At 40.2% G+C, this 71560-nt stretch overlaps 2 protein-coding genes across 5 annotated transcripts; one reads left to right on the top strand and one right to left on the bottom strand.

Moving 5' to 3' along the window:
• Positions 1 to 11426: 11426 nt before the first annotated feature.
• Positions 11427 to 34988, top strand: RIGI (RNA sensor RIG-I). 3 transcript variants are annotated; one of them, XM_058864784.1, is made up of 19 exons: positions 11427 to 11612; positions 12022 to 12247; positions 12331 to 12462; positions 14214 to 14392; positions 14892 to 15042; positions 16823 to 16945; positions 17741 to 17854; positions 18760 to 18913; positions 19776 to 20034; positions 20741 to 20903; positions 21314 to 21415; positions 23461 to 23618; positions 24257 to 24392; positions 25288 to 25436; positions 26713 to 26803; positions 27560 to 27730; positions 29374 to 29525; positions 31398 to 31544; positions 33163 to 34988. In XM_058864784.1, the coding sequence occupies exons 2-19, from the start codon at positions 12142 to 12144 to the stop codon at positions 33457 to 33459; spliced, it is 2784 nt and encodes a 927-aa protein (XP_058720767.1). In that variant the 5' UTR covers positions 11427 to 11612; positions 12022 to 12141; the 3' UTR covers positions 33460 to 34988. The 3 variants fall into 3 exon arrangements, with proteins under 3 accessions (XP_058720767.1, XP_058720768.1, XP_058720766.1); XM_058864783.1 differs by lacking the exon at positions 11427 to 11612 and having other exon boundaries at positions 11987 to 12247; XM_058864785.1 differs by lacking the exons at positions 11427 to 11612; positions 29374 to 29525; positions 31398 to 31544; positions 33163 to 34988 and adding an exon at positions 27926 to 28108 and having other exon boundaries at positions 11939 to 12247.
• Positions 34989 to 35420: 432 nt separating this feature from the next.
• On the bottom strand, positions 35421 to 70885 carry ACO1 (aconitase 1). 2 transcript variants are annotated; one of them, XM_058864786.1, is made up of 21 exons: positions 70728 to 70885; positions 59200 to 59320; positions 57307 to 57475; positions 55063 to 55200; positions 53483 to 53552; positions 53195 to 53378; positions 50279 to 50418; positions 49124 to 49295; positions 48584 to 48684; positions 47507 to 47623; positions 46108 to 46267; positions 43408 to 43543; positions 42841 to 42925; positions 42400 to 42556; positions 41743 to 41867; positions 40879 to 40983; positions 40066 to 40208; positions 38498 to 38645; positions 38008 to 38130; positions 36890 to 37075; positions 35421 to 36128 (listed from the first exon to the last, which is right to left on the bottom strand). In XM_058864786.1, the coding sequence occupies exons 2-21, from the start codon at positions 59294 to 59296 to the stop codon at positions 36015 to 36017; spliced, it is 2670 nt and encodes an 889-aa protein (XP_058720769.1). In that variant the 5' UTR covers positions 59297 to 59320; positions 70728 to 70885; the 3' UTR covers positions 35421 to 36014. The 2 variants fall into 2 exon arrangements, with proteins under 2 accessions (XP_058720769.1, XP_058720771.1); XM_058864788.1 differs by lacking the exon at positions 70728 to 70885 and adding an exon at positions 70147 to 70168.
• Positions 70886 to 71560: the final 675 nt, after the last annotated feature.

Genomic DNA, 71560 nt, shown 5'->3' with positions numbered 1-71560 from the left:
CATGGGGATTTCCCGGTCTGCTGCAGAAAAACAAGGATCAAAGTGTTTTACATGCTGCTTCGTGTCTCCAGATTCTTCATCTCACTTAAATGCCTAAGGAAGTGAGTGGCCATAAAGAGAATTCTTGAAATATAGAAGTGGGCACAACACAAGCATATTTTACAAACTGCTTTATTAAAACTACATTAAAAATACCTTAAAGTTTTAGCAGACTTTTTTATATTTAGAGAATAACAGGGAGTGAAAGAAAGAAAATCTGTAGTTTTAGAATTGTACCTTTGGAGAGAAACAACAAAGCTAGGAAGATGTCTTAAAGCAAAATGAATTAGAAACTGGCCTGCATGCGGTCTTTGAGATCTGTCTGTGTGATCAGCCTGGCAAATGACAAAGCGTTCCATACATAACACAGATAGTTCAAACCAACAGGGCATTGGGCTGTAGTGTGGATTTCTGCCTGTGTTGCTTGTTGAATGCAGCAGGAGAACGGGCCAGGTTTGCTCTCTGCCTTAGGAGTCACGGGTCTCCCACCCACACATCCAGTGTGGTGGCCCTGCCTCCTACCGCTCACTGAGCTGGTTAAGCAAGTGCCATGCTTAATGCAACATACACTTCCCTTAAATGTAGTAGAAAAGAATGTGGTACTCAGAGAAGGTATTTTCTCAGGCAGTGGCTGATTGATACCTTGTTTTCCAGCACTGACTATGTTGAAAATGCTGACTTTCAGTCACTGCCTAAAGACACTACATGTTCCTAGGTAAAAAACCGAGACAGACACAAACTCTTCCAGAACATACCCTCCATACCATTAATCAGTCTTTGATGGCTCTAAATTTTCATTTACCTGTTGAACCTTGTATTTGAGATAGGTATGAGTTATAGTGAGAATAAATATATATTTAAATATTTAAATTAATATGTGTAATGGTGCTGTTACAGTCCATTGGAGATAAGAACTCCTTTTAGTTGTCAAACTTATTTACTTATGTGTTTAGAACTAATGTGAAAACATGATGAAAGAAGTTAACTTCCCACCAAAGTCTGATGTGAGTAGAACTGACCACATCTCTGCCTAGCAATATAGTGTTTTAACTCCCTGCTGATTTAAAACTAGGGCATTTTTTGTTTGTTTGTTTGTTTTTTGACGAATCTCATTGAATTCTGGTATCAAGTTAAAAGACAAGAAACCTGTGTGCATACACTACTAATAATAGTCATTATTGTTCAGATTTTCAGTAGTATAGGCAGGGTTGCAGTCCATCTGAATATGTGCAAAACCTCTCTCATTTGTCCTTTACTAATGTATATGGACCTGTAATTACACTTTTTAAAACACCAGGAATTTGAAAATGAAAGAAAGGTAACAGCTTCTACTCTAGATGAAAGTCTGTAATCATAAGGGCTGAAATTCACTGTGGTCTGCTTGAAATATGGTGAAAGAAATTTCAGAAATGCAAAGCTCATATTTTGGAATAAAATAACTATGCTTTTGTATATTTTGAAAATAATGGGTCAAGTAAAGCTTATTAAGTGAGATTTTAATGGAGATAATCACAGGCTTGTTGACAGTTTTCCTCTTGCTTTTGATTCTGCTGAGTTCTACATGAAAAAACCCAAAAGATTACAGTTCTGTGCTAAAGAAGTAGTGGAATTGCACAGGAGCTAATTATATATATCTAGGGAATCTGAGGGCTCGACTGCTTGGGACAGAGATGCCTAAGAAATCTAACTGCACAGCATGTTCCCAGGTTATGGAGAGATGCTGGAATAAGCTGCCTCCACCCAGGAGTGCCGCAGGAGCAGGAGGCTCTCTGCTTTGTCCCACTTCGCTTCCTAACAGAGTCAGCCTCCCAGCGCTCTCTGCTGATGAGGAGACGGGGCTGCAGAGCTGCCTCCCTGGTGGCACCCTCTCGGGCCACTGTAGTGGACAGCACTGATATTGCTAGACTTATTTGCTGTAAGGGGGACTGAAACTGGGAAAAAAACTCTATCTTGCTCTAATGGTGGTTGCTCTGCACAAAAATGAACATAGGAAATACGCTGCTCATGTCAGATTTAGCTGTGAAATATGCATTTAGATGTACCCTCCAACTTCAGAAATTATGGAAACAAACTTCACTTCTTTTGGATAACAGAAATGGTGAGAAAAACTTTTATCCTTAAGACAAACTCTTCAGTGTGGGAAGATGGGACAGTAATGCAAAACTTAAGATAGCAAAGCTGCCCACGCCTGATTTGCTGAAAGGTGAGCACTAAAAGTGTTACAGCATTGTACCTCATTTCTTAGAACGATGGGCTCTAATATGCTTCACTTGTTGTCATCCAGCTTGTTTGCTTTACACTTATCCTGATGAAGGATGTAGCTACAATTTCGGCAACTTTTCCAGTAACCTTTTGTCCTGTCCGACTGTAGTGGGCTAAAAGTTTAAGGGGCTAGGACACAATGTGCTTTTTCCAAATAACAACGCTAGATGGTGCCCGTGCACTTCCCAAAAAAACCACACAGCCTAGCCTCAGCTTGGAAATCTCAGAAGCAGTAAAAACAGTGGAGTGATATGACGTGATATGATGTGATGTATCACGTGTGCGTGTGTCCCTGTGTTTTAATCCTCACACACTATTTATGCACTTAGTTAATGGCATGTGATGCTATTTTCTCTGTTAGTGTCTAGTAATAACTACTTTTAGCACATGCATGCTTTTCCTTTCCTGTTTTCCCCAAACACCCACATGGAACCGGGGACAGTTTATTTGAGGACATTAATGATAATTCCAGAAGACAGAACAGATGTTGGTGGTTCTGGTCCCAGTCAAGTGAATGCTCTCTGTGTAAAGGGAAGCTCTCCTAGTCCAAGTTACTTTGAATATAGTATTTTTGTGCATGGGTCTCTGCCAGACTGAGACCTGCAGGTCCACAAATGTCTCACTAATAAAATGTTTTCTACACACTGTGCTGAACCTAAAGCACTAAAGATTTGATTCTTTGTTGTCTCAGAGAAAAATCCAATCTGAAAACTTAGATATGAAGAGCTTTTCACCTTTGTTTTACAGTGCTTTGGGTGTTTTTGTGGTAATTTTGGATTTCAACAAGGAGCGTGGAAATTGCAGGAGGACATGCAGATTGCATTGTGGTTAAATGAGGAATAGACATACTGAGTGCCTCCTGCAGCACCCTGCAAACTCTTGTCCCTACTGGATCAGATCAGCTAAACTGGATCTTGCAGCTAGTCTGGCTTGTTCTTTGGGAACTCTCTGCTGCTTGCACATCCCTGAAGGAACTGATGGGAAGAGAGTGACAGAGACTGAAGAACTGATAGGTCCTGAAGAGTGTCTTGCTGTGAGCAACACAGAGCAGATGACACTTCTCAGGCTTCTCTGTAGTTGCACTGTAAATTGCAGAGTGTCCTGCCCTCACAGTGCTGTGGTGGGGCTGTGCGACAGCCTTGGAGGCAAAGCCAGAATTGTGCTTCCAGTGCCCAGGAAAAACAGCAGCCAGTGGTTGGGTGCTGCCAACCTGCCCCTGTGTGTGTCTGGCATTGCCAGGAAAGCTGAGGGCTCCCTCCTCCCTTCCCACACACCTGGGCCATACAAGCCCTTTGAATGCCAGGAGCTCCAGAGTGTGGTTAAATCCCTTCCTGCTTGCGGTCAGACGGTGAGCCCTGCTGAGGCCAGGGCTGGTGCTGTCAAATTTCAACCCTCCTGCTGCTCATTCAGCCTTGCACTTGGTGCTTTGGGGTTAAATAAACTTCATTCATGAGGGTTTCTTGAATGACATGATTGTTCTGGACCTCAAGGGGAGGTAAAGTAGCTGCTGCAAGGAGAGGATGTGAACAAGCTGTCCAGCTGCTTCTCCTGGCAGCATTCAGTGCTGATACCAGCAAATGCCACCAGTTTATATCTTTCTGGTTACGGACATGGTGAGTTTTAGGGTTAGGTTTTTGAGAAGATAGAAAATGTGGATCTGGGTAATTTATTTCTGTTTTAGAAGGTGGAGTCAGATTGTGAAAGCATTGTGATTTGTTCACAATATACTTGGGAATAGAAGGTGCTGATGTCTGAGAGGAGGTGACTGTGCTGGTCACCAATATATTGATAAACACTGGCAGCTGCCTTAGGGAAGGAGAAGGCATGACTAAAGAGCAGACTTCATTTATATCCATCTGTTTCCTTGTTGCTTTTTTCTAAGGCTGGGACAACAGCCTGGGTTACTAAAATACTCTGAAAAGAATAGGTAAAACTAATTCAGGACTACTTTTACTTAAGAACACTAATCAGTGTCAGATCTGGGCTAAAATAGCTTGCAATGGGTGAACTATTTCTTCTTTGAAAGGGAATACCAAGAGGAGATGCAAGAAAGGACTGGCATATCTGTGAAATGGATCTTCTCTGTTGTGCTGAAAATTGCCCTATATACGCCCCTGTCAATATTCAAAAATGCTATTCTAAGCCTTGGTAGTTGAAATTAACTTTACTTCTTGTCTTTTGAGCTCTTGGCATGTTCTTGTGCTTCTGTGCAGGTCCACAAAGACACACTTGTGAGCCATGGACAAATCAAAATAATGAGTGAAATGTTCCTAGTTGTACATTTCTGCAGAAAGTCTGAGATTACTTCCTAATTTTGTTGATTCACAGGAATTTTCTCTCTCTTAAGTCCCCATTGTCACAGATTTGTCCTATCCATGTATGTCTTAACAACAGAGGACAGCTGTATGTTCTGGAAATTCACCAAGGACCTATCGCAAGGTGTGTGTGTCTGAGTGTCTGTGTGTCTGTGTATCTGTGTGTCTAAGTACAACCATGCAAAAAGCAGTGATGTGTAGAAAGGCCTGAAAGGCCCTGCCATCTGGATTCCCAAAAGTTAGATGAACAAGGAAGAGAATGAACTAGAAATATCAAGCACTCTGTAATTGCTACATTGAAGGCTCAAAAGGAAAAAAGCCAGCTGGGGCAAGGAGATGTTTCACAGAAAAATGTGCTATAACTTGCCTTTTGCTGTTCTGTATGACTTTACAGGAAATAAATAAAATATTTACAGGTATAGCTGGTTAGGTATGTAGATAAAGAGCTAGACACAGCCCATCACCACCCAGTGAAAAGACTAGAGACAATGAACACAAAATAAAATAAAGGAAATTCTACTTAAACACAATTGCTATTTTTTGGACTGTAAAGGTAATTCAGCACAAGAGTCTTCATCCTAGGAAATACTAAAAAACTGAGTGGAAAAAGGCTTGGACAATCTGATTGACCCTATTTGGAGCAGAGAACTGAACTACGTAATTTCCAGAGGTGCTTCCTACCACAGCCATTCTGTTATTCTGGGAAATAATTTTTCACATAGAGTCACTTTTATGATTTTAAATTAACCACATCAATAGAAAAGAGGGATGTCCAATACACTAACATTAACCTGTCAAAGGAATTGAGAACCTCAGAAATTTAAAAACATATGATTGAGATTTTAAGACCGATGTGTCTTAAAATGTGTCTTGAGACCTCACCATATGACCCATCTGGGTGTAGATTAATTTGAAAGTCTGGCTTTTTGGTCCTTGATCACTTAGCTTATTTTGAAAAACATACTTCAAAACTCCTGTTTACCTGAAGCTGCAGGGAAATTGAGCTTAATTATGAAGTTCCACTCTGAACTACTGAGCACTTTTTGCAGGCATGCTTTAATGGCTTGGTGTAGTATCAACTTGCATAAACTGCCACTTGATTCAACACTTACTCTGACAGAAACTATTTATCTTCACAGTACTTTATCACCTGGTATAGTGATGCTTATAATTATTAGGTTATTATTTTAGGCTTTGTGACTTTTTTCAGAAGAGCATTTAGAGTCACAAACTTAGTCAAAAAGGTCAGACTTACTGTATTTCAATGTTTTCATCTAGAATTGCTTTCTTAGAAGGGTAAGAAACTGACTCCTTAATTTCATTTACCGTTAAAACATCAATGATGCCCACTCAGTACATTAATAATTCTTGTAATTGCAGTATTAGAAAGTTCATGGGTACTTTTCCATATAGAGTTATGTCATTGTGAGATTGATGAAGAGCTCTGTGCAAAGATGGGCTTTGAAGGGTTTTTTTGGTTCGTTTTTGGTTTGGGTTTTTTTGGTGTTTGTTTTTTGTTTCGGTTTTTATAATTTGGTTGGTTGGTTGGTTGGTTGGTTGGTTGGTTGGTTGGTTGGTTGGTTGGTTTTTTGGTTGGGGCTTTTTTGGGGATTAGAAGTATTACATTTGAAAAAGACCCCTGCTTCACTGCTACGGGATATACACTCAGTCAGTATGAATAACATCCTACTGTAAATAAAACACTTATTGTGTTGCTTAATTCATGTTCCCAGCTGAGAGAGGTCTGGCCACTGTGTGCTACCATGTCCTCAGCGAGTGCCTTTGCCAAAAGCTGCAGGGGAGTGTTGCCGCTGAAGATGAATAGATCACACGGACACAGGTCAAGGTGTGGTGAAGAGAAGAGAAAGTTTATTTTTCCCCCCAGGATTTCTAGGCTTCTGACCACGGCCAGGGATTGGGTGGTCAGGATAACACTTTCTCACTGCACTGGCCATGAGAGATGCCCATCACAAGACGTGTAACAGAAAGAATGTACACATATCTATGTTTACAGTTACTGTCCTGGGAAAGTCTTTAGAAAACCATGTCAGCAAGCTCAGAAGCTGAGTTTTCAGGGCAACAGGGGAGCTCCTGGCCCACATCCCTGGCAAGACATGGGCCAGCAGTGCCTGCACCCCAGGAGAAGGGAACATGGGAGCTGTTGCCTCCTCTTTCCTCACAAGTCTTTCAAATCTCCCACACTCACAACCAACTTCTTGAGTTTTTTTCTGTGGGGAGGATCTTGCCTAGCAGATAAGTAAAAAATGGCTATGTACAAGCCACTAAGACCAGTATGTGCCATTGGTTTCCTAATTCCTGAGCTCATAATCCAGGGCATATCACAGATTTCTGTAAGTGTCCAGAACATGATTAGCTATTTCTGAAATACACTAGCAAGCAGAAGTGGGTTAGCAATTACAGATCAATGTCAACAAAATCAAAATGCCTTGTTTTAGCAGAGTGACACTTGTTTCACTGAGTAGTTAGCCTTCATGCCATGGCATTTCTGTAAGCCACCTCTTAGCGACTGGGCAGTAGGATCATAGGGAAATTCAGGAAATATGATAAGCTGTTGGGTATTGTTAGTTCAATGAGAACTGTGCCTTCATGCTTACGTGAGAGATTTTATTGGATGATACCAGTGTATGCTCTCAGGGCAGGACACCACAGAACTGGTCATTGTGGAGGGATTTTAGGATTTCTTCTCTACTTGCTACTTAATTCCAGGTCAGGGATACATCCACTGAGGTCAGTGATGTTGTACTAGTTGAAACATAGCCTGAGAGGATAAACCTGAGGGGTTAAAGGACTTGTGACACCCATGTGAGTCACCCTGTGCTTAGGCCAGTGGCTAAGGAATTAAAAGACTTAGGAGGAGAGGCTGAGGTCACTTGGTTTGAGAGGAGAAGGCTGAGGGGTGATGCCATCACAGTTTACACCTTCCTCAAGGGGAAGAGCAGAGGGGCAAGTGTTGATCTCTCTCTGGCAACCAGCAATAGGACCTGAGGAAAGAGAATGAAGCTGCATCAGGGGAGTTCAAGTTGGGACATTTTAATGGAACTTTTGAGTAAACATCTAGCTTATGCTCAGTTTAAGCATTTTGCATGCATTCATTCAGTCATGCATTCATTCATTCATTCACCCAAAGGTGAAGCCAAAGGAGGGTCAATCAGACACAGTTATGTTGATACACACAGACAAACATGCTGACATGAACAGACCTACTGTGTGAATGTTGCTGTGCTTGAGAAGGGTAGAGCTCTCACTGACTTCCACAGCAGCAGCTTTTACCCCTGAATCTAACTGGATTATCATGCAAACAACAATTTGCAACAAAGCCATGACTCCAGCAGCTGTGGTACTGCAATGCACCTGAAGTCTGTGTTTATCAGCTGATAAACTGATATCAGTTCCTCCTGTGGTGTGGAGGAACCAAGAATTTGCAAGGGTGCAGGTGGGCTTCAATATCATGGAAACACTTGATGTGTCAGAAATTCAGCCTCAAGGCACCTATGTGCACAATACTGTGCCAAAGGGACACCAGACTGAGAGGTAAAAATATGACAGCCTGTGTATCAGGATTTACTTAACAAATTGAGCATCCATCAAGACACAGTGTTCAGGCTGTTCCTCTTCACATCTGTCTGTCAGTCTGCACTGCTAGAGGGGATATGTTTCTTAATGGGCTCATGTCCTTAGACTGAAAATGTTTCACGGCTTTTACACTAATTCAAATTCTCATTAAAAAAAAACATTTTGTAACATGGGAATGTTATGGGTGGTTCCTTTTGATGTGCTTTTTCTAGGTGGAACCTGATAGAAGTGGTATTTATTTTTCTTCAGCAGACCTCCTAAAATGCACTTTCTGGGATATATGTCCCACTGTGTGCATACACATGATGTTGAGAAATTAGTGAGCAGGGCATTCTCTATCTAAAGTCCATGACAGATAATGCTGAGGTTAGCAACAAATCCCATCCAGTGGGATAAACTCTTACGTTGTTTGTTTCATTGCACCTTTGCACAGCAGGCATTACGCACCTATTTTTACATTCTTGCTAAGGCCACAGGTAAGTTCCATGATGTTTGACTTGGCTGATAATTATTACTGTTTCCTATTCATTATCTCATATGGGAGGGAGTCCTTCTGGCCAGTCAAACCTGTAAAGACTTCAATGCACATTAATCAGTGGAAAATAATTCTATTTTGCTACCTATGGGACATGAGTATGCTGAATACTGAATGGGGAACGCACAAGGTTATTTCAGAGATTTACTTTCCAGTATTCTATCAGCCTTCTAACAAAAAATTAGACATTGAAATAATTGAGATAATGAAGATTTGGGCATCTTCAGTTGCTGTCAGTCATAAATGCCTCCTGCCGTTCCATTGCACTACTTTCCAGGACTTAAAAAAATTTCTTGGGCCAATAGTTTCTGCAATATTTTGAAGAGGACTGTGGAATACCAAGTGCCACCTGAAAACCAGGGCTGGAATATCATGCATGTTGGTTGACAAAGGCACTTTAGAAGTCTTGTGAAAAATAAATTTAGCTCCCAGATGGGCAACATTTATCAGTGAACAGCACTGAACATCCCCACTGGCAGCGCTCACCGAGTCTGCTTCATAAGACACAAAGCATTAACAACCATTGTCAGCCCACTCTGCTCTTTCCTATTTCTTTCTATGTTCAGCTCTTGAGGTCAGGTGCCATTTTTTTCTCACTGTATCAGGACCCAAAGTGCTTGAGACAAAATACACTAGAATAAAAACTAATGTTCATTTCACAAGGGAAGGCTGAAAGCATTACAGGAGATTCAAGCCTACTTCAAATGTAGTAGTATCTTGAAGATTTGAAGAAGACAGTATCTTGAAGATTTTCCTTAAGCCAAAGATAAGAATGTCACAAGGATAATTTCCCTCTTACAAAGCTATTTATGTGCTGTGCTGAGTTCCTGACACAGAACAGGCAAAGGTAATTTAAATAGTTTTTTCTTCTATTTCTTGTCTTTTGCAAAGAGTAAAAGTAAACTCTAGCATAATTTTAGTGTCTTCTGAGATCTCTGCAGGGTGTCTTCCCATGTCTTCCTGAATGGGATATAAAAGTCTTCAAAAAGAGAAAGAACATTTTAATGTGGAGAAATTTTTGAACAGAAATCGTGTTTTTTCCCAAGAAACATAAAATATCATGTAAAACATTACTTGGAAAAGACACTTACTGCTCTTACAGGTTAACCCACAGGAAGGCTCAATGGGTTCAGATGGAGGAGTCACCAAGGAATGAGAATGGCAGTGTTTGTTCAAAAGTAACAGACTTTTCAGACCTTTGGTTTAGAGCCAGAGACCTGTGAGGATTTTGCAAGACAGGCAACTGCAGTGAGCAACCAGTCCAGCGCTTTATGTTGTTTTGAGGTGTACCAATGCATTCTGCAGTAATGAAAGGATTAGGAATTGCAGCCCTCCTTTCCTGCTGTTAACTTTATGCACTTCTCCTGCTACAACAGAACCTACCATCTGGTCTCACACGGCACTACTTACAATTTAATAATTGCATTTAATTTTTTTCCTAACTTTTTATTCTCTGAATGGTGGATGAGTATCGAGGAACTTACAGAAATGGTCAGTTTCAAAGATCACCACAGATTCCTTCTGTAGAAGTAAAACTATGCTCAGAAGACTGCCATCCTCCTGACTTTTAGTCAAGTGCGATGCAAGTCTTGATCAACAGAGGGAGATAGAGCATAATTTATCAACACATTTCTCAGGCCAGTATACAGTCAGTTCAAGTCTTGACACAAAACTCAAGGGATTTAGCAAATCTAATTACTTTTGTATTGATGTTCAGTTACTGTGTCTTAACTGCTCATCGTACATATAATATTACAGTCTCCGGACATCAAAGAGCTTCTTTGGGTCTCAATGCCAAAGCAACCCTTGCTGTTGTGTACTTTGCTCAGCATTAGGCATGGAAATCTGAAGCAGGAGTCTGTGCACGTTGCAATCAAGGACGTGAGGAACGGAGGATCCCTGGGAAGTGAGGTAGGTTGCTCGCAGAGAGCTATCCTGGGAAACGAGCACTCTGGTTTCCCCAGGGACCTTACCTGCTGCCAGATCCCCATGCCGTCAGAAGACCCACTCCTGAAATCGGAGGCAATCTAGTTCTTAAGCAGAGGCATCAATCCACAAGCAGCTTTCTTGCATAATGATGGAAAGAAGGTCTCTGAAATGCCTGGGTTTTTTTAATTGGGATATATTACAAACCTCTTGACTTACAGAATGAAAATGCAATTACCCTTGGAAGTCCTGCTGCCCCTTGCCTACTCTACTGCAGCAATCCACATGCTGCTCGGGCTCATGCTGTCTGGCACCAGGTTTACACAACAAACCACACCGAAGGCTTTTGCAAAGCTTCCAAATGAGCTTTTCAGCCTTTTGAGAAGAACAGTACTTTCTTTATTTACTGTGAAAACAGAATCACAGAAAAAACTCGTTTGGAAAGGACCTTAGACATGATTGAGTCCAGCCTCTGACCACCTTGTCAACCACACCATGGCACTAAGTGCCACACCCAGTCTTTTCTTAAACACCTTCGGGGTGGCCCACCACTTCCCTGGGCAGCCTATTCCAATGCTCAATCACTCTTCCCATAGATAGAACACTTCAGAAAAAGGAACGGAAGGATATTAAGTACTTGAGCGTAAAAGTGGACTAGAAAAGAGTAGAAAATGAAATGTCAGTGCCTGCCTCAATGCCCTTCCTTCTGCCTCTGCTATGCACTGTCCACCACTGGGGACAGGACAAGCTCAGCGGCCTTGTGTTGGCAGGCTTTAGAAAGCAGGAATCTTGTGCTGGGCCAGTACCTGTCAGTCGTCTGTTTGAGAATGGCACATCCACTCAGCACACGGTGAGAGGAGTGGTTTGCGTCAGGAGCTGTCACGTTTAGCAGCGCTTCCCACTGCGGGTGCTTTCTGCCCTGGAACAGGACTGCCCCTTCGGTAAGCCTCCTCGTTTGATGTTCACCTGCCTGATCCGTTTCCTAAAAGCTTTTAGAAGTGTTTCTATACTTTTTTTAAAAAACCCAGGATACGACCTATAAAAGCTCGTTCAGGTTTTTCTGGGGACAAGAGGGAAGAGAAGATAGGATGATGCGTTTACTCCTATTTCTTCGCTGTGCTTTTTCTCACCCTGGCAGCCGCACAAACGGGCTGGTTACAGCCTTTACAGCCGTATGCATGGGCATATGATTAGCTGGGCTCGGGGCGACGGTCCCCTCTTTCCTTTGCTACGGAGAGACGCAAGCGGAAAGCAGCGTTTCCCTTCGAGCGCGCTTTCAGTTTCCATTCTTCAGCCGCACTGAAGTTTCCTTTTCCCGTCGCTCCCTGCTCGGGGGCGGCTCCCACTCAGTCCCTGCCAGCTCTCTCGTACCTGGGGTGGGCTCCGCGCACGCAGCCGGGACCGCGGCACCGGGATCGGCACCGGCACCGGCACCGGGCCCGCGGGCGGCGGTGCGCAGCTGGCCTCGCCATGACGGCGGAGGAGAAGCAGAACCTGCGGTGCTTCAGGCGGTACATCGAGAAGATCCTGAACCCCGTGCACATCCTCGGCAACATGACGGACTGGCTGTCCGACGGTGAGAGCCGGCCCGCCTACCCCCCGCTCCCCTCCCCGTCCCTGCCCCTTCGCCCCTCACTGTCTGTGCTGGCTTCTCGCCAGAGGTGAAGGAGAGGGTCCGAAAGGAGGAGGAGAAGGGGGTGACGGCGGCCGCCGCGCTGTTCCTGGATGCCGTGCTGCTGCTGGAGGCGGAGGGCTGGCTGCGGGGCTTCCTGGATGCCCTGGTGGCAGCAGGTGGGTGCCACTCCCCGGCGGGGCGGTGTCGCTGTTCCGCCCCGGTTCTCCCGGGACCGGCCGGGGCGCTCCGCCCGCCGCGGTTCGGCTGCCCGTGCTGACACACCAGGTCAGGTGCCGCAGGAAAAGGCAGGCTGGCAGTCTGGAAACAAGCCTGCTCGGATGTGAAGCGGCTGGAACAATTCTGAGGATGGAGAAAGCCTCGTTGACAGGAGGCTTGTCTGTCTCAGAGCCTTTAGAGAAGAAACAAGAGTACCATTGTTCTCACCAAATACCACGGAAGGAGGCTAAATCCTCTGAAACAGAAAGCCAAATGGGTTTCAGGAAGTCCGTGAGGATTGACTGATAGCATGGGATAACTTAACGACAGAGCCTTAAATGACTTTTTAAAAGATTTTAAATTATTCAGTGGCATTGAAAGTCTTCTGTTTCAAGAAGCAACCAACCATTCGTAGTTTATAACATGACTGTTCCACAGTAGCTATAACTACTTGATGTGTAAGTTCCTAATCCAGTTCCTTTATGAAATGGAACAGAAAAGATTGTGAAGGTATAAAATGAGCAGCATCTGCCAGCTTTCTTCTATACATGTCTATTGTATCATAGATTCTTCTTTATGATTTATTAGATTTGTTGAATCCTACAATCTCATGTCGTAAAATACTTTTGTTTTCATTTCCTCACTATTAATTGGGAATAATTGTCTCAGTGAAAAAATATTACAAAGTTTCTTATCACTTGGATGTAACCCGCTCATACCTTAAAGCAAGCACTAGGTCCAGAGCAACCTTTTACCAGTCTGTGATAATGCTGATTTCTGAATTGCGGGACTATCTACTTTGAACCTGCTAGTAGAGTTCAGTTTGGTGTATCTTCAGCAAAAATTTGAGACAGTTTACCTGATGATTCAAAGTGCTATCCCAATTACTTGTTAATTGGAACGAGACTAGAATTTAGAATTTCTCTTCTTTTTTGGCAGATGCAGGGATAAGTAATACTTATACTTTATACTATACATTATGGTGGTAAGTTTCCACACCACTCTCCTGCTCCTCTAAAAGGAATTAAGAAGTTTGCAAATTCCTTCGGAAGTTCCGCTGGGACCCTGATCTGCTTTTTTCCACTTCAGAAGCCTACACAGCAAATCACACAAGTCCTTAAAATATGTTTCCCTGTCACTGTCTGTTCCAGGACAGTATTTTCAGCTATTTGATCACTATCTAGATTGCAGGTGTCTGTACTGCTTTCTCTCAGGGACTGGCTTGGATCCAGTACAGGAAGGATTTTTGAAGGAGTGGAGCCAAGGACAAGAGTAAAAGATAAAATGCTGGTAAATAAAAGAAAAGGCAACCAAAGCATCTTGTGATTCTGAGTAGTGTCCTTTGCTCTGGGAATCCTGCAGACGAGCATCATGGAATTCAAGAATTCCAAGGACTGTGTAATTGAAAGACAGGAGTGGATATAGTTGTTTGGGTGATGGCACCTATGACTTATTGTGGCTCTTTTATCGTTTTTTCAGGTGCTACTGCTCTTTTAGCACAGGTATTTCATATTAGGCATAAAAGTGCTATGAAGAAAAACAGTGACTTTTTAGATAAAATTGTATGTGGTTCGCCTAGATTTTTATCATTTACAGGACAAAATAATTTTAATTTCTCTAGAGTGGCTGAGAAAATGTTTTTTCAGCTTGTTCCTACCTATTCTAGCTAGAGATTGAATTCACAGTAATGATTTGTCTCTTTTTCTGAAAGGTTACACTGGACTGGCAGAAGCAATTGAAAACTGGGACTTCAGCAAACTGGAAAAACTGGAGCTGCACAGGCAGCTGTTGAAGCGGATAGAAGCAACAATGCTAGAAATTGATCCTGTAGCCATCATGCCATACATAAACACATGCCTGATAGACAGGGAGTGTGATGAGATCCTGCAGGTATGGTAAAATCATGGTATTGGCCTAGTTTTGATTCAGAGAAGTGCTGGCTGCTTCACCTGTGGGATGAATCAGCACCTGTCTGATAGGTGGCTGGGTGAGGAGGTGGCTGGTCACAGGTCTGCCATAATTTTTATAATTTTTCTTTTCCTGTTCTGAAATGGAAGGCTCACAGATTTATGGCAGATAGAGTTCATTACAAGGACTTTGCCAGACAGAAATTGACAGAAAAGCTCTGTGATATTTCACACCATTTACAAATATTCAAACAAACAGCTTATCTATTGTTATAGTCCAACTAAGTTTAGTGTGTAACTACACTGGCAGAATTGAAGCTGTACTGGGTAAATGGCTGAACCTTACTCTAAAGCTTTTATTCATTGAGAAGGAAATGCAGTTTTCAACTGAACATCAAACATAACAAATTTACCTGCTAAGGAAAGAGCAGTGGGTTTGATTGCTCAGAACCGACGGCAGTTTCTGTTTGCGGTGTGCGCAGATCAGTGAATACAGAAGCAAAGCAGCTGGGATAACTAAACTCATTGAATGCCTCTGTCGCTCAGATAAGGAAAACTGGCCCAAAAGTCTTCAGCTGGCATTGGATAATGCAGGATATTACAATGCAAGTGTACTGTGGAATATAAGAGAAGGTAAACTGTGAATTATTTTAATGATATCCTTTTCCTGTTCTTGTACCAGACAGTAATTTCTTTTCAGGAGAATCAGACTAATTTAGAAGGATACTGTCAGAATACTTTGTGGTCTAAAAAGAAAAAACTCTTAAAAATTTCTTTTTGAAGTCTTTTATATAAAATTAAATACAAGTACTATCCTACAAACAGGCAGAAATTAGTTTTTGACTGTTTTTCCTCCCAGATGGTTAGTCATGGTACCTTCTTATGGAAAGGAGACTCAGGCAGCACAGGCTCTGAAGGCATAAAAATAGCCAAATACTTATCTTCTTCCTTCTCTTCTTAACGCAAGTTTTGCCATCTTTTTAATTGCTTGAGTTGTGACAGATGCAATATTTTCTGATAAAATATGACTAGTAATGTGACAGAGAGTGATACACCTGTGTAATCCCCAGAGCAGATCATATACCTTTTTCTACAAGAAATTGTCCTTACCAAGCATTTATAATGATAAGCAGCCCTTACCAAGTTATTAAGTTCACATTGTGCAAAACTGCAGAATTGTCCCTCATAAGATTTTGCTTTAGTCATTAAATTTACCTGCTTGAAAAACACTTCTGTAAGTAACCTGCAGCATAAAAGAATTTAGATAAGAATATGTTATTTTGCTACTAAAAAAGTGATTTTAGACAGACTGGACTATATATCTTCGTATCTACATTTGCTGTCTCCCTAGCTGCTTATTTGAATTGTTTTTTTAGTTAGCAACAGGGATAAGCTATATTTAAGTGGCTTCTTAAACTCTATTTCTTACTTTGAAATTTTTTTATTACTGCAGTCAAAGGGTGTAATTTCTTAACTGGAGAATTAACTATTATATATGCATGTACATATATACATAATTAATAAATTTATTAAAATTTAGTGTACATAATTAATAAATTTATTAAAATAGAGGTGAAATAATATGTAATAGTAATACCTATATGTACATAGGTATTATTTTATGTAGCTGGTGGCTATACATATTATTTGTTGACAGTTACATTTTTTAAGTTAAAATTATCACTGTCTTTTGGAGCAGCTTCCTCTGACATCCAGCTCAGCAAAGCCAAAGTCAGCCTACTGAAGAAGTATTGTCCATATTGGAAACATTTTACTGCTGGCAGTAAAGAGGAGTCGGTACCAGAAATTAATGGCAGATATTGTGTGCTTTCTGGAGCTGGATTGATGTGCAGATGTGCTCTTTCTCCCCCTCCAAAAGCAGTGCTTTGTGATCATCATATGTTGTTTGCAAAGAGACTCTTCAAGCAGGGCCTAGGGACGGTTCTTTGAGAAAGTATTAATTATAACACCAAAGAAAATTTCTCTTTTGATCATTGTGTAATATAAAGAATAGAGATATTCTTACAATTTCTAGGTCCTTTCAGTAAGTGGGGAGAAAAGGAGAGCAGAATCTTGAATTTATAAAGCTTCTTTGAATTCATAAGAATTTTTCATGCTTATGGTTAATGTCCGTGTTACACAGTGATTTCTTGTCACCAAACACAGAGGATAAACTTTCCTCACAGTCTGTTGTCTCCTTTGTTTTTTGGAAGTTGTTACACATTGTGAACGCATTGTGTTCTTCTAAAACCAAGATTCTCAGTGCTATCCATCTTCTTTGAAAGGAGCCTGTGTGCACCATCATTTTATGTAGTCTTTTTTTTCCAGCAACCAACTCCTTCACTTGTCATTGCAGCAAATATGTTTTAAAATCATCAGGATCAATAACATGGCTTTTTTTCCATTTATATAGATAATGGCAAAGATGTGGATAGTGAAATGACAGATGCCTCTGAGAATTACTTTGAAACCATGGTGACTTTTTCTGAAGAAGCAGAATGTGATAATCTCAGCAAAAATCTCTCTTCAGTTTCAGGTAGCTCTTAAGAACTTAAAAGTTTGTGTTTGATATTTTCCATTTGCTTAGATTCCTGAAGGACACAGATGTAGTGTGCCACAATGGAAGGTACTGAGGAAATAGTACAAATCTCTGACTTGATTTACCTGTCTTCTGTATTAATGTTCAAAAGATCTCATGCTGGGCACTGCAAGTATATGGGGTTGCCCCTCACTTATCACATTTCTAGTGAAGAGTTGTCCTGTCAGCACATTATCAAAAAAGGTCCCCTAACACCAGCCTGTTGTTTATGCATCTCTTCCCAGATATAATTAATTCATACATGACCTGATATTAACCAGTTTAGAGAACTGAATGTGGCTGCGAAGGATCTGTGCAGCGACTGTCATGGCAAATTTTGCTCCACCAGTATAGTTTCTAGTTCCTGTTCCTTAAGTCCAAACACTCTGACAAGACCACAGTTTAAGAGAGTAATAATTTCAAAAGTCTATAGAGCAGAAGGCTAAAATAAATCCTATGTATGTATTTGGGGAAAAATAATCCTTTGTGTTTTCATTCTGAGTTGAAAAACAGACCAGTTGAAGTGAGCGTTGTCAGCAAAGACCTTGAAATGAGTTCATTTTATGAATCACAGTTGAGGGGTAACAAAAGTGTGCCATCAAACTCACACAGAATTCTTATTTGGAGCATCTGTAATGTTCTGTGTAGACTGCAAGGACTCTTCTATCATTTTAGATAGCAACTATATGGGGCGCAACATATTTTTGGCATTTTTATTGCAACAGTCTTTGCAAAAACATTGTTTTATCCTAGGAAGTGTCTATGCATCTCCGTCTGTTTATGAACCAAAGAAGGCTCGGAGCTACCAGATTGAGCTTGCACAGCCTGCTATTGATGGGAAAAACACATTGATTTGTGCCCCCACAGGTAAGGGGATAGACATTTCTTAGAAAAATTTCTTGATGCATATGTCTGAGAAGGATAGGGAGTGGTAAAGGTTGAATCAGACTTCTTCAGCCATTTGTTTCAAAGCTGTCTTCCTTGAAGTAGATCCAGATTTACCCTGCAATTAATGACCATGGGCAGCACAGAGGCTAGCAATACAGATGTGTCTGTTGGCACGTCAGTGCTTGTATTCAGCACACTCAGCATTTGTTTCCATGTTCTGACTTCTGCTTTCTCACTCCTCAGTGTGGATTTTTCAGTTAAAGCCAGTCACTAATCTTTGCAGATATTTAAGAAATTTGTCTTGCAAGTTGAAGGGAAAACAGGATGAGTTAGCTTCAGGCTCCCCTCTCTTCTCTACTGCAATGCCTGCAACATCCAGACAGCCTAATTTTCCCCTGAGCCCTGGGTGAGGCAAGTGGGATAACAGAGGCAGGGACAGAGGAGAGCTCTGGAGAGCCTGCACAGTGAGCCTGAGGGCCAAAGGAAAGCAAGTGAGAGAGGACAGAGGCTGCATGAGGATGGGTGGAAGCTGAAAGGGCTTGGTGTCTATACATAGTCTGATTTGATAAGAGAGCATGTGCTGAGAGTGAAAAAAAGACTCAGTGATTTCAAAGAATTCAAATACAACTGCAAATGGATTTTAGTCCCCAGTGACTGCCCAATTTCCTTTACCGACTGAGACTGTGAGAGAGAAAGGGATGATCCCCCACCTGAATAAACAACATACTTGTGTTTAAATCTGTTCCAAATGTGTTCAAGTCTGGAAAAGTAACAGCCCCATTGTCAGCTCCCCTTTGTTACAAGGCATTTAGATGAGACAAGCTACTGCTTACAGATGCACCTTTTCATACTTGTCCTTTACCTTTCATGTTTTCTGTTTGAAGGATCTGGAAAAACTTTTGTGGCACTTATGATTTGTGAACATCATTTGCAAAACATTCCTTCAGGACGAAAGGCAAAAGTTGTCTTCCTTGCAACCAAAGTGCCAGTGTATGAGCAACAGAAAAATATATTCAGGCAGCATTTTGAAAGAAGTGGGTAAGTGTAATTCTGCCTGGTGTCTCCCTCCACAGAAGATAAACTGCCCTATAGGTCAGCTGTAGCTAGGGCAAGATGTAATGGGTTTGCTGGTGATCAAGAGTGCTTGATAGTGTTATCAGGATGATGCATAGCTGCAAGAATGGCATTGCCGTGGCAGACTTTTTTTGGAGAATCTGAAGTCTGGTTTTGGAGAGTTTAAGCATTCATTTTTGCACATCTATGGAAATGGTGGAAGTATTTCTGTACATAAAAGGTGGGTTGTGTTCTCTCTTGAGAGTCCTTTCACACCTGCTTCTAAAGCTGATGCACTTCCTGGCAGCAGCAGTGAGGTTCCTCCTGCCATTCTCTGTCTCTCTTCTCTAAATGGAGGGACCCAAACTTCTTTGTTTTTTCAACCTCTAGTCAGAAAATGATAGTTCATCTCTCAGTCAAGACTGCAGATTGCTTAGAGGGTCATTAACAACCTATATCTTCTGATTTTGAGGGAACTGGTTACTGAACATCCACATATGTCTCCTTTTATCTATGGGAAAAGGAGGCTTCTGGGCAGAAACAGTCCCATGATGTCAGGCATGTACACAAAAGGGTTGTTACATGTGAACTGACAAATGCAGCTTAAATGTACAACTTAATCATTCCTCAAATATGATGTATTTTTGTTAATGGTAGTTGAAAATTCAGTTATTTACCCTCAGCTTTTTTTTTTTCCTCAGTTTCTGTGGTCAAACTGCCAGCTTTAACTCTTTGGCATTCAAAACTTAGTAACTGCTTTTCAAGCTTGCTGAAAAGCCCATTTTTCTATCTTTCCTTGTCCTTCAAGATATCCTTTTTCATACCATTTTTTGCATCTTCTTTCCAGATACTCTGTTCAAGGAATTTGTGGTGAAACAGTTGCAAATATCTCTGTAGAAAATATTATACAGGACAGTGACATCATTGTGATAACACCCCAGATTCTTGTGAATAGCATGGAGAAAGGGATCCTTAGCTCCCTCTCCATCTTCACTCTGATCATATTTGATGAGTGCCACAACACTACAGGCAACCACCCTTACAATGTGTTGATGACCAGGTACCTGGATGAAAAATTTGACTCCTGTGCAAACCAGCTGCCTCAGGTAAGGCCCAGCCCATCAGGGGTGGAAATGTTGGAGGAAAGTGTCCTGCAATGTAGTCAGCAAAGTCTTGCCTTTTGTGCTGATCCAGTTCAAACTCCCATTTAACAATGGCTGCAAATGGAAATGGTAGAATCTGGAACATTTTTGCATTCTTGGACACTTCCAGGCTTTTTTTCCCATGTCACATCTTCCCTGCAGCTGCCAAGAAAGACTGATCAAACATGACAAGGAGTGGAGTATTTGAGAGCAAACAGAAGAGCTGAACTGTGAGGAAAGCATGCAGTTTAGTAATCCCCTTGTTACCTTGCTATTGCTGTTTTCTGCACTAGAAAATGGGGCCACTGCCTCTGCTGGTCTGAGGTTTTCATCCAGCTGGGAAGACACCTCTGAATGAATGCAAAGGATGGGTCTGGGTGTGGGTTATGGATTTAAGCGTCTTTAAGTTCAACCCCCTTTCTGAGTGGATTTAAGCTTATTTATTTATTTAAGTTTATTTTAAGTTTAAATACTCTAAGTTTGAGTTCCTTGAAGAGGGCATGAATACATACAGGTATTGGGTCTTAGGATTTTGTGCCTACTGCTTGTTTACTTCTGCTGCCTGTTTTGTTTCCATGTTTTTGATGATGGTGGCAATTTGGTGACTGGTAACAATGTCTCCTGGTTTTATTGCATTTGTGACAAAGGAGCTATTCATGTCTGTGTTTAGATTATAGGTTTAACTGCTTCTGTTGGAGTTGGTAATGCCAAGAGCACTAATGAAACTGTAGAGCACATCTGTGTCCTCTGCTCCTACCTTGACATACAGATCATATCCACTGTCAGAGTGAACAAACAAGATCTGCAGAGGTTTGGAAACAAACCAGAAACACGTAAGCACACTTCCTTTTTATTTTCCTGTGAGTTGCAAAGCACCATGATTATGGCAGCTACCCAATCCCCCTTTTTTTTTTATTAAGTTAAAAACTTCAAACTAAGCTAGGGGTTTGCTTCCTACTAGCTTGAAAGAAGTTTAGGTTTGCAATCTCCTGCAGTAAGGCAGTGCCCACTTGGATATATTTTCTCTTTGCTGTTGATGCACCATCTCTAGTTTTTATTCAGTTCTGCCAGTGAGGATTGGGGGCTGTTTTTCCTGTGCACCTGCAGTGCTTATTAACAATAAATTTGATTATGATTGCATGGAACACCATGTGTAGCATTCTTCTAGACAAGAGTTTGTTCTGTGCTTCCTGAGGAAATGTTTTACTTACTCAGCACACTGACTTACGTTTCTCTTCTCTAGATATTAGATGGGTTAAAATGCGAGCTCAAAATAATTTTGCAGACATTATCTCAGGTCTGATGTCTGAGACAGAGGTGTTGATGAGGAAGATTTATTCAGCAGGTAAGATGCTTAAATATGCCTGTGTTGCAGTTCAGTATTTGATTAAACCAGAGTGAATGCTTTTAGCTGCTAGAAGAGACACTCTTTTCACTTCCTATCTCCTTCATTTTTAGTTGCATTTAATCAATATTTCCTCAGTGAGAGATTATAGATAAGGGATTCAACTAATTTTCCCGTTATACCTGATTTGTTTGACAATCATAAACATTTTTGCTTGAATTTCAGCCTGTTACTTGCAACTAAAAACAGTGTGCTTTTGACAGTGTCAAATCCTTCTGAATTTAAAGAATTGGAAACAAAAGGGCTTGCATTCAAAATGCAGGGGGCTGGATTTCATTGATGAGAGATATCTGTATGTTCTTATTTAAACATTTCTCCAAATCCTTCACACCCAATCTGTCTCTGTTAGGAAAATAAGAAACATCACAGTGGTATTACTCTCAATGTTGTCATTTTTTCTGTGCAGCAGAAATTAATTTTCACACTTGCTGCTCTGACACTTCTCATGTTTTCTCTTGTTTCTGAGCTGCACTTGGAGATTGACACATTTCTAGGGTTGCCCTGGCCACCTTTTCTGGTCAGCATTCTGTCCTCTTTATTCTTCTGGGTACTTCTATTTCCACTTTTTACCAGGTCTCCACTATTTTCCTTTGAAAAGCCCTTGAGGTAATGTTTCATTAGGATCTGTGCAACATGAACATCACTGGAGAGAGGATATGGCTGCCCAAGAAAGGAAGGAAACAATTGCCAGTAGGGTTCCAGCTTCAGGAGCTACTCTGATGGGAGGGTTTGCAGAGAGGAGATGCATGATTGTGAAAACAGGTCTCATGATCATGAGATTAATTCTATAACCCTTCAGAAATTAATTTATCTTTTCTGCTTTTGCAGAGTTCCTAAGTGGTGTCCAGTAAGTGGCTTTTATAAAAAACTGGAGAGCAGAAGGGGGTACAAAGCAGAGACCCATTAATGGATATGTTCAGGATCAGCCTTGGTCTCTCCAGCTCCGGACTGAAGGACACTGTCTGTGCTTAGATTGGCTTTTGTACATTGACTGCAGTACCTTAAACCTGTTTGCCTCAGTTCTAGATTTCCTCCCTGCTCTCCACTTCCCAGATATTTGAGAGTGAACTATATTCTGGGGCAGGAAGGGAAAATTAAAACCCACACACAACCAAAGGAAAAAACACAACAAACCAACCCCAAACGCAAGAAGTCTGATCAAAGAACAAAGACAAAAAGATTCTCAAAATGCATGTTACATTAAGCAAACACTTCTGAAGCTTATTTTGCATCACAGTTCCTCTTGCATGAGTGGCAGTGGCTTCCCTTCTGTGGACCCTGTGGTTACTGAAGCTCTTGAAGCACTCAGGCAGAGTATGGATGCAGCAAACAGCTACTGCATCAGGGACAGCCCCTTGGTCAATACGCCTCTGGACTATTTAATGAATGACTATAAACTATTGAGTAGCTGGTAATTCAAGGAACAATGTACATGCTACGATTTTTATGAATACTGTAGGCTTTTTACAGGATAAATGAGCTCTAATTTTATCACTAAAGTCACTGCAGATGTGTGTATATACACAGATCCTCAGTTGAATTGTACTGGGTTAATTTTATGCTATCATCTGGGTATATATTTGGTATATATAGGGAGTGAAGAAAACAGAGCCAGACTCTTCGCAGGTGGTTCCCAGAGGCTGGACAAGAGGCAGTGGGCACAGCAAAAATATTTAAGTAACAGGAAGAACTTTTTTGCTATAAGGTGGTCAAACACTTGCCTGAAGAAATTCTAGACTCTGTCCTTGGAAGTACTCAAAGCCCATTTGAACTGAGTGACCTGCTCTAGGGTGATATGCTTTGAGCAGAGGGTTGAACTAAAGACCTCCACAGCTGCCTTCCAGCCTCAGTGGTTCTGTGATTGAAAAACTGTTCTTTTGCAAAGGCTTTTTAGAGCAAATACTAGTGGGAAATGTGTTATCCTCTAGCTAATGCTTTTTATTTGTTATTCAAGATGAACAAATTTTTTTCCTCTCCTTTAATAGATACCATCTCCCAAATCAACAAGAATTACTTTGGAACACAGAGATATGAACAGTGGATAGTTTCCACTCAGAAGAAATGCAGACTGTTGCAACTGGAAGATAAGGAGAAGGAGAGCAGTATTTGTAGAGAACTTTTCATTTGTACTGAACACTTGCGGGTGAGTGTGCATCCTCTTTCCTTCCCTGCAGAGTCATTCTGTTCCTTCCAATATGGGTATGTTCACCTAGAAGCAGATTTTGAACCAGTTGTTCTGTTTAGAATCATAGAATATAGGCAGAATTGGAAGGGACCTCCAAGGATCATTGGCTCCAGCTCCTGTCCCTGCAGAGGACACCTTCACCATGAGCCCAAGAGCATTGTCCAAGCACTTCTTGAGCTCTCTCAGGCTTGGTGCTGTGACCACTTCCCTGGGGAGCCTGTTCCAGTGCCCAAACCATTCTCTGGGTGAAAAACCTTATCCTGATATCCAGCCTAAACCTCCCCTGACTCAGCCTCAGGCTGTTTCCATGAGTCCTGTCACTGGTCACTACAGTGAAGAGATCTGTACTTGCCTCTCCACTAAGTGAGGGTGTTGAAGACTGCAAGTTGACACAGGCTAAAGCATAAGGCATGTACAAGTTGCATCTATGATACTCACCAGGAGCAGATCAGTGCAGAGGAGACTTTGCAGTGCTTGTGTTGTCATGGAAATGGAACAACACCACAAATTTGCAAAGCTTAATCTAGCTAAATAAAATTTGTGTTCATCCCACCCCATGGAAGATGAGGTCTAAATGTGTGTCTCTTTCCATGCAGAAATTCAATGATGCTCTCATTATCAGTGAAGATGCTCGCATTGAAGATGCTTTAGCCTACCTAAAAGAATTTTTCACAAATGTGAAAAATGGACCATATACAGAGTTAGAGAAGCAGCTGACAGAGAAATTTCAAGGTATTTCCCACAGTATCTGTGACAGTTGCTGGGGAAAAGAGAGCTTATGGTAGGATGGTCCAGGTGTTTCCTTCAAAGTAAGTGCAGTTGTTTTTCCAGAAACTGCACTTTCCAGAAGATGCAGTGACTGCATGGGTGCAAGTGCAGTGTTAAAGCAGCTGAGGGGGACTAAATTTCTGAGGCTGTAAGCTTCTAGTGCAGAAGCTGATGAAATAGTAATAGTAATAGTTATAGCTAGATGGTGTAGTAAGTTCTTACATGCCTGGCTCGGAGATAAGGCAGCAGTGCCATTATGGCTGTGCCCCACAAGTAGGGGGATGGTCTACAATCATGAATGCTGCTAGCATTAGATAAGCCAACATACACTGCTCAGTGCACTGCCTAGCCTCCTGGCTAGTCCCATTCTTCTGGGGAGAAGCAGGTGTACCCTTCTCACTGGAAGTTAGAGGTTGTCACTGTGCTCTGACTTCCGATTTAGTGAGCAGTGGGCTATATTCCAGCCTGTGGTCTGGTGTGTTGCCATGTTGACTGCAATTTTTAATCACTGGGTGGTCTTCCCTTGAGTGTCAGTTGTTTTCTAAGAAGAAATAGCACAAGAGCTAAGTTTGTTTTGTTGCTGTCCTTTGATACACAGTACATCACAGAAGTTCTCTTGTCAGTTTGATGCAAAGTATGAGATATTCATAATTTTGGTTTTTTCTGGGGATTGTGTTGCATTTAAACCAACAGATTTCTCTTCTTGCATATGAAAGCATATTATTTCGAACAGAATAGAAAATATAAGAAGCTAAAAGAGAATGTGTGTGCTGTTTGAAAGTAGGTTTGTATGGAAATTCTGCTTTCTGCACTAGAAAAGGTAAATTTTGCGAGAAACTTTTTTTATTTTTTCTTTCAGAGAAAGAGCTAGAGCTCACTGCTCTTTCAAAAGATGAGTCAAATGAGAATCCAAAGTTGGAAGAGCTCACTTGCATCCTGGATGAAGCATACCACTATAACCCAGAGACTCGCACTATTCTCTTTGCCAAGACAAGAGCCTTAGTAGCTGTACGACATTTTCTTTTGAAACTCCTAAAATGGGAAGTGGGAAAAAAAATTGCCTCATCTATTACCCTTCCCATTTTGATCTGAAATAGAAAAATGTGCATGTATTTGATCTTTCTATTATACTGTGTCCACCTAAGCCCTGATGCTCTGAGGCAGGATGAGTGAGGGTTTTTTTTATTTTTCTGAAAACTACAGTACAGCTATGGTGTCCTTCATGACATCTAACTACATGTTGTAGTTGATCATTAAGCCATAAGATTTTTACTTTAGGTCTAAAGTCAGTTACAACAAGACGTGTTTTAAGGGTTTTGGCTTTCAGGTATAGTGGTATTATGAATCAGCAGCTTTACTGCATTACAGGCTGCACATCAGGAGGTATTTATACATTTCTCAGAGGATTCCTATAGACCTAAAGAAGGTCTGTGCCCTAACACCTGTTTTTGATCAAGAAAAAGGAAAAACTTTGTGCAGCAGATGTTTTCTGGACTCTTCATATCACTGGTCTATTTCATACTTGCCTATGATCGAGGATCTAGGCTGGATGATGCTTTTTTTCCCTTGCAGTACCTTGCTCCCAGAAAAGGTTTGTGCTTGAAGTTAATGTTCTGCTAATCACTAGCATGAGTAGATTAAAACATTTGCTGCAAATATCAGCTGTCTCTGTCTACTGTAAACAGATTTATCAGCTGAACAACCAAGCTCCCCTTCTTATCCTTTTCATCCAGACATGCTGGATGAGTTGCAAATCAGAAAAAATTAAAAGCAGGACGAAGTCCAAACTAACAACACCAAACATCAGCTGGCAGCTTTCCATTTTAGATTTAAAAGCCTACAGTAGCTTGGCTGAATTTTGTTCTTCTGTAAGAGCAGTTTGAACATGCTATTGTCACTGTGCAGCAGAAGTCCAGTTTGTAAATAGCAACTACTTTCCTTTGATGCCAGAGGTGTAGCATTCAATGACCTGTTCATTTATTAGAGAAAAATACAAACTTTTTAGCAATGAAAGGCTACTTGCTCTCTAGCCAACTTTGAAGTTGCAGGAGTAGCAAAAGGGGAAATCAGTCTGGCATGGTTTAATCTGGCATCATGGTGTGACCCTTGCTTTCTTACGTATTAAAAAATATTCTCTCCTGACAAGGAGAGTTACACATTGCCTTCTGCTCATGGGTCTTCTTTTGGAAGTATTGAATGACTAGGCAAGCATAGGAAAGATCTGCCTACCTCAAACTAGCATTTCATCTGCACAGTGAAACTAACTCTGAGATTTGCTTTCCAGGCTTTGAAGAAGTGGATAGAAGCAAACCCTGTACTTAGCCACATAAAGACAGATGTGTTGATGGGTAAGGGAAGAAGAGATCATAAAACAGGTACGCAGATTTGCACTGAGATATGCTAAACCAGTGGTGGCTATGGTGCTAAAGCTGTTCTGCTTTTCCTGTGTTCATCTTCTGTGCACTTAAACAGAGGAAGGTCATGTGGGTTTGCACTTTCATTCTTCCTTATCTGGGAGTCCTTGAATGGATCCTGAGGAGATGCTTGCCTTTTCTCTCCAGAACCTTTGGTTAAAGCAGCAGTAATACCATCAGCGATACTTTTCTTCAGGACTCTGCTGCTGGTTCAAAAGCAGTTTAGAAATTTCACTACCATAGCTTCTTGTGATTAATTCTCATATTGCCTCTGTTACTTTTGTAGATCCCTCTCTTATTTTGTGTTTGTTGGCAGAAAGACGTTATAAGATAGAATGGAAACTACAGCTGAAATTAATTACCTGTGGTTTAAGTTACGAGCTAGCTTGGGCTAACTAAGCTGCATGGGTGCCTCCAATGAAGATCAATAAAGATCAATAAAGGGTGTTGTGTCTAAAATGGTGTTTCCCAGGTTGATGACTTCTGTGTCACATCAAGAGGAATCCCTGGACAGTGGGTATAATGTACACATATACTGCATATATGTGTATATTATATATATACATATATATATAATCATGCATATCAAACTTGAAGTGTTTTTCCAGATCAAAAGTATGTACCAATTGCTAATCACTTAAGTAAAATCAAATGTGGGTATCTTGCTCAAGGAGCTCTTCAGTGTTTTTCTCCTGACACAGTTTCTTGGTACTGTAGGTATGACCCTGCCAATGCAGAGGGATGTACTGGATGCATTCAGAAATGATAAAAACATCAGACTGCTGATTGCTACATCTGTTGCTGACGAAGGCATTGATATTACTGAGTGCAACCTTGTGGTGCTCTATGAATACTTCGGTAATGTCACCAAAATGATCCAAGTCAAAGGTACGGAATTTCCAAGCTTTTACTTTAGAAACCTGTTTTGACCTAGAAATGGACGTGAAATGCTACTAAGTACTGCAGTAATATGTGCATGCCTTGTTCCTGTGTGCCTTAGAGCAAAGTCAAGTGAATGATGGGACATGATAAATTTGTTCACACAGCCTAGTCCTTGATGTTGTCTGACTGCTCTTTTGCCAGGCAAATCAGCCATGCTGCACAAGGTTATTGAACTGTTGAGGACTGGTACCTCAAGTAGACAATTACACATATAAGCACAACTATGGCTAGAAGAACTGTTGTCAGAAATATTACAAATCATTCAAAAAATTTACAAAGGACTGCTGCAATGGAATTTCTTGTATTTCCTTGGCTTCTGAAGGTCTTCCCCAGTTGGTTGGTTTATTACCAGCCCAGCTCCCAGGTACAGGACGCCTGTGCAGATCTCTAATATTTATGACCAAAACAAAGACACCCTGTTTCTGTCTTCCCTGCTTGTCCACAAAGTCTGTCATGACTTTGGCCTTAAATTTGGTGATTTTACCGTATGGCCAGTAGAGGGGAATAAAAAGCCACACTAAATACTGATTTCTGCTTCACATTCCTGAACAGCATAAAACTGCCTACTCTTTTAAGGGTACATCTGAAATATTTTATCTTATTTTCCAAGCAATTAACATCATCGTTTATATATATTATACTTATATATATAAGTTATATATAATATATATAACTTATATATATAAGTTATATCCATTGTACTTACACTTCTTTCAGGGTTTGTGTGTTGTGACCTTCTTATCTGTGTTTTATTGGACCAGAATTGACTTTTATGCAAAAGAAAGTGTTTATTATTAAGAAGCCATTAAAGGTGCAAAGAAAAGAGGTTATGTCAGTTTCAAACCACATACAATCATGATTTTTGAGGAGTAGAAGCTCAAAAGAAAATGTAAACACTTTTTATAACCAAAATACTGCTAAACTGGTATGAGATCACTGTAGCTCTGGGTTTGTCTGTGTCACAGCTTTAATAAACAGGCAGGCAGTAGGCATAGTCACGTAGAAGAGAAGGCACTTGCTGTTGTCTATGTTCTTGTCAGCACTATATTTCCAGTGCCTTAGGTTTTTGTGATATACAGGGGTTTTGGGGTTTTTCAGACACCAATTAGTAGGGCTGAAAACTAATAAGAAAGAGAGAGATCAACTTTTCTTATATATATATATATATATGTATATTTTTTTAAAGTTTTTTTTTAATGACAAGAAAGACAGCAAGTTGCTACACCAAAATTTTATTTTAAAGCATGCCTGAACTCAACACAGGGAGGCCACAGAAGCAGGCTGTGTATATATACAGTGCCTGTATATATATATATATATATATATATATATATATACACACATATATATATATATATATATATACCATATATATACTGGCTAGGGTATATCCATGAGGATACCTGGAAGAGGGATCTTGTTCTGGTTTGTTATAGAAGAATGCTCTTCGAAAGCAGCATTATCTGAATCTCAGAACTTTGCAAACAAAAGCAGCCATGTGGAAGGCCCTTAATAGTCTTATGGCAGACCCGTCACTTTTGCACATGTTGTTAAAAGTAACTAAAGAGCATAAATGTGTTGCTATATAGGTCGTGGAAGGGCAAGAGACAGCAAGTGCATCCTTGTGACAAGCAAAACAGAAGTGGTTGAGAATGAAAAACTAAACAGTTACAAGGAAGAAATGATGAATGCAGCTATTGAAAAGCTACAGAACTGGGATGAAACAACGTTTGCAAGAAAGGTTTGTGATATGTGTAGTTTTCATACTCAGATTATAAAGGCATAATCTATATCAGCCTTCATCTACTAAGGCTTTATGTAGGGCCAAAGGATAACCCAAGGGAAGTGTTCATTTTACTTGATTTCTGACGAAGGCTAGGTCAGAAGAGAAGGGATAGTATGTACTATCAGTTTGCAAATATCAACTGTACAGTAGCTGCAAAAAACTTTTAGAGTGTGAGGTAGAATTTATAACGCGTTGCTTATGAAAAGAGAAAGACTCATGGGTGATGTGAGAGTTGGAGGCTATCTTGGGCACAGTGTACAAAGAAATAGTGATGTTTTGCAGCTGAAAATCAGAGGGACCAAAGCCCAGCTGGATACTCATATGGACCACCACCAAGCACTAAGGAAAAAATCCCCATTCTTTATTGGATATGGGGGGAAACATAGTGACAAAGATGAAGAGAAGAAACTGAGGTGCTTAATGCTTTGTTTGCCTCTGTAAGACTGGTTGTCTTTCAGAGGAGAACAAGGCATTAAGCGCCTCAGGATATCCAGCCCCCTGAGCTAGAAGACAGAGATAGGGAGCAGGATGAAGCCCCCACAATCCAAAAGGAACTGCTGGTTAGTGACCTGCTACACCACTGCAATGCACACAAGTTTATGGAGGCAGATGGGATCCACCTAAGGGTAGTGAGAGAGTTAGTGGACGAGCTCATCAATCCATTTTCCAGCATTTATCAGCAGTCCTGGATAATCAAGGAGATCCCAGGTGACTGGAGGTTGGTCAGTGTGACCACCCATCTACAAGAAGGACCAGGAGGATCCAGGGAACTACAGCCCTGTTGGCCTGACCTCAGTGCCAGGGAACGTTATGGAGCAGATCATTTTGAATGCTATTACCCATCACATACAGGACAACCAGGGATTAGGTCCACCTGGGATGGGTTTATGAACAGCAGGTCCTGCCTGAGCAGCTTGATTTTCTTCTGTTGACAGTGTGACCCACCTAGTGGATGTGGGGAAGGCTGTGGTTGGTGTTTGTCTGAACTTCAGTAAGGAGCTTGACACCATTTCCCACAGCATTCTCCTGGAGAAACTGGCTGTTCATGGCTTGGATGGGTGCCCTCTTTGCTGGGTAAACAACTGTCTGGATGGCTGGGCCCAGAGAGTGGGAGTGACTGGAGTTAAACACAGCTGGTGGCTGTGTATCAGTGGTGTTCCCCAGAGCTCAGGGAAGCCTGGAATAAGCTAGTGGCAGGAACTACTAACAAAAAAGCTTTGTACATAGTTCTCCCATACCCCCTTGGACTCACAGATCATCCTGTGTTTCCAGATGAGCTTTCAGAGATTGAGCTGTGCAACAAAGGGTACCCAGGGCCCCCTGGTCTTTGTGACATTTCCTCTCCCACCTCCAAGCCTTGGTGCAGTTGCTCCTGCTTTTTCTCAGAGGATCCCGTTTCTGCATTTGGTTCTCAGCTCCAGGCTGTACCTTGTTGCTTCTCTCTCTGCAGTTTCTGTGGTCTCTCTAGCTTTCTTTCCAAACCATGAGATTCCCAGAGCAGCAGCGTTAATTCTGCTGTAGGGTCTCACATAACTTAAGTGTTCATACCAACATAGCAGCCTTAGGACCAGAGGGGCTGTTGGGGGCTAGAAGGGAGGAAGGAACAAACAGCAGAAGTGTTGTCCATCACGTAGTCTCATTCTAGCCCTGCATTCTAAATTGACAAATGTACCCTGCTCTTTCTTGGTGTGAGTTGCCAGAACAAGGTTTGTTTTGTTTTGTGCGCTATAAGTAATAGGTTCCTAGATGTTATGTGCCCAAAGTCATGTTTAGCCTGACATTGGGATTTCATTTCATAATGATCTCAGTTTTATTTATTTATTAAAGATACACGGCCTGCAAATGAAGGAAAAGATACTACGAGATTCCAGGAAGAAAGAAACAAAACATAAAGTAGCGGAAGGGAAGAAAAATCTCTTGTGCGGAAAATGCAAAGCGTATGCCTGCAGTACAGACGACATCAGAGTTATACAGGTATGTTCCTGTACAGAAGCACATCCATGACCAAGAGGGAAGTCAGCATCACTGACTTTGTTTGCATTGTTTATCAGTGTGAAAGTGGGCTATTTTGTGAAAACTGGAGGAGAACAGAAATTCTGAGTAAATAAGTAAACCACAGGAACAGTTGTAGCTACTTCTGTAGTATGATATGTGTACCATAATATATGTGATATATTGTCCAAGGTGTGCAAATATGGGATACAGTAGGAATCACTTCAGTTTTCCTGAAGCCCTTCTGACAAATTCTGTTGAAAATCCCCTGATCTTCAACTACATAACTTCCTGGAGTTACTGCTGGATATTTACTTTCCTGAAGAAGACTCTGCTGTTGAGATATTTCTCCCACAGTTTCTGTTGACTTAAAATTATCTACACAAAGTACTGGGATCAGCTTACAAACTCCTTGTCTAATGGGACACTTCGAGTTTTGAAAAGCAAAGTAAACCATGGTTTCATAAGAGTCCTACAGTTTTTCAATATTATTTTGTTTTCCATTCTGTAGGTGTAGTTGACATTGCTTCTATGCATATCCTAGGGACATTTTGATTGTACTCTTTCTGAACATGAGTATTTTCTCTGTAGACAAGGCAAAAGAAGGTAATACTCTTTTCAAACAGAAAGTAGTGATCAGGGAGGAGAGGCTTTTCTGAGCACTTTGAGCCTTTATAGTTCTGCTTTTTATTCTTTATAAGCTTCTTCTATTTGTGCTGCTCTAAAAAGTGTAGTTGCAATGTGATAAGGCCACAGCTGAGCATTACCATGTGTGCCTTCAGGCCCTTGCCAAATTTTTGTTTTTACCAGCCGTTTGTAGAATGTAGATGGTACTTACTAGTCCTCTGCAAGTTGCTGGGAATAGCTTGGCTTTGTGAAAACTTGGTTACATTTCTTTGACAAAAAGCAAGAGCTATCTAAAGCACCTTTGCCTTTTACTCTATTTTGTGCTCCTGGCTTATCACCTATACCTATGCAAATGAAGAGTTCAGAAAACTCTTCAGTAAGTGGTTTTGCTTAGCACTCTGCAAAAAAACCCCTCAGTTTTCAAAATAATCCCTACAAGCTGCATTTCCAGGAGGATCTGCCATCTAGAGCAAATTGTAAATATGCTTTCAAATAAGGCTGTTAATTTCTTTAATCCTTTATTATATGAGCTATAAACATCTACAACTCCTTTGTTAGGGTAATTCATTCTACCACTCTAAAGTAATTGTATGACCCCTCATGGGAAACAGGAGTCTCTCAAACTTGTCCACTGTCTGAATTACTCTCTTAGTTTCATGGCCATAGCTCAAATACTGCAAACAGTTTTTAAACAGCTTACTAAGTTCAAATATGTGTAAGCTGGTGACTGGGGATACACAGTAGATTTTTTTGGCTTTGACGCAAGCCCAGGCCTGGGTCCTTCTAGTACCTGGTGTTCCATGAATGGGGGAGGGGGGGAAGAACAAGGAGTCAAAAGAAGCTGGAATGTGAGCCTTCTGGACAATAGCAAGTGCCTTAATAGAGAGAACATGTATTTGAGAAGGGAAGGGAAAGGACAAGAAAAAATGAAGAATGTTGTTTCTAATATTGTTTCTGGCATGTGTTGTTTCAGGAATCTCATCACACTGTCCTAGGTGATGCGTTCAAGGAGCGTTATATAACAAAGCCCCACCGGAAACCAGTTCAGTATGATGGTTTTGAGAAAAAAAGCAAGATGCATTGCCGCAATACTGAATGCCAGCATGACTGGGGGATCACAGTGAAGTACAAGACATTTGATAATCTACCAGTGATCAAAATCAAAAGCTTTGTACTAGAGAATGTTGAAACTGGGACACAAATGGATTTTCAGAAATGGAAAAACATTAATTTTTCTTTGAAGAATTTTGATGAAGAAGCATCCAACTGAATTCAACATTTTAATGGAGATATTGTTCTAGTGCACTATGCTGAAATAGCAGATGGTCAATTTCCTAAAAAAAACCTTCATTCTTTCTGCTAGGCCCCTCACCTGCGTCTGGCTAGATTGTAAAAGGCTGGTAAAGCCACTAAAAACCAGTATTTGCTATATCATGAGATACTTAACCTGAAGTTTCACTAGAAGGACAAATACATGCCTAGGTGTCTAAATCCAAGTCATTATGGCTGTGACTAACCTGGTCTGAAAAAAAATAAGATCGAGTAGAATGACTAACTAAATATCCAACTTTAGGTGACAGGCTACACTTTCAAGAACTGAGGTGCGAATCAGCATCTTCTTTGCTACTACTAATGTGTTGTTGGACTGCACATCCTTGCAAACAACACGGCTTACTAGCACTTCAGGCACTACTGTAGATACTTCTGAAACTTAAAAAAGTGACTTTCAATGTTCTAGATGTAGATATATAAAATTGAAAGAAAATTGTCCAGTAACTTTACTGTAAGGAAGACACTACATCTCTTGAATCTATCTTTAATAAGAAATGCTTCTGCAACAGAAAGAAATGCAGCAGGGCAGAGCCCTCTTGGGGATTAAAATGGTGACACTTTTTCATATCACTGCACCTTGATCGAGTTGCTGTTGCTCGAGTTGCAACACCCTCCTGTGTTGCTGAGCTGAACAAGCCCTAATAGGGACAAGACAGTGCCCTACATCATGGGTGGAGGTTCATTTTTGATGGGGATTAGCACTCACCTGGATAACCTGTCTTATGGACTACCCAGATCCCAGACTTCTCTAAGAAAAACAGAAATCCCTACAGAGTTACGAAATGCTGTACTTGTACAGTCTAAAGCACCTGATGATCCTACACATTTTCAAGCTTAGTATTAATTATTTCTAGAACCAAAACCAAATTCATTTTAAGTTCACTTTGTGTATTTGACAATGTGGTATGGTATGTATGTGCAAGAATTATGTCACAAAACACTGGAACTAATTAAAAAAAAACCCAAAAAACCAAAATGCAATCCTGCTTCCCTTTTTTTAAGAGTTAAAAAAATTAGCCTAAATTTATGAGTTCAAAAATTAAACTGCCTAAATCCTACTCAGTGAGGATTGTGTTCTTGTAAAGTGTTGCATTAAAAGTGAAAGAACTTTGTAAGCACTGCTTCATGTTCCATCCCAGTCCATGGCTTTTACTGTGAAAGCTGTATGCACTGCACTGTATGGGAAGGCTGAATCTCAGTCCTACAGTAACTTCCTCTGTACTTAGTTTTTACCTAAAAGGAAACACCGAACAATGAATAAAGATGATTTATGTTTAGATAATGCCTCCCCTCCAAAAATACTAGGAATGAAATACTTTTGAAAAAGGCTGGCTTAGCACTGTCAGATTAAAAGTAAATGGAAAAAATCACAGTTCTTAAGTATCAAATTGCTCTGTGAAAAGACAATCTGCTTTGGGACTCTTTGGATAAAAAAATAATCAGTCCAAAATTCCAGTTTATGGTAGTAACTACTGGGAAGTTGAAGTTGGAAAGTTTTGTTATTTTCATAGTCTTTGAACACAAGGATTTCAGACTAAACTCTACAACCTCTCTTGGCAATCTCCTCCCATCAGCGCTTGGTCCCTCAGAGTGAAAAGGTGTGTTCTGTTGTTCACAGGAAACATTGTGTTTCACACTGTCGTGCCACTGCTTCTTGCTCTGTTATTAAGCACCACTGAAAAGAGCCTGGCTGCGTGTTCTTTTGTGCCCTCCATTCAGATATTTGTACACAAACAGCAGAGATATCCCTGAGCCTTCCCATCACTGGACTAAACAGTCCAGGATCTCAGCTTCTCCTCATGAGAGACACTTCAGACCCTGCAACATCACGGTGGGCCTCTGACAGATTTACTAGAGGAGCTCTCCAAGACCGAGGATAAAATGACAGAACCACCAAACTTTTTAAAAATAAATTTAATTTTATTTATTAGAAATATCCCCAATAAGTCCACCTTTCCACAAAGGCTTAGATCTTAAACAGAGTTCACATTTTTTAAAATTAATAAGCAGCTAAATAATTTCAATATTAGATTCAGATTCTGTTTAGCTGAATAAGAAAGCAAGTCAGTGTCAGGTAATCAGAAAGGAATAAAATTTTTTTTATACTGTCAGTTAATTTCTAAGTCACTGATGAGAGCATAGAACTTAACTTCAGAGTCAAACTAAGTGGATCAAATACATGAAATCAGCTCGTGATCTTCAATGGTTCTACAGATGCCAGCAGTATTTTAATGACTTTTGCACTGTGTTCTACAGTAAGTCAAGCCAATTGCCATACAAAACAGTTAATAAATGCTGTTTACTTTATATGGGTGTGTCCAGTTTCCTGATACACAGAAAAATTCAGCACTGTAAACAAGCCTTCTAATACAATCGACAGAAAAAAATTGCTCACTTTATGGTTCACACTTTGAAATGCACGATTACTATAGTTTCATTGTGCTCAGCAGAAGCAGGCTTGTACCTGGACCTTTTTGCTTCATCTTTTTTTGATTAGGATGCCATTTTCCGGATCATGTAGTTCAGAATGCCGCCATTGTGGAAGTAAGTAAGCTCCACATCAGTGTCAAATCTCATGATTGCATGAAAGGTTTTCCCGGTGTCCAGCTGTTAAGGTCAAAGAAAGTCATTCAAGCAGCAGAACCTTGCACATGTTACTTGATATCATAGTAAAATAAGGACTACTAGGATAGTTTTGCAATCTTAAAAAATGGTGACAGAAAGCTAAAGTGAACAGCCACCAGTACTTCTATCCACACTAGACTGCAGGAAGCTGCTTGAGAAGAAAGTGGTTTAAAACAGAGCATAACAAACACAGTATGGCATCTCATTGCATTTGCTGCTTCATTTATAACTCAGAAATTTATAGTGGACTTTGAGTGACTGGTCCAAAAAGACAGGATGGCTTTGTGTTAACTAAAACAGTTTGAGCATCCTGCTTTTATATCTTGTCATAGTAAATCATAGAATGGTTTGGGCTGGAAGGGACATTAAGGATCATCTAGTTCAAACCCCCACTGCCATGGGCAGGAAACATTCCCACAAGAGAAGGTTGCTCAAATCCTTATCCAACCTGACCTTGAACCCTTCCAGGGAGAAGAAATCCACAGCTTCTCTGGGCAGTAGTTCCAGTGCCTCATCTCAAGTTACTCCTTGTATCTAAGCTAATTATATCTTCCTTCAGTTTAATTCCTATTAGAATGACTCCGTCAATTTCCTTCACCGTCTCAGTTTTCTCCCTGGTTTAAGTGAATCTGACTGCCATATGTTTTGAACAGCAAAACATGTGACAGCATATGTTTTGAAGAGACAAATAATTTAGAGTAAAATTAAGTGATTCGGAAATTCTGCTCTTACGTGTCTCGTACCTTAATCTGGACATTCATCTGTGGTCTTAGTTTTTCAGGAATGATAATCGTGTAACGCTCCCGTCCAGTGAGTCCTAAAGTTCCTGCATCCTCTCCAGGTAAATACTGCAGAGGAATCACTCCCATTCCTACTAGGTTGCTTCGATGAATTCTTTCATAGCTTTCAGCAAGCACAGCCTTGACACCCTGGGAAATGCACAATAGGTTGAGTTATTTCATAGTTCAGAACAGTTTTTCTGTACTCGAAAGCAGAAAAGTGGTTTGTTTGTAGTCCCCTCCATTTCATTTACCAGCTACTGTAGAGTCAGCAGGTCTGTCTGACAGCAAACTGTCAAGGATGACTTGATTATACATTAACTTTCACACCTCTTTAAAAGAAGCCTGACTCAAAAAAGTAACATATTTTCTCAGGAATCCTGCATCTACTTTAATAGGTCTTATGCAGAGCAGCACTAGTCATTTCCACAACTCTTCCTAATTCAGTGTTGCTCTCCTGTAAGGATGCAGTTTAAATAATTTTGAAAATTTTACATGTTAATACATTTAACATAAAAACTAATTGCCAGAAAAAAATCTCCAAACACCTAGATGAGCTTAAACACCAACTTGCATAAAACTTTCTCTAATAATGCAAGAAAGCTTGAATCAGAGTTCTTTCTGCAAACAGTGTAAGACTGGACAGACAAAGAAAGAAGCAGGTATTTCACTGAATGTGGGTATCTATTTGGCTCCCATGGTAAAGCTATGCTAAATTTAATTTTCACTGATACTCTTCTCTTACACTTTCTAGTTTCCTTGTAAGTGAGGTTAAGGATGCTGCTGAAAGCAGACCTATGGTTAATGGGGTTATGGAAAGTGGAAGTAAAAACTGCGCCTTTCTAGTGTGGCCTTGTGGATTTCTAGATGAAGATCAGTAAAGCCTTCCAGTCAGAACAAGATCTATTAATGTTAAATAGCTTTTGCAGATCTACTGTGGCTCTTGGAGGCAGCTGAGATTTCAAAACAGCTCTTTCTACCAAAAATGAGAATGAGCTACTCAGGATTTGGTCACAAGCTAGTCTTACTGACAAATAAGCGGACTGTTAATACTGTTCTCCTAGTTTACTGTTGCCACTCACCAAGAGGAATGGTCCTTTAGCAGCCCAGTCTCTGGAACTTCCTGCACCATATTCCTTCCCAGCCAGCACAATCAGAGGATGACCAGCCTGCTTGTATCTTTCTGCAGCATCAAACACATCCAGCTGAAATAAAAATGCCAAACACTTAGTAAACTTCTTGCAGGTAGAAGCACAATTCCAGGGAAAGGAGGAAAGAGAAGTGTCCCCACATAAACAATTGAAGCCCACAACTTCCACCACGCAGCACTTTAAGGATATTGAACCATACAGCACCAAACCTGCACCTTCCACTGGTGCTTTTACACCGGTTACACTCACCACTGATGTGCCTGAAGGTGCATGTGACTGTTTCCCTGAGTCAGCTCCTGCCCCCTCAACTAGCTTTGCTGAGAAGGTACTGAAGTAAATTACTAAGCTGGTAAGAAGGAAAGCCAGCACTAATCCACTCGGTTATCAGTGAACCACAGTTTAGAGCAGCATGTGTACTTACAATTTCCCCAGAAGGGAAATGGATTGTCTGAGGTCCTTGTTTGTCAATAAACTTGTTGACCAAGCGAATGTTTGCAAATGTCCCTCTGGCCATGACAGCATCATTCCCTCTGCGGGAGCCGTAAGAATTGAACTCTCGAGGAGTCAAGCTATTAAGGGAAAAGCAGAAAGGAAGCTGTTGGTTTTAGACTAAAAGTACTTTGCTCTAAAGAAAGAAAGTAATAAACTGGTGTTTCTAAGGCAGGTACATATGTAGTTTCTACCCCAGCAGCAGTATCCAGTTAGCCAATATTTCTCCTTTGAGTTGTTTTGAAGAAAAAGAAAAGCAATTTACAAATAGCTACAGTTTGGTCAGAAAAAGCAGTTTCCATAATAGTCTCAACTCTTGCCCTACAAACAGTATCCAACAGATGCAAGGATATAATTCACATTAACTCAGCAGACGCAACACAATTTTTTTCTTAATTACTGGTTCCTGAAGATCCTTGTTATTTATACTACTACAACATCTAGAACAAGGGCACTGAACTGTGCTAAATACCAAAAAGGCAGCAAGAATCTCTGCTGCAAGTTGGAACTACAGAAGAAAATTTCACTTGCAAACAGAAATATGAGAATGAGGGGACACTCCAGCCTAACCAGCAAACAAAAAATGCACTGGAATGTGACAAAAAATTACACTGTTTGCATTGGGCTACATCCAAACCGCAGCTATGACATAAAATGTATCTTTTGTAATGCATAAAGGACTATTCAGATTTCCAAGTAACTGATAGCAGGGTGTGAGTCCACAGCAGTTGGTTTTCAATATATTATGCTGTTTTAATCAATTATCTTTCCAAAATTATTAGGTCTGGTGAGTTAAGTCTTTTTTTTTATGTCAGTGCTGTTGCTCAAAACACCAATGAAGTTTTAAGAAGTGCTAAATCAGAGAATAAAAGCATTATATTACCTGTGAAGCCTGAATAGGTCAACGTGGTAAGTCCTAGCCTTGCCTTAAGCTGAACCCCAAGTACTAAACTGACATTCTGGCCATAGAAAAAGATGAACATTTTACAGGAGTTTGGACTCCAGTCACAACAGATTGGCCAGTTATTGCAGCTGCACTGAAACCTAAACTTCTGGATGTTCTGTAGTGCCTAAGAGCCTAGATATGTGAAATAGTTGTATATGCTAGAAGAAATTATTATAAAACCCATTTCTGGCACTAATGAAAATGGTCATTTTGCTTTGATAGAGAGAAAACTCTTGATTCCCTTATTTATGAGTACATGGAGAGGCTAGTTTTTGCAGTAAGTCATCTTCTTCCCCTATTTCCATAAAAATGTCTTTACCTCTGCAATGATAACAGATGTACACACTCTATTCTCTTCTTACACTTAGTGAGAGCTGCTGAAGCAGCACAAAGAGAAATGTTTTGCCTTCTTAATTTATATGTTGTCTAGGCAGTTGTCAAGGTACGTAAGTGTATGTGAACAGACAGAAAGTATGTGTGCCTGTAACATGGCATAGTAGTTGTGGTTTGTGCTCTCTTCCCAATGTATGACAAGAACAAGAAGCAGTGCTTACCCTCTGCTGGTCAAATAACGGGCTGCAGGACTATTTCTTGCTATGTTCCCAGCTGGAGATATGTGGTCAGTTGTCACAGAATCCCCAAAACTCAACAAGACATAAGCATCTTCTATTGTTTTTGGGGTCTGAAGAGCCAAAGTCTAAGCCATCATAAATACAAACAAAACAATTAATGTACGAAAAATTATTCCTTTACCTTTCTCAAACAAGTGCAAATTGCAAAATAAAGTCTCCCTTTTGTATACAAGTTAGGAGAAAGAAAAAACCCAACACTATTAAAAATGTTTATGTTCTTGAACAAATATGATGCCCTGGCTGTCTGCCAGCAGGTTCATGAATGAAGAAAATAGAGGAGACAAAAAAATCCAGCCAAGGCTTCCTGCAATACACGCATCAAAGACTCCTAGACATGTGCATGCATTAAAATTTCCATTTACTTTTAAATGGCACTGAATTAGCAATTCAAACACTGAGCTATTTGGTGCAACATGGAAGCAGGCAGAACAGTGCATTTCATTTCCTGTTTTTTTTTCTTCACTTGTTTTGTGACTGTTTAGACGTATTTCAACTTAAAAGTAAAAGGAGACTTTTCAAGAGCACTGAAGTGAAAGGGAATCCTTACAATTTTGAGATTCACTCATGCTTTTGTATTAAAATAAACACAATAGCTCAATTCTAACATGTAAAAACCAAGGCCTCAATAGGCTTTTATGAATCCTCTCAGGTCCCTTGAAGTGGCTTTACTTCACCTTCAATGAGTCAAGATCACTGCACACTTTGGCTTGATTCAAAGGGAAACCACGTACGTACCAGACCATCAAAGAAAGGAGGAGACTTGATATAAGTAGACTTGGGATTCCAAGTATACAATTTATCTGAAGGAGCATCTAAGGCATTCCAAGCTTTGTTTACTGTCTGAAAAACACAAAATCCTTTTAACGATTTCTAAAGTTTTCAGAAGCAACATAATTATTTCAGAATCCAGGTAAAATTACAAATTTTACTTTAGCAAAAGTCTTATGTATTTTTTAGTGCACTTTGGGAAATGCACATAAAAATTTACATTACATTTGGGAGTGTTTTTTAATTCTTCTACCTGTTAAAAGATTTAGGAAAAGCCTCACTTCATTACAAAAGAAACACATTCATTCTGTTTTCTCAGAATAACCTGTACTATGCACACAGATAACACTTTATAATTCTCCATTGTGTTTGTATGTAATCTTAAGAAGCTTCCCTAACATAAACATGAGAATATTTTGTTTCAACACTTGAGAAAGATTTGCAGGAAGATATTACCAAGTAAAAGTTCTTTTTCTGATATCAATCCTATTAGTTAATGCAAAAGAATTTTATGTTAGCTGAAAAAAAAATCAAACATCTGTGAAGCTGGAATGTTCCACCTTCTAGTATCAGCTAGGGATGGCTATTGAAAACATATCATCTACATGTCACATTAAAAGTATCATGAGGAGCAATTTTCAAAACATGACTGTCTGAAATAGTTAATTATCCAGTAGATTTTTTTTAAAAAATCCTCATTTGAATATCTATCATAACGAGATCAAAACCTAGAGATGAAAAAGGTTCATTTCATTATCATGATTGTCTTATTTAATAACTTCAGAACAGCACAGTATATCAATCAAACTACTGCCAAGAGGATTAATTCACCTCTATTTTTTCATAGACCTCCTTGAACATCCCAGGAATAACAAATTGACGCTCAACAGCCTGAATCTCATTTCTTGTTGGCCAGATATCTTTTAGGAAAATCTTCTTCCCTGAAGCATTTATTCCTGTATAAAATGGCATTATTAATTTTGTTGCATAAATTTTTTATTCAGAAAAAAGAAAAGCTTATCACTGTGTTCTCTGGCTAAGTGTTCCTTGTAACACTCACAAGACACACTTTATTTCACTTACAAAGGTTTGACAGAAAAGCGTGTCAAACTTTATAATAACTGTACATAACCCTTCTTTTTTGACTTGCAATGGCCTTCCAGAATAATTTAAAGAATTTATGCTGAAAAAGACCTTTGAAGGTCATCTTCACAAAGAAAATCTACTAACTTGGCTCTTGAAAGACTATCACCCAGCTATAACCAAAAATATGACCCAGTGGAATTAGGGGGAAGCCAAGCTTGAGCACTATTCTTTCTCCATCATACTGACTCCTTGCTGTATCGTCTCTTAACAATTGCATAATTTGTCTCCCAGAGGTATTTAGCACTTTAAAGTGCTTCCCTAGGGCAAATATTTCTAAAAGTGCTTAATTCTGGACAGTTCAGCTCTTAAGCTGTGAAAAGTAGCATCCCAACACTGTCTTACCTAAAGGCTCTTTCTCAAAGTCAATCCGGATGGTCCCGGCAATTGCATAGGCTATTACCAGCGGTGGGGAAGCCAGGTAGTTGGCACGGGTGTTGGGATGGACACGCCCTTCAAAATTCCTATTGCCAGACAACACACCCACTGCCACAAGGTCTCCCTGTAAGATGGAGTTTGAGACAAAGATAAGTCAGCTGCTTGCAGAGTCCACACACACACAGCAAATCTGCAGGGCCTCACTACACTGCAACAACAAAGACAAGTCACGGAACTGTCTTCTTCTGAATAATCCCAAAACATTTCCCACAGAAAAGAGAATATAGACTGAATTTACTTTGTACAGAGCTGAGAAGACAGTTCTGTACACACAGTGTAATACAGCTCAGAAGAGCACACAGCAGAGAACAGCTTACATAAATGAGCTGCACGGGAAAAACGACATACCTGTGTAATGGCTTCAACAACAGACTCCGGTAGGGGTCCACTATTGCCAATGCATGTCATACAGCCATAACCCACCACATCAAACCTATACAAAGCACAAAAATAATGGTGAACAAATTGCCACATTGGAGCAAGGCATTCAACCACTCAGCAGTTGGCAATGGTTTCTTTCAGGAGAAGTACTGCTTTAACAAACGAAATGCTGCTGAAAACAGCATTTTTGAAATGCTCTATTTTTACCACTGAAGTGACTGTCCGTGCACACAGAATGGGAAATGTGTAATCTAGCAAGAGGAGGAAGTGTGATTTACACTGTTTCAAAACAATTAGTCTTGAAAATAACCGATTCTCCTGCTTAAGAACGTAAGTCTTCAAGAAGTTAGAGCAGGCCTTCATCATTGTACAAAGCCAGCCAGCACAACAGCAGCACGCTCACTTATGCAGGACCACACCATAATATGCAATATCTTTTAAGCTGCACAAAGAAATAGTTATTCTATTGCATCATTTGTTGACGCTGTTTTTAGTTAAGCAACCATAGGACAACAGTAAGAAAAGCACTCCTACCCCAGTTGAGAAAGGTAACGCATAACTCCACTCTCCCTCAGATAGTAAGTGACAACCCCGCTTCCTGGGGACAGGCTAGTTTTAATGTACGGCTTCACTGTCAAACCAGCTTCAACGGCTTTCTTAGCAAGTAATCCTGAAAAATACAGAGGATAGCTGCAGATTTTCCTTAATACAAGATAGTTTTGTGGATAAGCACGGTAAGAGAAGTACCATTAAATAACTGGGAACAGAAAATGCACACCAGAAATGAAATGGTACAGTGAACCAACAACACTAATTTTGTGATAACCAGCTAGAGGACAAGTGCTCTGTTGAACTGTAGATTCAGCCTGCAATTTCTGTTCCACTAGAAAGATAATGGAAGTTGCATTCAATAAGATGCACTCCCTGGAGCAGCAAGTAGACATTCAAAATTCAGAACACTATTTGTAAGACAAATATCTCACAAAAAATGCAATGAAGAACTGTTAAGTTCTCACTTCCTGTGGTCTAGTAACCCAGAGAAGAGACAACTTCCAGCATAGGACTTGGTGCTCTCAGGAGCAGAAAGCTATGACAGCACAAACACTGGCCCTTGCCACAAACAAGCCATCTCACAATCCACAGTTTGTTGCACAAGTGCTGTTTTACCATTCCTGGCTTTGTAATATGCAAAGGGATATATCAGTGGAATACTAGACATGCATTTATCCTGATTTCCTTCCTTTGAAATTCCTTGAACTGTCCATACAGAGATGAATGTTCAGTTCTTTTCCAGGATGAACATAAAAAAAAGCAGCAGATAGGCAAACTATGCAAAACTTCACATTCCCATCATGCATTTTCCCCCTCATACATGACATTCATTTAGATAAGAAAATAGAAATAAGTTGTGCTTTGATCCAACATAATCTCCAACAGGAATTTGTCATCAAAATATAAATGCTGCTGTACAGAAAGGCAGCAAAGGTGAGAGCAGCCACTAAATCTGAGCACATACACATAAGATCCTTAGGACTACATTCTTCAGGGTGCTGCGCATTACATAGTAGTGAATGCACTCAAAGTACCAACTTTACTTGTATCTGCAGAGCATTCTACACTTTAAACCCATAGAGCTATTGAGCCAAGACAGTTAAAACATCAGTATCCCTTACTGCCTCACAGAAAGCTAAAAATGCATGTCATTAGCCTGGGAGCCAGACACTAGAGGAAATCCTCAAGAGGCACAACTGAGGGATACACCCACCTACAACTAAGGGAATAGACAAGGCAAACAGCGTCAACAGAGTCTGCCTGAGAAAACCTACTTCTTGATCCTTGGAAGATCTATTTCTGTGATAATGCAGAGTGGAACTGAGGAAAGAGGTATGCTGCTTTGACTGTCCTGTTAAGGGCAAGTGGATTAGACACTTTGTTCAACTCTGTTCCTCTCAAAATGGTAAGAAAAAGAGCAGGTCTCTCCTGCTTCTCTTTTTCCCCACATCGTAGTTTATGATGGACTTTGAACCTGTTGCTAGAGTTTAAAAGACCCTTGGCCTGGGAGGGGAGTGAACTGCTGGTATGTAAAGTATGCAAAGATAGATGTTAGTCTAAAAAAAGGTGATAAATATCACATCAAAAACCCAAACACTAAGTGACTGTTGACAGAGACTGTTGACAACCCAAAAGCTTCTCAGCACCACACAGGAACAAAGACAAATTTTGTTACTTTAACCAGGAAGTAATACTATCTGGTGAAGGGCTTTTGTATTGCAACACTGCACATCCCTTCTGACCTTTGTAGGAATAAAGTCTGCATCACATGAGCAGTCTGACAGACTAATAAGCCTTTATTCAGTGATGATCCTACAGCAACAGATACCATCCATGTATATGTTTGCAGAGGAAAGAAAGAAATATGTAAACATGTAGCCAAGCACCAGAGAAACTGGGTCAAATTTGTCCAGTATAGACTGAACCCTTTGAGCCAACACTCTTCATTCCTGTTTTGTTGCCAGAATCACACATTAGGAATGACAAAGTTTCAGGTCAGGAGATTGTTAATTTTTAACATAACTAGTCTGTTATGTCAAAAATTAACAATCTCCTGACCTGAAACTTTACACAGCCATTTCAGACTAACTGTTCTCTAGTGGTACATACCAAGCTCACCTCTGGCCTCCTCTTGGATTCAGTTAAGATGTAAATGAAAAGGCTCTGAAAGCTGGCATTCCCTGAGAATAAAATTTGCTTCCTCTACTCACACCTACCATGCCCCCAGACTCTTGTGACAACTTTAGAGGCAACCTCTAGCTAAATGTGTGATTTTCACTCTGCTGACAGATCAAGCACCTTCAAACTTGCCCCAAAAGACCATTCTTTACTGCCCCTCCTCTGGCCTGACTTTCAACAGCCTCTTCTTAGCCTTATATATCAGCTTCTGTGCATTTGGAAAAGTGTCAAAAGTGTTGGTTAATTAAGTTTCCGCTAGCATTGTAAAAAAGACAATGCAGGAAGAATACCTTTTTGTTAACCTACATTTCTAGCTACCACTTCTACAAGTCCTTCTGAAACGAAGTCATGAGTCTGAGTCCCTTAGAAACTAAGCTCAGTTTTAGCACTCCAAATGACAAAACCAGCACTGTGCACATTGAATTACATCACTGTTGTTGCTGTCTTTAGGACACACATCCAGAGCCATAGAGAAACTACTGCACATTAAGCAAATCAGCTTACCTGCACCCAACATAACTGAGGGATTACTGGTGTTCGTGCAGCTTGTAATGGCAGCAATCACTACTGAACCATGAGCAAGCTCGAAGTCACGGCCCTCAAAATTAAATTTGACTGTGCTGTTGTGTCGGTCTGGGGCAATTTGGAATCCCTTGAATCCTTGCTGTAGGAGGAGAAAATAAGAATAAAAAGGAGTGGTTAACTTAAATGCTTTGACTGAACATTAGTATGGGCTGTTTGTTCACCAAGTAGAAGCATCTGTTAGTTACATCCATGCTTATTCTTTTATGTCTGATGGTGAAGGCCTGCATCTCTGGTCAACCAAAATGGTGGACAAAAATTATTTTTTCTGGAGTTTCTCATCCTGTTTACTGGTAAAACAGCCAGCCTTTGCAGCAATACATATTGGTATTTTATTCCTGCATGAATATATCCTTCTTTGGATTTCTCAGATGCTTCTTACTCCTGTATGTTACAGATTCCTGATGGCACATAGACTTAGTACACAATCTAGTCCTGAGATTTTAGCATAACACGTAAGATTTTTAAGCCAGGATTACCAAACAACTTGAATGTATACCAGGAGATGGTTTGAGAGGCAAAGGTCTGACAGTTGGAAAAAAACTAAAGAGCAAGAAGGCACTGTTCATGCCATGAAAAGTTACATTTAGAGATCTGAAAGCATAAGATCACCTAATGGAGTTTGGAAAATGTAACAAATCAAGAATTATTTGGAACTGCTGTAGTTTGGGTTTCTTGATTTACATCACTGGAGTTCTGTAATGCCTTTAACAAGGATGGTTACTGTATCAGGTAAAGATTCAAACTGATTTAGAAAACTTAGGTATCCAGGAATATTCATTCAAATAAAAATCTCGCTCTTCCTTCAATGACCACTTCTGACTGGATGATGAAGAATGTAGTCATTGTTTTCTGTCCTTACCACCAAGATCAAGGAATCACAGAGACATGTGCAGTTCTGCTCTGCTGAACAGATCAAATACTTATTGCAAAACTACATTGTAGATTCAGGGCATAACCTGTTTGGAATGCTTGGAGAGCTGAAAAGCTGAATAGTTATCTCAGAACTCAGTGCAGTAGGTATTTTGCTCCCTCTATTAACAACATTGTAGCAGAGTTCAGAAATCCCTAGTCTATGTCAAAACCATATTAAGCCTAAGACCAGAAAGAAATACTACTCCAGTAGTTCATGAACACTTTCATGCAAGAGGAGCAATACCCCAATTTAAACTACCTATTACTTCTGTCACTTTTGAAACTGCAGTCAAATATCCTCATTTATTTTTCAGTAGACAAACAGCACACAAGTCCAGAATGTAGTTCCTGAACATCAGACAGCTTTCAGAAGTCTGCATTAGTTTGTTTGCACAAATGTTCCCACCTTGGCTCCCAGACAAGTCTCAAAATCCTTCTTCATATCTGACACAGCAACTTTGTCTTGAGGTCTTTTTGGTCCACTGCAGCAAGGCACAACAGTATGGAGATCCAACTCAACAACCTGTTCAAGTAAGATAAACAGAGAGTGATCAGGCATTGCCTGAAAGGTTGAAGCCAGGTAAGCCACAGGTATGCTTACCTCTACTGTTGAATCAATCCTAAGTCTGCACATCCTAATTTGCAGAAATTATTGAAGACAAATGAGAATGGGAAAATCAGAAGAAAAGGAACTCTTCTAATTTTAGATGCTGCCGGCTCACACAAATGGCTATCAAAGGTCCTAAAGTTACTGAAAAACCCAATGGAACTAAAGCATCTAAGCACTGTAAATATTTTTTAATTTGTTTTTTAACATGCCAGAAGCAGGTTAAAAAAATACGCAAATAAATCCTGGTACTGATACAAACAAAAGCAGACTATTAATTCCTTCCTCACCCATTTTCCAACTTTGTTTTCAAAATGGTCTACATCCTTCCAAATCTCCTAAGATTTTTGAATAGTCATGCAGACCCAAACATAAATTACAAGATAAAATTTTAAAGTAGAAAAAACCAGGAATATTCTTGAGTTTCCTGGGCACAGCGTAGGATCTTAATTTTCTTGAACAGAGAATTAACTTTTGTGCTCTGTGGTTACCACACAGGGCTTCTAAGGGTCCTGATTCACCCAACATAATAACTGGCTGAATAGAAAAAGAGTAAAACTGCAAACAAGGCTTGCACACACAACTTCCGCATTATCTCCATAGCTACACTTCAGAGTATTCTTCAGTCTGGAAGAACTTCTCAAAGCTCCATGGAACAAACTGTAGAGCCTGCAACAGCAGATGTACCTATATCCAAGTTTTCACACCTGAAAAGCCAGCTAACTCTTTGCACTGGGCCTTAAAATAAGACACCTGTGCAGACCAAACCGAAGGGCAAGGGATCCCTTGACTATTTCTTAGTTTCTGTGAAAAACAGTCATCGCAATAAAATAGGGACGTAGAGCATAGGAGCCAGAAGACAGAGCAGTTTCTAACCTGTGTGAAGTCCGGATCCTGAGAGGAGTCCTTGAAATCTCTTAGCATTCCCACAGCCTCAAGATACTTTTTTGTGCACATAACCTTCTCTTTGTTTCGGCCTAAAATGAAAGCCAGACACAGCGAAACCAAAATGCAAGTGAAATGGAGGAACCACCATCTGACAGAACAAGAAAAAGTGTGTAACAGGCACACTGTCAATAGCACTACAAGACCCCTTCAAGACAAATATTAGGGATCCACTAAAAACACACCAGTTGAGCAGATTTAGTGGCTTTTGCAGAACAAAATCTTAGATTCCTCTTTCTGTCACCTGGACAACCTGGTTAAGATTTTTGGCAGGCTGACAGAAGTCTAACATTCAGCTCCCCCTAAACATGCACTAAATAAGTGCAAAAACCAGCCTCAGTAAGCAAGTTATCAGTAAAAGAATGAACCGAAGCTCAGAAGCCTTCACCTGATTCAATCCTACTGTTGATGTAATAAAGACCTGGAGTCCTTTCAATTACCCCTTAACTTGTGGTCTCTTCTTACACTCACCCGTTTGTATCAGGTACCCAATGCTAATATCATCCACTGGGAAGTAGGCAGCTGTTGCTCCATACTCTGGACACATATTGGCAATGGTGGCTCGGTCAGCAATCGACAGCTGGGCAACACCAGGACCAAAAAACTCCACAAATTTACCCACGACTCCAACTTGGCGAAGATGCTGTTATAAAAATACAGTGCCTGTGTCATTATTATGTGTCAAATGACACGAGCCTGTCTGTTTTGAAATCCAGCTTTTGACTCAGTGAAATGTCTTGTGAAGATTTCTACAGCCATTTGTAACTAGGAAGCTTTTGCTAAACCAAATAATGAAGATGAGGACACAGAGACGTAAAGTTCAATAATAAGGTACAGTGTAGGACCATATTTTTTCTAAAACTTGCTCTTCCTTTGATTTAAACTAGACTATCTTACAATTGTATTTTTCTCAACATGATGTTCTAAGAGGAGGACAAATGTGTGGGGAGTCTTTAGACAGCAAACGCGGGAAGATGGAAAAACAGGAAGAACAAACTGCACAAGAACATGAGTCAAACTGAACACACACAACATCTGAATAAAAACATGACAAAATGTTGTCCTTCCCCATTTGAAGGTCTCTCTGTAGACAGCATTGTGTGATGAACTTCTGACTTCCAACAAAATTAATGCTAACCCAGTAATACTCTTAATTCCGTGACAACGCAGAGTGAATAAACATATTATGAATATATGACATGAATCAAACACCTGCACATGAAAGAAATCAGATGCAATGCTTACAACCTGGTTTCCAGCTTTTATATTGCCTTATTTTAAGTGGTGACTTCAAAAACAAGTCATCAGGGTTGTTTTTTTTTTGAGGGAGAGGAAAAAGCACTGTTGTTCCAAAACATTTCTGAATTCCAAAATATCCCAACATATATTTTGTGTGGCTTCTGGGAATACATATATTTTGTGTGGCTTCTGGGAAACAGGTTTGCCTAGAAAATTGTCCTTAATGAACTGATTCCAATCCACAGACAGTGATAAAGATTTTTAAAATTCCAAATTACTACTGGAAGGACACACAGGGCTCTTAAATATTCTGTACACAGACTCTGTCCTACAGAATGTGCTTAGCTCTGAGCAGTAATGAAAAAATATCAACTCTTGGTGATTTACCTTGGTAATGGTGAGCACAATGTCAGTGGATGTTACCAGTGGCTGAGGGTTTCCTACCAGCTTATAGCCAACCACCTCAGGAAGGACCATGCTGATCGGCTGTCCCAACATCACCGCTTCTGCTTCAATGCCACCCACACCTGCACACAACAGGAGGATACAATGCGACTATTTGGAAACATATACTAACATGTCAGAGATAAACAGGTGAAGTCAATTGCCAGATGAGTACTCTAAGGTGTCAAAGGGGAGGGAAAGCAGACAGCCTGAGTCTTCTGCTAAGAGGCACTCCTCATCTTGCTGCTGCAAGGTTGGCTTTTTAATTTTGTTTTGTTTCATATTTTCATCCTTGCTCCTAAGCCACTAGCTGGGATATTAGGTGAATCTAAGTAACTTACTCTAAGGATGCTTGGCTTTTATGATAACAGATGTAAAAGTTTCATTTAATATCTTAAACATGTAATGCAATAAACCAAGAACCACCGACATAGCATTGAACATGATGTGCTGTGGATGACACATATACAGACCATGACTGTTGGTCGCCAAACAAAATCTCAGAAATTATAAAGAAAGAAAGAAAGAAATGTTACTAAAGAGTGCTAACAGAAAAAATACATGCTCAGACAGAAATATCTTCCCTTATGTCCACTATGTTTCAACAGGGTTTGGGAATGTGTAGGTGGGAACCTTTGCATTAATACACCTTCACTATTAGAATTCCAGCTACTACTTAATATTGCTAATTTATTAAAGTAACACATTGAGATGTCATAGTCATATGCAATTTAACCATGATATTTATTATCTATTATCAATTATTATTATTATTATTATCTATTATCAATTAGTATTATTATTAATAATAATAAGTATTATTATTATCTATTATCAATTTGGCATTAAGCAGACAAATCATTAAGCATTTTTATAACTTTTTGCCTGTAGAAAGTCCCTCGCATATTTATCTTCTGCTTTGAAATCTTCTATCTTTTGTTTTGCTTAAGGAATACTGAGCTAGAAAAAACTGCCTGTAATAGCTGCTTATGAATGCCAAATCACTACTCCAATCCTCTTTCTCACTTAATCTAAGAATGGTTCTGAAAAATAATTTCTAATTTATTTTATTCAAAATTATATGCCTCTGTTAATTTAGAGGATAATACTGTGACATATCCAATCATGTGGCTCCTTTCACTGGTTGTTGAATCATTTTTAAACAGTCAAGTAAGTCTACATGACTGACTGACTACCACTGACAGTCATGAACCGAGCTCATCACCAACCTCCAGAAAAAATGTTAGATCCAAGAGTATGCATTTTGAGCACAGATGCTATTGACTGTCCAGCCATACCTGCCATATTCAGGAGGCTAAGAGTCACACTTTTCAAAGCAGCTTTTAGTGCTACCACTTCATCTAAACAATGGCTCCATGCATATGCTACAACCAAATATAGAATAAGATATGTGTCTAATCCCAAAGACTGACATCACAAAGATGTCAAGCTTTAGACACACTGAAGTTGTTTATCTTTGTACTCTAAGCTAGGAACACTTTCACCCTTGATTCAGAGAGTCTTACTCAACCAATATTGCTGCAGTAGTATAGCTGGAGCAAAAAGAGGAAGTCCTATCATATGTGGCGCTCAGAACTTCACAAGCACATTCGTGAGCAACTAGCAAATACTCTTTAAAAACACAGTGTGTTCCATATTTGTACAACAGCTGTTTCAGTAGTGCTCCTATCACTGCATCACAGGAAAATAAAGGCTCAGCTGAAGTCTTTGCTGTTGTGTGGGATGATGACAAATACTTCCATTCTGCAGTTACCTATTTATTCAATAATTCAAACATTTCAGTTCACCACTACAAGGAAAAATTAATTATTTATATCTATTCCTGTGACACATATTGTGCAGAGTACTGGTATTAGAACATCACAGTTCTGTTTCCCGTAATGTCCTCTCTGACCATATTTTAGTCATTCAAATTTAATTTTCAGCACCTTCCACTTAATAGATTTGTACTTACAGCACTTTTTGGAAAATTCAACACTTTTAAAGTAACCAAGTGACACAAGAAAAATTGGCTGGTCAGTGAAACTTCAATTCCCTTCTTTTATTTAATATTTTTCTTATCTACTTCCTTGCAATTTAAATGCAGAATAGACAAGAAAATATAGGAAAACCCCAACAAAGCCAACAACACATGTATCAGAAATCATCTGAGGCAGTTACCAGAAAGGGGAGCTTAGTTACAAAGTATTATATAACTGTAGGAGACCTTATCAGGTTACTTGAATTTGGGGTTAAGCTATGTAACTGTGTCTAGCTGGCACATAGATAACTTTTCTTCACAGTAGCCCATAGAGTCCCATGTTTTAGATCTGCGACCAAACTGGCATTGATAGTACACCAGAGTTTTAGCTATTGCTAAGCAGTGCTTACACGGTATCAGTGCCTTTTGTTTCTCATCCTGCCCTACAGCAAGCAAGCTGGGGTGGGGAAAACACTCGAGAGGCACAGCCAGCATAGCCAACCCGAGCTGAACAATGAAATATTCCATGCCACAAAATACCAGGCTCAGCACTAATCAGGAAGAGGGGCTTTCCAAAGTAGCCATTGCCCAGGGACTGGCTGGGCTTTGGTGTGCTGATGGGAGTTGGTGACTGACTGTCTTTGCATCACTTCTTTCATTTCTTTTCCCTACACTTACCCCTGTTCACTTAAACTATCTTTGTCTCTACCCATTAGCTTAATCTTGCATTTGGACTAACAATTCTCTTTCCTCACTGTGCTAGCAGGAGGAGTGCTAGCAGTGGGTGGGGGTGATCTGCCAGCCAGGGTCAACTCACCAGAGCCCAAAATACAGCTCTCTGGGCCAAGGGACTGCTCATGAAAGACTGCTGTACATACCCCAGCCAAGCACTCCCAAGCCATCTATCATGGTGGTGTGCGAGTCAGTGCCCACCACACTGTCTGGATAGTAGTAGCCATCCTGATCCATCACCACTCTTGCCAAGTACTCCAGGTTCACTTGATGGATGATGCCAGAGCCTGGTGGAATAATCCTCAAGTTTTTAAAAGCTTGAGAGCCCCACTGAAACAAAACGAATTAGAGTAAAAAATTTTCAACATGAGTAGTGGAAGAACTTTCATTCACTGAACTTTTCTCAATGCAAATAAGATTATTTTTGTCAGTACCTTTAAGAATTCAAATCTTTCTTTGTTCCTTTCAAATTCCAGGTCCTGATTTTTTTGCAAGCTGTCTGACCTGCAAGTGAAAATAATCAGGTGTCAGAAACAAAAGTACCACCTGAATTTCATAGTCAAATATACACAAAGGTTGAAAAAAACCATTTATTAGCTAATGTGAATTTCGATCCATTGCACCATTTTAATATCACTACAGGCAACCAATGAAAGGATTTAAGAAATCTCAAGAGAAAATACACCAACTTTATTTCAAATGTGAATACTAATCCACATTTGGCAGTCCTAAATGTTGTAGCCTGAGAAAAGCAACACTGCATGTTAGCAAAATTTGACTTTTCCAATACCTGAATCAGAAGCAATCAGCAAGGCAGTAAAGGAAACTGGAACACAACTGTCCTGTAACTTCATTTTAAAAGGTTGTCACCATGATACACTGCTGTATGAAGCCTCTGTGTTTCAAAGCAGACACTTAACAAATTCTTCACTTCAATCAGCTGCCTAACTTAGGTCTGCAGAGTTTGAAAGAACTGAAGCATAAATCTGGTCAATGTTCTTTACATGAGAGAAAAATCTCTATTTTGTTACATATGTTAGTGAGCCTAATAGAAATAAAATAAGGCTGTGACAAAAAATAATGATTAATAACTGCATACCAAAAACTTCAATAAGATGGAAGGAAACTGCCATAAAACATGTGATTGCAGGATCTTCTTGTAAGATTAGCTCAGTAGGCCCATACTTATGCATCTTGGAGGGTAGAAGGACCTCTATACAAAGGTCTTGTATCTCACTGTGGGTCTAGTGAATCCTAGTGAGCCTTTGTATCTTTGTCCTCAGCATGCTGAAGACTGAATAGCCTTATGTTTCTTTCCAGGACTCATAGGGGTGTAGTAAGCGGTGTCTCATGCTTCTGCTTAGAGGCACTGAAGCAGAAAGCAGCTCCTCAGAGCTGAGCCTAGTGTAGATCACCTCTACTCTTAGAGAAGTGAGCAAGAAAGGAAATACTCTCGTTTGTCCTTTCTAAAAACCCTTATGCTAATACTGAGCTAGAAAAAACTGCCTGTAATAGCTGCTTATGAATGCCAAATCACTACTCCAATCCTCTTTCTCACTTAATCTAAGAATGGTTCTGAAAAATAATTTCTAATTTATTTTATTCAAAATTATATGCCTCTGTTAATTTCGAAGATAATACTGTGACATATGCATATTTTTTGACCTTATGCGGTCAAAAAAAGTGTATGTGGATAAAAGCCATTTCTGAGCAATTAATATGTATTAATTGCAGCATTATTAAAGAGAAGTACAATAAACACAGGCCTGGAATGAGTACATTTCTATAAACATTTAGTACAGACTTGTGCTGCTGAGAGATGCATCACAGATAGAGAAAATGCTCCCCCCAACTCACTGCAGCTGATACAACAGTCTAACTCTAAATTTCTTAAGATCTGGAATGTTGTAGTACAAATGCTAATTATCACCAGTGGAACTACCTTAATGATCTGTAACTGGATTTAGTTTACTTACTACCATCAAGAAGTAAAGAGTGATTTTTATATTCTTACTGCCTGTTAAAATCAACCTGGATGGAGTGATCTATCACGAGATCAGCAGGACAGATGGGGTTGATTTTTTCAGGGTCCCCACCAAGTTTCTTCACAGCATCACGCATTGCAGCAAAGTCAACCACAGCAGGCACCCCACTACAACAGAAACAAAATGGCATGGTGAAACAATTTGAGTAAGAGAAAAAAAAAACAAACCAAAAACCAATCCTGAGATACAGAGCAGACAGCTACTGTCACATACAAAGCAAATTGCACTCCTCCATTTTCAATGCAAGCAAATAATGAGTAGTAACCAGAATTTCTGGCATTTCAACACTTGACTTATGTAAGAGATCATAAACTTCTCAGCGTTTCTTTTAACACAGCTTTTGATGCTTTTCTTCACACACATTCTCAGTTTTCTACTGAGGTATGTTCTAACATGATATCCTCAACCAGCTTGGAAAACCCTTTTACATACTTGCCTATCTGATTTTGCTGGCTGCTAAAGCAAAACGAGTACTCTGATAATGCTCATAAGAATTTTACATCAATGAGTAGCCCACTGAAAAAACTATATTTCTGTAAGAGCAGCCCAAAGCAGTATGGGTTTATGTTTTCAACTCGGACCATAAGGAAACTATTAGAATTTTTTTAAATATCAGAAACCATGCAAGAGCAGAAAAGGGCTTTTTAATTCTAGCTGAATTTCACCTTGAATATTCTGAATAATTACCAAAAAATAAACAGGAAAAAGGATCCACATTATCTAACCTAGACACAATTAATTGATGTCGTTCAGCAGTTTGACATCCCAGGATAAGCTTTTTATAAGAAATATAGGGAATTCTGTGTTATGCTGCCTAGGGGAATTTGAGGGAGGGGGGGTAGGACGAAAGCAGCAGAAGAGTTATTTTGCCAACCTACGAGTGTTATACAACTGATATGGACGGACAAAATATCCTTCTACCATCTTAGAACTCAGGATAATTACAGAATAATCCTAACTAGGAAATTAGATAATTCTAAACCGGGACAACCTGACTGTAATTGTTGTATGGCTCTTGGAAAGTTGCCGAAGCTGCCTTTTTCAAAAAAGTCCTCAGAGGCCTGTCCAAGAGCTCATTTTTCAGAAATGCAGTTGCTGTGCAGACTTACAGGCATATTTTTAAAACTCAGCAGGAGTAGGGGACAAGAAAGAAGAGCAGTAAAAGAAGGAACGATGTTTGCTTGAAAGTTCAGCTTCCTCTCTGCTCCTGTTTTTCAAAATATTAACAACAACTAGTGGATGAAAAATAGCAGGGAAATCAGCACTTCTTTCATTTGAAGTTTTGCCAAAAATTTCTAATGTCTTTAAAAGCTGAGCTGTACTGGGTCTCTAGCACTTCAAAAATCTCTGTGAAAATGCAAAACAGAGGGTATGACAGCTAAGATATTTTAATGTTGAGGAAGAAAACCATCTGGCAGCATAGCTGCAGTGGGCTTACCATGGATATACTGAAATATTTTATAAAGACAGAAGACAAAGATACAAAGAACAGTAAGTAGACTTGCAAGTCAAATTCTGTATTAGAACAGTTAAATGCTATTTTTTCACCCAAAAATTGACTTTCCATATTGAACAGGAACAATAATCTGATTATTACTGACACCTGACGACTCACTGCAATAACAAGGCGCAGTTTTCAGAGTCCATTATGTGGGAATCTCAATTTGCATTTCTGGGAAAAATAATATGCTCATTTTTTCAACAGCAGAGAAGTATTTAAGAATATATTTATAATAATACTGATTTAGATGAGGGAGTAATGTTGTGGGTTATAAATGAGAACTGAAATAGGTAGAAAATTGAAAGCAACTTCCCCCAGGGAACAAAAACAAATCAAAAACCAAACAAATAAACAAGCAAAAAAAAAAAAAAAAAAGTGAGAGAGAATAGACAGTGCCACCCTTTCAAATAATAACTTCTAAACCCCAAACTTCCTCAGCTGGATGCAATTTATTATCCCATTTTCTTCCCCTGTTTTGAAGTTTTGTGAAGATATTTACTTCTCCATCTCAGAAGAATTTCTTTCAATGCTCTTATTCTGAGTGCTTGCCTCTTCAAGAGTTGTCTGTAGCATGACATCCAGGAAAGTTGAAAAAGGCTTTTCTAAATATCTCACTGCAATTTTTCCCTTCAGCTCACCCCTCCACCCCAAGCTGAGCATTGCTGCACTCTCAAAAGCCCCTCTTCCTTGTTTTGGAGAACATCAGACTCACGTGAAGTCTTGCAGAATAACTCTTGCAGGCTTAAATGGCACTTCAACATTCTTGTGCTGCATCACTTTCCAGTTGAGAATATTCTCAACATCTCCTTTCTTCACTAGGAACTCATCACAGTTACGGATCGCTGCTTCTAGGAGGACTCGAATGGAAAATGGCAGGCGAGCTGCATGGGTAAGAGGCAAGAAACAAATTCAAGTTTTACCTTAGGGCATATGTCAGCAAGTGAAAGGTTCCATGCCTGGGTCAGACAGGTCCCCGTATTCCCACAAGGCCTTATCCTGATTATCCAAACCCCTTTTCCAGCCTGCAGCTTTGCCAGGAGGTCAGTACTAACTGAGCTGTTCCACTTGATGCTTTCAGCAGGTTTAGTATCTCACCTCCTGTGACACTGTAGGCATCTTTGCCAAGGGACTTTTCCACCCTCCATTGCACAACTACCCCGAAAATATGCTGTGCTCACGTTGTTTTTCTGCAGTTTGCTCTCACTCTTGTCACTGTACACAGACATATAAATATGCCAGAAAAAGCAGTTTTCTACTGGCCATGCTGGAAAGCACAGCTTTAGTGGTGTATGCAGTCTCTTCATCTCAAGAGATTGAAGATCAAACTGAGTGAAAGTCAAACTGTGCATCAATTAATCTTCTTTTACTTCAAATTAGAAATATTTAAAGAAGATGACACAAAATACTATTGGAGCAGTCCTGACAGCTCTACTACAAGGAATGCATGTGAAGAAAAAACCCAAACATGGCTCAGTCCCTCCTCCTCTGGTCCACTCTAATGATAGCTGTCTGATTGCCTGTCAAAATATTTACATTATTTACATACTTCTGAGAAGTTTGTTCCAACCTTCTACACAGGGCTGGCCCCCAAGACATAAAAGTCACTTAATCACAGTGAGATCTCATTAGTGCTATTGTAAAAATAAATAAATAAATAAATAAATAAATAAATAAATAAATAAATAAATAATCTATTATTCAGGACATAGTTATTCGGAACAATTTGGGTTGGTTATTGTTGGGGGTTTTGTTTTGGGGGATTTTGTTCTTTTGCAAGTATTGCAAGTTATTGTTATTGTTGTTGTTCTGGGTTTATTTAGAATTGTCTTCTGCCCTTCCTTGAAAACCTATTCCCTTTTTATGCTGGATAGTGAGAATTGCGTCCTTCTTCCTTTAAAGAATCTGGAGGTTATCACTACTGGAATTCTGGAATGGATCAATTGGTAACACCATATGTGCATTTGTCCATTCCTTAAGACTCTTCTCTGCTTTTCACCCACCAAGACTGACACTAATTGACTGCTCATTTACTGGAGCCTGTAATAGATATGTGTTGCCACATCCAAAGAAAATGTTCCTCCTCTTGTTCCCAGAATTCTCCTCAGTCACCTGTTTCCTTTTGAAACACCAACCCCCCCACCACAACTCTAACCTACAGATACTCACTTTCTAAGTCAATGGCACAGACACTAAGACTCATACCAGTACCACTGAAGGATTTGGGAAATGTCAGACACTATTGTTTTTAAAGCTCAAAAATCTTTCTGATTGTTTCAGTCATACATATGAGTGGTAGATCCTTTCCAGCCTTTAGCAGTATAAGAAAACTTGGGCTCTTAGTTTTGCCTAGTTCTCCTCATCCACTCAGGAAAAACAAGACTGCTGTGTACACAGTATGCTGAAAAAATACCATTGTAATCTTGCCAATATTTCTGTCATTCTAAATTTCAAGAATTAGATTTTGCTAAAATTTTGTTTTCAAGATCTGCCTTTTGAATTCACAGTTCTCTCCAGAGACCAATTACATCTAATGTAACAAAGTCTGTTCAGGTTCTGTTCATCAGTGTTCACAAAATCCAATGCTTCTCTTACGTTGTCAACATACCATATCTCACATCTTCCAATTTGCTCAGATTGAAGAATTTCTTAAGAGGCTGTTTTGGATCCAGTGGCTCCACAATCCGTACAAAAGGGTTGCTCATGGCTGTTGAAGACCGTTAGTGTCCCTAAAACAAGAGAAAAAATTTTCATGACATCTGTCCTGCGCACAAAGTACATGTCCCACAGTCTTTAATATATCTATCCCATACACAAAGACCTGTACCAGAGAAAAAAATACTGTCAGTCATTCATCTTCCACCACAAATCTACTTGTAACACATCCTTCAGAGGTAAAAGGTCTGTAGGGAGATAGGAGTATTGTGAAAAATACAGATACACCACATAGTTTAGAATCATAGAATCCTGAAAGCTGGAAACAACCTCTAAGATTGAATCCAACTATTCACTGAGCACCACCATACCCACCACTAAACCATGTCTTCCAGTGCCACATCCACACACATTTTGATGATGAATCCATCATCGAATCCCTGGGCAGCCCATTCCAATAATGGAATAATTTTTTCCTAATATCAAATATAAACCTTCCCTGGTACAGCTTGAGAACATGTTTCATCCTGTCACTGGCTGCCTGGGAGAAGAGACTGACCCCACCTGACTACACCCTCCATTCAGGGAGTTGTAGAGAGTTGATAAGGTCTCCCCTGAGCCTCCTTTTCTCCATTCTAAACAGCCCCAGCTCCCTCAGCCACTCCTCAAAACCTCTTCAGAACCTGTGCTCCAGCCCCTTCACCATTTTGTTACCCTTCTCTGGACACAATTTCACAAAGGAAATTCAGCGTCTTCATTATTCTCTTCTCTATGCTGGTTCTAGACAGTCATTTGTGATTCACAAACCACCATGATAACATAGTCCCATTTCTTAAATGTGTTGTGGCTTAACCCCTGTCAGCACCCACAGCTACTCCCTCACTCCTTTCTGGTGGGAAAAGGAAGAGAATCAGAGCAACAAAACTGAAAAAATTAATGGGTTGAGATAGAGATGGTTTGATAGATAATGCAAGAGCTAGACCTGCTAGCAAAACAAAACCAGGAATTCATCCACCTGTTCCATGGGCAGGCAGGTGTTCAGCCATCTCCAGGACAGCAGGGCCCCATCACATCTCACAGCAATTTGGAAAGACAAACACCATAACCCTGAACATCTCCCTCTTCCTTCTCCTTACAGCTCTGTATGCTGAACATAATGCCATATGCTGTGGGATACCCCTTGGGTCAGCTGTCCCAGCTGTGTCCCCTCCCAGATCTCTGCACACCTCCAGCCTCCTCACTGGGGTGGGTGAGGAGCAGCAAAGGCCTTGGCTCTGTGTAAGCCCTGCTCAGCAGGACCTAAAACATCCCTGTGTTATCGACCCTGTTTCCAGTACAAACTCAAAACACAGCCCCATACTAGCTATTAAGGGAAAAAATTAACTGTATCCCAGCCAAAACCAACAGAAGTGGCATTGGTCTAAAGCTAAACAGACGCTTGCATTCAAAATTAAAAACAATTAAACAAAACCAGAAAACACTATTGTTTTGAGACAGAAAGTATTATAGACTAAGATTACAAATGCTATCAGAGACAAAAAGAACCTTCCTAATTTCAGGAAGATTTGTTAGGGTCACCACCAAAAAGAAAATTTACATAGTCTCTATTGTAAATATCATTTTAGTTTGAGATATTTTCTTTGTCTATTGTTTTGCTCCTTACTGATTTACTAGTTTTTGTGGCTTAATGGTTTGCTGGATAAAGCATTCCTCTGAGACCTAGGACTCTTAGGTTCACATACAAAAGTTAAAGAACCCTGAGATGTTCCCCATATCAAGGCCAACTAGCAGAAAGGGGCTTAAATTCACTACAGAAATATCTCTTAATGTCCAGAAGAGGTTAACCATATGCAAACTACTTAATGGAACACTTCCTAGGACACAATGAAGAACTGAACTCTGCCCAAGTCTCTTCTGGAAGCATTGGCTTAGGCCAACATATGCCAAGGATCAGGCTAACAATTTAACAGTGAGAACAATTCTCTTGCAGTGCCTGGCAATATTCCCAGTCATGATTAAATTTTTTTTAGAAGAGAGATAATCACAGGCCTGATTTCCAGGTCTGTTGATGTTTTCCCAGAGTACTGTTCCTGCCTTCATTCAAGTAACATTATCTTCTCTTGCCCCAGTTTTTCAAGCAAGAAAACTCACAAGAAGGCAGGAGATACACATGGCAAACCTTGGAGACTGGTGCAAAAGGATGCATAAAGTCCAGTATTTGTTAAAAACAGACAAAGCAAGGCCAAAAAATTAATTTATTTATCTCAGTTTCATGGAATGTTCAGGAAATACTACTATGTGGAACATATTTAAGGGGGATATTTAAAGTATTCCAGTATTTTCAAAATTCATGTATTTTGAAGACAACCACGGAGAAATAGAGAAATGGTAAAAAAAGAAGGTCCAGGGTGTAAAGCAGCAAGATACATAAGAGAAAGAAAAATGTCCAGCATTCTTTTGAAAGAAACAATGTTTCTAGATAAAAAGCTGAATGCCCAGGGAAGCTGGAAGGTTGGCAAATGAACAGACTGGAAACACACACACAACCTCAAATGTATCACCTTTCACATTTCCATTGACAAGTTATTTTCTGAAACTTCTCTTCCCAGTTTTGCAGATACTCACCCTGTACACAAGCCCCTAAAGTTTTAGGTGTCATGATCTTCAAACAGCATGAACTACTAGCTATTCCTCTAAGCAAACTCTCTGCTTCTATAACTGAACATGATCAAAATTAATTTCTTCCTTCCTCTTCTTGCCAGTTACCCTCCTGTTAAGATTTACTTTTTTGCATTCCACTATGAGAACTTTATTTTATGCATATCAATTTCTCATGGGAAAGTCTAAGAGTAGCTGTAGATAGAAAATATTCGGATATCCCCTGACAGATAAAGCAGATCATTAATTTGATATGACCATGAGTCCACTGTACTCAGTTCACATATTGTCATCCAAGTATAAATTCCAGCTCAAAAGTTTTCCATCCAAGTCCATGTCTTGGCAAACTGCAGCAGAGAGTCAAGATGTTATGACACATTATCTACATGTTAACATTACCAGATATCACCCTCTTCGCTGAACAGAGGTTTTTTAGTTCACAGTATGAGATACTTTAGTACAAATCTCCTCTCATCAGTGAGTTACATAAATAAGCCAAACTGTGGGCTGACCGAGGACTAATCACAAGTTCTTTTCATCTGCCTGGTCACACTGATATGAACAACGCTGCTATGAACCTGGAAGCCGTTCAGAAATACCTGAAAAGACGTAAAATCTCTAGAAAAAATACCAGCTGGCAGCATTGCTGCAGCAAATGTCACAGATCCAGGGAAGCATCAGTCATACCAACTACTATTTCCACACAGTAAATTATAAACCAAGTGGCCACAGGACAGAACTCTGAACTAGCAATTTGCCAATAAGAAGTCAGGGGGCAATACTCCGCACACTGAGTATCCCAAAACTTTTAAAGTCATCCTTGTGATAGATACAGGTTAACTTTTTTCTTAAGTTGATACAGGTTAACTTGTGATTGCAGAACAGAGTATTTATTCACGTTTTGCAGGCACTGAAATGTAAATATGCAAACATGGGGGAGAAGATATTTGGCTGCCTGGAACTGGTGCAGCACGCAGGATCACATGCACTGACCATGGCCAGTGCGTGTCCACCTCAATGTCTACTCAGACATACCAAAAAAAGCACTTATGTTCTGACCAACAACCTTAAAACTGTTTGTGTGGCAATTACATAAAGAAATGTGGATTATTCGAACTTGAAAATGCAGAATAGGATTTTAAAAGAAGCATCTCATTACTGACACAGACTCGCAGAATGTGTTGGAAGGGACACAACAAGAATCATCAAGTCCAAGTGAATGGCCCATATGTTGTTCTAATCCATAACCCTGGCATTATTAGTGCCATGCTCTGACCAATTGTGCTAATTTCAGGGTACTGGAACCTTCTTAAAGGGGTTGCATGACTTGTATGAAGTGTACCAGACAAATAACAGCCTTATTTTTGCCTTTTCTTGGTGCCTACTCTTAAAATTCTGAGAACACCCACAATTTGGCCCATACTAATGCTGATCACCTTTGAATCTGAACTCCCTATCAATATTGTTTTTCCACTCACCTTGTTATATCAATGCAGCTTATTACATCAATGCAGTAGCTTACTACTGTGCCACCACACTCAATCTCTTGTTAGAATACAACCCAATTCACCCAGACTGCACATCAGCTCACCACAGAAAGTGTGATTTCTGCTTTTTCTCTCTCCCTCGAAGAAGAAGTAGTGAAAGGTTGTAACCATGAATACCAGGAGGGGCGAATTTCTTTGGATAAGGCCGTACCTTTCCAGATATTTAAAAAAAAAAAAAAAACAAAACAAAACAACAGAAAGCTGCTTTTTGCAAATGCGGTATCTTGCTCTTTAGGGTAGAGAATGAACCCTTGGCCACAACAGCTGTCTCTTGATACTTGTATCCCTAGACACAGGACAGTTTAAATTTCTCTAGAAACATAAGTTTTACACTGTGATACTCTAAAAAGGCTTTTGAACACACAAAATCTTAGTACAACACTTCTCAATTAATATGTATTGAGTGTGCCAGCAAACCTTTACCATGAGACCTCAGACATCCACGAGCACCAAAAGTTCATTACAAAGATGCCTACTGGCTTTACTGTCTGTGGGGACCTCTGTGGTGTCCTGAAGGACACACGATTTGATGATCCTGACATAAGAAACATGCACAAGTCCAAGGGGACAGAAGGAAAAAGGTGTTTGTCCATTCTCTTTCCTTTTCTTCCCTTATTCATGAATCAACTACCTCAGATACATTCAAAGTATGTTAAAGTCTCATGTGTATCTCCATAAAAAGGATTTAAGTAGTTAACTTAAAATCTCATCTTAAAAAAAAAAATTCACAGAAGACTTCAACATATGTTGTGTGCGTGCTTTCAAATCTTCAACTGTTGTACCTTTCTGAGTATCTAACAAACACAGTACTAGTCACATCACAACAACATTGATTGGAAAAGGACTTGGTTCAGTTTAAAGCACATTCTTGATTGACAGTGACTCTTTGACTCTACTTCAGACCCTTTTCAAGCAGTTGTATAACTTGGAATAAAAACAACAAATAAATTTTACTGAAATTAATGGAATTGAAAAAGACATCATAATATATTCATTAATTTTGCACTTGCAAAAATTATCTCATGAAGATTATAGAGAGGGAAAAAAAATATTTAGCCTCTTACTATACCTGAGAAGAAGTCAGAAAACTGTTCTAGATATCACCATATGACATACTATTCTCTCTTTAAAATTGAAGGTAAAACTGAACACAGCCAGTCAGATTAAAAGCAGCAATCTTACATCATAAGACCTGCATTTACACTCTTTGACTGTACACAGATTCATACAATCAACAATATGTATTGTTTTGGAATTTCTTAGGGATATGAGAGCATCCCACTCATCCCTCACCATCCAGAAAAAGAGAAAACTGTAGCATACGGAGTAGTTTCCTACATGCATGCTGACAGTAAACTATGCTCTTTCTGTAGTACATAACACAAATATTTACAAAAGACTCATGATTAGTAATAACCACATTTATTACAGAAGTACCTGATGACAAACCAAAGACACAGATTGTTTGACCTGCAGAAAGGAAAAAAAGCTCTGGATGAGACAACTTCTGTCTAAGCTTCAGGCCATAAAGTAGGAACAGAACAGCCATGGTTACTGAACATTTTAGTACAGACATATATTTAATCTCACTTGGAGAAACATGTTTCCACAATTGCTTTTTCTACTCCACCTTTGTTTTTTTAATTGCTGTCCTTCCAATTAACAAAGGATGCCTACATTTTTAATAATAAGAGGTTAATTTTAGGCACCTCTTCCTAAAACTAAAACACATAGTATTTTAACTAGAAGAGATTTCAAGTAATATTGCTCTCTTTTCTGAAATATGGATAAATTCCTTGTAATTGCTGGGAGGCACACACTCAGCAAAGAAGTAGTTTCATTTGAACATTTTACCAGACTCTAGAAATGCTAAAAAAGATTACACTTTGGCAAAGCAAAGACACAATTTTATCAGTCATCAAGAAAAAGGCGAAGGCTCGGACTTGCTGGTACTTGCAGGAAAGAAACATGAAAAATTTCATGTTTCTGTGATGAAACTTCCAACTGGAAACTGGGGAAAAAAGAGGTGAGCTGGCAGAACCACCATGGTTAAAGTCCTTGCTAGGTGATAAGTAAGGCAGGACCCAGGCAACATCCATGGCCTTGCTTGGAAAATGCAACATTTTTCATGCATGCTGAATCTGATCTTACCACCTTCTGTTGCAATTATCACTCCTACACCCACAAGTTATTTCCCTTGGTTTTGTCCACTCAAATGACTGCCACTGTATGTATCTGTACTTTTCTGCCAAGTTTGCAACAAGCACTCCAAAATAGCAAAAGCAAGCAACTTAAAAATCTAAGCAGAGCTGCATCAGGGCATCAGGCTACTGATTTATAAGCTCTTCATCACAACACTGAACATGCACTTTGTGAGATTACCAGCAGTTACATATAGCTGAACAGCACTTTTTAAATTAAACGCTATTGCTCAATTCCCCTGAGCCTCTAAAACTTACATAGCACTTCTCATGGGTTCACATTCTACTCAGCAGGGGGCCTCCATTTGAAAAGTTGATGACTAATTCTAGTTTACCTAAGTTATAGATGGCTTAACCATGAATAAAGATCTCTAAGCATGTCCAGCATGTAGGAACTTCCATCATATTGGAACTACACCATGTTCTGTACTTGACAAACTTGCCCAGAAACCAAGGAGTGAGAATATCCATGTTAAGCATGTTGACAAAACTGTGCATTTTTGATATGGAAAGGCATCCTCTTCAGTATCAGTCAGATGTTTCCAGCAGTAAAACCTCAATAAGTAACTCTATCCATAATTCCAGTCAGTTTAGAAAGAAAATCCAAATAAATACATTTGTGTGGCAGGAAATTTTTTTTAGTTTAAATATTTAGTTGCCTAAGAAAAATGTTTTTGTTACACTGGGTAAATTGACAGACATATAGAGATAACCAGACATGTGACAACACAAAAACAAAAGACCCCACCTTCCCACCAAAAAATGGCAAAAACCCAAACAAACCATAAGCAAAAAAAAACCCTCAAGCCCACACACGCCCCCAGCATTTGGATAGACTTCAACACCAGAACAAGCAGATTCTTGTTTTATAAAAATAAAAAATGCTATAATTACTTTTGAATGTACAAAGAACAGATGAGTGCAATTACTGTTGCAACAAACAAGTTTCTTGTTTTGATTTAGAGAAGGTCTTATTATTTAACACTTACTCTACCTGTGGCAGATAAGGCCACTATGTAACAAATATACACTGTTGCATTGCTGCTAACAGGCAGTGAGGGGATTTCAGTGGTTAGAGACAGGAGAAACAATCTTTGTGTTTCTTTGTTACATAGAAAAGTCAATCACTACACATAGATCCTTAAAGAGAAGTCCACTAACAATTCGATGACTGGGCAACTATTCCACCGGTATAAACGACATTCCACACTGGGAAAAATGCAGTAATATAAAAAGAAGGGTTTCTTAAACAATCTCTAAGCAAAGTTTCAGGGAACCCTTTTCAACTTTAACGCTCAAGAGGAACACTGTACTGGAACAAACAGAGCTTTGAATTGCAGATGTTCCTGATTTCTCCTGCTGCTTGAAACTTTTGGCTGCAATGCTAAAATACTTATTTATTCAGATCCATAAAATGTTAAACTTCCAAAACACTGAACAGGTAGCTAATTGCATATTCCCATAATCTGTGCATTTCATAATCTGTCATAAGTGTTCTGACCTTTTCACTTTGTTGGTAATGCTGTATCACACATATTGGAACTTAAAGTTTAGGTCAGAGATCAAGTTTGTGAAATCAAACGTTGAGGTCTTAAAGCAACCCCAGCTCCAAGTGAGCTGGAAGTTTAGATGCATGCCCAGTTCCAAAATGTAGATATTAAACACTTTCAAATCATCCCTCCAGAAAGCCAAATGCTACCTCCTCCCTCACTTCAACACAGTTCTTGTGCACTTACAGCTTAGAGGGACAGTCAAAGCACTTCTCTTGTATAGATCTCAGCAGCCTTTGGTAACCCAGGCACATACACGTATGTAGTGTGCTCTCAGACAGCCTCTGAAACGCAATCTAGTCTTAACAAGATCCAGATAATAATTAAGCAGGTGCAAGTGTTAAGGGAATGCTTTGTCAGCCCACTCACCACTGAGTGTCCCACATAAAAGTAGAGACTAATTTTCTTTTTTTTTGCTACAGGAAAATGAGCAGTGTTACACCCAAGAATAAAAGGAAACTTATCTGGAGACTACCAAACACCAAAAAATTAAGTGTTGAAATTTTTTTCCCAACTCTGAAAGAGCAGCTCTGAACTTTAACCTACTTCCTACCTCTAAAGAAACTTGCTGCTTTTTAACCTTATGCTAGTACTCTTAGACTGTTCATTAACAAATATGCAGCTTAGACCAGTTTTAACAAAGACCTAGCTTTCAATATTAGTTAGATAAAATACAAAACCAACATGGAAATGCTGCAAGAAGTGTGGAATACAGAGCACGTGTACAAAGATTTGGTCTGAAATTTTGGTTCAACTTCAAAAGGCAGGATTAAAAGACAACTCTGTATTGGTCTGTTAGTTTCAAAAGACTCCTGTGAAGGGTGAAGAAACGAAGCAGAGGTGCATGGGAAAGGCAAACAAAATGAGAGTATTGTGAATCAGCTCTGTACTCATGCCATTACTATTATACTAGCTCTAGAAACTGCTCTCTCTGCACCTTGAAAACTTATTTTCTGTAACTTGAAATCTGAACTGTTTCAGAACTACTGAAGATATGTAGGCAGAAGGATTCCTTTCAGGATGAAGAACTAATGAGAGGACTACTTCTGTTATTAAATAATCTGACATTTTGGGAGCCTAACTTTTCACACCATTTCAAGACAAATCCTGAATTAGTGGTCTGGAAATAAAGATAATTTTCTCACACCAAAACCTGCTACCTGCAATCTCAGCCACTATTCAACTACTTGCGTACATGAATCCAGTTTTCAAACGCCCACAGCTTCAGTCTGTAAGGAGAACAAGTGTGTGTCTTATATAATTTCATTAATTCAAACTAACTGTTAGCAGAGTTTACAGGCCAAGCTCTCTGAGAAGGAAAATTAAGTTCCACTAAATAGTTTTTAAATCAACTTTTCCATAACAGTTTTCACACAGAAAGGGTAGGCAAATAAACCCCCAAACAACCAAAATTAACACCCTCTTTCACAAGCATATGAAGTCCTGACCCTACAGCTCTAGGACGTCCCAGTTCTTTCAAGGAGGTGCCAAATACCCAGAGAAAATCTTCTGAATTAACCAATCCATAAGGCAGCAGTGAAGGAAAAAACCCTGCAAAGAAAATTATCTCCTTTTCACACTCTTAAAACTCCTCCCTACCTTCTCTATATTTCAAGACACAAAGGGACCACTCTTCAATTCACATCTTTCCACTTAGATTAAATGGATTGTTGCTCCAATGAGGGAGCAAATTTCAAGCTCTTACTCTCCTTTACAATCCTACAGTGAGAGTCTATCCGTTGCAAAAGAGATTTGTTCCATTTCTTACTATTCAAATGTTATTTCTTCTCTAATTTTCTGCATTTATTGTTTTAACTCTTCCACCATTACTCTAAAAACTTCACCAAATAATATCAAAGTTGGAGTGTAACATCCTCTGGCCAAAGACAACCAGACAGAAAGAAAGGTGCTAAATTACAAATAAGATACAACAAAACCCTGCAGTTTGAAAGCCCTACAGTCTTTTCAATACAGCAGTAGTGTGCATGTAAAGCTCTGGTAAGTGACCAGACTTCTTTTTACATGAAAAGCTTCTCCAGGAATTTCCTCTATCTTATAAAGTCTGAGATGGGTAAAGTATTGATACTCTTCAGACACACCACAGATCCTGGAAGGCACAGGACTCAGCTGCACTTCCTACTCAATGCCCATTACACTCCTCTTACATTCTTTGAAGCAGTAACAATCCCCAGAAGTTTATTAGGACATTCTGATGAAATACAATTGCTTTTAAGCAAAGCATTACTAAATAAACATTCCAGTGTTAATATTTCTCTAGGGTGGTCTTCCTTTACTTCGGTTTTGTGGATTGATAAAGCCAGTCTGAACAATAGCAACAGCGCTGAGTGCTCAGAGATATTAATTCAATTCCAACTGTTTGGAGAGAGAATCCTCTGTTTTAAACCAAGTTTCCTGCTGATACTAAAAAACACTAAAATCCAGACTTCTCCATCTTCCCCTTTATCCCCCCTCCCCCGGCCTTCACTAGCTTTAGAGGTGGAAACTAAATACCAAAGTACAACCTCCAGTTAAAAAAATAAATGGGTACTGTGGTGATGTTTTGAAACATGGAAATATCCTGAACATAAACAGGGACCAATCCAAACATATACCTGATCCAGTTACTGAAAATGGGCATCTCCACAGCCACCGTTCAAAGTTAGATTAGAAGGCAAATACCTGCATCTGCTCTACAACCTCCAGGACTGTTACAGAACATCTGCACCTGCACCTGTCTGTGCCACGAACATGAAAAAGATTATTTTGTCACCCAAAATTATTAAAACCTGATACTTTCTAGGCATCACCTTCCAGTTATTTTCTTCCATCCCTTCCCCACTTATGTTGCAGATCTACCGAGGTGTTTTGCAACACAGAGAAGTTGCTGTGTGCTTGATATGTATAATTTACACTATCCTCCACTATTTAGATACTACTGAAATACCTAGAGACAAGGCTCGAGTAGTTCCAGGAGGAAAATCAATGTTAAAGCTTCCTCTGCATAAGGACAGGGCAGCTCAACTCCTCTTCCACGTCTGCTCTTCTCGAGCTAAATCTATTCCTGTTTCTCCGCTTTGCAAAAGCCGCCCCTGTGCCCGCTGTAAGCCGGCCCCAAGCCAGGTGTTGGAGAGACGCGATTTCGCCAGCCGGGGCCCGGAGCCGCGGCGGGGGCCGCACAGCCCGCCGCTGCTGCTGCCGCGGCTGCTACGAGATGGTGCCTCGCAGGGGCTGCTCCGCCACAGCCGCCTTCCCTCCGCAGCATCCAGTGAGCCTTTCCAGCCCTCACCGCAGAAGCCGGGGCCGGGAGACGGCAGGATCCCCCGACCCGCCGCCGGGCCCTGCTAGCCGCGGTCCCCGCCCTCCGCCCGGGCCCGCGCCCGTCCCAGCTCTGCCTCGAGGGTCCACCCCGCCACCTTCCCCGCCGCCGCCGGGAACGGGCACGCCGCGGCCGGGGAAGCGGCTCCCAGGCACCCGAGCCGCCGGTGCCGGGCGGGAGAGAAGCGGGGCGGCGGGGCCCGCACTCACCGGGAAGCGAGGAGCACAGACGACCGCCGCCGCTCGCCGTCAGGGGCCGCCGGGCGCAGGGAGAGGGAAGGGGCGGTGGCGGGCGGGCTCCGCCCCGCGCCCCAAGGCCGGAGCGGCGGCGGGATGGCCGCCAGCGCCCGAGAGGGAGGCGGGAAGGGAGGAAGGGAGGGAGGACGAGCTAGGGATGGCCAGCTGGGCGGCGGGGGCGCGATGCGGGTGGGCTTCCCCTTCCCACCCACAGCCCTGACCCTGCAGAGAGCTGCTGCTTTCGTCGGCCAGCCCCTTTCCCTGGATGTAGGAGGAGGAGAGGGAGTGCTATGAGTATGGAGGGTGGGTAGGAGGGGTGGTACCGAGGTCAAGGGCAGGTATGCTGCTGGCACTGTGACATGATCAGCGGGGTGTGGGCAGTGATGTGCCTTGTGGCGGCCGTAAGTGCTCCATGTGCTCACAGCCCGAGCGCTCGGCCAGGCTTCAGAGGAGTCCAGAGGTGCTGTCAGTGAAACCTGGGCCTGGAAGCGAACAGGTGTTGCTCGGGACACCACCTGTCACACAGGTGTCATCCTCATCCTCGTGGCAATGCAATAGCAGTGCAAAATCTCCTGTTGTTTCTCTTGGCAGAAGGAGAGCTGATTGGCCTGGCTGTTGGCAGAAACAGGCTGTTACTTACAGGCTGGTCAAGATCAATATCATGACGTCAATATTAAGGAGCAGTATCAGAGTAGAGGACATCCTCAAGGACATAATTTACATCACCCCCATAGCTGAGTGCCAGGGAGAGTTTATCAGTGTCCAATATACGGTTTGAGGCTGAATAATGTTGAGGAATTCATTCA

This window comes from Poecile atricapillus, chromosome Z, assembly GCF_030490865.1.
Source record: "Poecile atricapillus isolate bPoeAtr1 chromosome Z, bPoeAtr1.hap1, whole genome shotgun sequence".
Taxonomy (NCBI): domain Eukaryota; kingdom Metazoa; phylum Chordata; class Aves; order Passeriformes; family Paridae; genus Poecile; species Poecile atricapillus.
The sequence above is the reverse complement of the archived record's forward strand: the minus strand, read 5'-3'. Positions and strand labels throughout refer to the sequence as shown.

Excerpts from the sequence above, each read along its gene's own strand:
- RIGI (XM_058864784.1), top strand. The coding sequence starts at position 12,142 with ATGACGGCGGAGGAGAAGCAGAACCTGCGGTGCTTCAGGCGGTACATC. Across the intron at positions 20,035-20,740 it reads GTGCAAACCAGCTGCCTCAG|ATTATAGGTTTAACTGCTTC; the intron begins GTAAGGCCCAGC and ends GTCTGTGTTTAG. Across the intron at positions 24,393-25,287 it reads GCTGACAGAGAAATTTCAAG|AGAAAGAGCTAGAGCTCACT; the intron begins GTATTTCCCACA and ends TTTTTCTTTCAG.
- ACO1 (XM_058864786.1), bottom strand. The coding sequence starts at position 59,296 with ATGAGCAACCCTTTTGTACGGATTGTGGAGCCACTGGATCCAAAACAG. Across the intron at positions 53,553-55,062 it reads CAGGTTGATTTTAACAGGCA|GTCAGACAGCTTGCAAAAAA; the intron begins GTAAGAATATAA and ends TTTCACTTGCAG. Across the intron at positions 48,685-49,123 it reads TGGGTACCTGATACAAACGG|GCCGAAACAAAGAGAAGGTT; the intron begins GTGAGTGTAAGA and ends CTTTCATTTTAG.